The following is a 72,089-nucleotide window of genomic DNA, read 5'->3' on the forward strand; positions in this document are numbered from 1 at the left end:
CCCTTAGGCCACTGGGGGAGATTAGTATTTAGCACAGAGGAGATGCAAAAGCTATTGGGGTATAGAAATAAAATGAGTGACAAGTACAGCAAAGGAAATGCAGTCAATAATATAATAACCATGTATGGTGCCAGGTGGGCACTGGAAATGTGGGAGGGAACACTTTGTAAAGCATATGACTGTGTAACCATTCTGCTGCACACCTGAAAATAATACAAAATAATACTGAATGTAAGCTGTAGTTGAAAACAAAAATTTTAAAAAGTGAGTGACATCATTTAAAAGGACTAGCATGTTTTAAAGGTATTATTCTGTCTTGAGTCATAAATAAATCATATGTGAACAGAGGGTCTAGCAGGGTGGCCGTTTCAGAACATGTAATAAAGTACAAGAGATGGCCATGAGTGAGAGCAGGGTGGCAGCGGTGGGGGTGGTGGGAAATGGTTGAATTCTTGATATATTTGGAAGTTAGAACCAACAGTATTTACTGTGGAGTTGGAAGAGGGAAAATCAAGAATAGCTCTAAGGTTTGGGGCCCAAGCAACTAAAATTGAGATTGAGAAGAGCACATTTTAGGGGAGGTGGGAGAGTTATCAGAAAGGATGGAGGAACTGTGGTTTGGAAGCGCCAGTGAGAAACAAGGAGTGGGCCCATCTCTAGCAAGGGGTTTGGGAAATCACAGGGCCAGTAAGGAAGGGTGCTGCAGCGGAAGCAGTGTTCCTGATGGAAAGGCAGGTTAGGGCAGAGTAAAAGACGAAGGGAAATTTTTAAAAAGAGATTTAGAATATCGGGAGTAATGAGATAGGGAAGTTTGCTGATGCAGAAATTACAGGAGCCCCAGACACCAGGGGGAAGGGTCAAGGGAGGTGGGCACTGAAATATGGGGCTAGATCGGTGGGTACAGAGCCTTGTGGGGACAGGCCTCGGGGTAGTGAGGGACAAGACCTTGCTTCCTGGGTCACCAATATAATGAAAATGAGGGGCATCAGAGTCATTCCTAATGGCCGAATGGCTTGGTAACTGGTATTATGAAAGTGTCGTTTGGTTAAAATATTACATCATGATTTTTAAAAATATTTATCAATTTGCAAAGAACTATTGAGGATGAACCACGCGAAGCATTCTGATCCCAGGGATGAGAGTACCAAAGCACAGAGCCTCACCTTCACGGGAATCACAGCACAGCTGGGGACTTAAGCCAAATACATGAACATTTCTGTAAATCCACTATTCCATAAAAATAAACTATAATAAAATTATTATAAGGCTATATTTTAAGTACCAAATGTGGCCTAGGGTTGCCTGAGGAGGTCTCTGGAAAATAATGAGGAGGAAGCATTGGGAAGGGAGAGGAAGAATTGCAGGCAGAGAGAAAGGTACAAATGGAAGAAACTTCTGCATTTCTAGGTAGGTTTTCTTCCTTCTATCTAAAGGATAACTCTACAAACCTGCTAAAATAGTTCATACTAATGATTATTAACTTTTGGATGATTATCTTCCTTTTCAAGTGTATCAACCAGCTCGTCTCTACCGATAAAGCAATACATTTGTATTTTTAATTATGCTGCTGACATAAAAAAACCACCAGAAAGCAAAGAGAGCAGATGTGTATTCCACGGGATTTAAAGATTAATCTATCATCCATTGCACCCACTTAGTTTCAGGCAGGAAGAAACACTTGCTAATGAGTCCGATGATTACCAGCACGGAGTTTATTTAGAGGAATTCCATGTGTGGGGCGCGCGGGAGGGGGTGCGCCCAGAAACGGAGCTGCGGCTGCTCCCCTCTCTGCGTCAGGGACACAAAGACATGCTGGCGCTGCCTCGCACAACTGAACTGTCGCCTGGTGCTGTCCTGTGGGGTGGCTTCAGTCTAGGTGCTCTCCCGACAGGCACTCAGAGGCGGTGTCCGGCTGCCCACACGGCAGAGGGATACACTATATATAAAAAGCCGAAACTGAAATAACGCCATGGGCTTGGAAAAATCTATGACAGGAATTCTACTGCCATCAAGAGCATCTTTCCTTCATAGCAGGTCAAATGCATCTCTAATTCAATTTGTGAAATGTTAAATCTTTGTCGGAGAAAGAGCCACACCGGCTCCCTAAAGCACAATGAAATGCTCTCTCTTCACCAAGTTGCAATTTGTTTCCCAATAACAGTTTGATTTTAGACATAAAGCGAATGATTCACACAACGATTGACGCTCTTAATCATTAATTTGCTGTAACTGTTAGGAAGATACACACATACTATTCATCTGCCACAAAAATAAAGAAAACCTTCTTTGGTTTTCAAATTGTAATATCTGCTTGGTTATTTTGTTTCAGGGAAACATTTAGTACCTGTCTAATTATTCTGTTAGCAAATATATTTCTAGATTTTTTACAACTCTGAATTTTTTAACCACATCTTAAAATGCTGTTTTAATTTCTGTCTCTTCTCCAAATGGTTGTCTTGTCCCTCCTTAGGAAACTTGCTGATTTCAAAAAATATTTGAGATACTTGAAAGGGAGATAATCTGAAAGGGATTTTAAACTTCTATTTCTCTCAGCATTTAATTATAGGCAATCATAGGTGACACTCTTGTACTGTCACGGTGAAAAAAATCATTAACCTTCCCAGAGTGAATCAAATACTATATCCCCAAATAAAAGCTTTACTTGGGCACTGAATCCTTAAAGATTACAGCATCACAGGACTCACAGCACAGTTCCCCCATGGTCTATACTGCAGGTGATCCTGAGCGCACTTAGAGATGTTGGCATTTGTCTGAGGATACAGATTATTCAAGATTTTTGAGGTTTGTGACTGCGTGTCTCTTGTAATTGTGCAACCAGTTGAACCCATTAACAAAGAGTTACATACAAGACTTTAGTTGCCAAAACTTACAAATAAGCTATGTGCTTTGGTGGAAAGAGGAGGGACACTGGAACCCAGAAACCTGGGTTCGAATCCTGTTTGTCTTTAGGAAAACTAACTAACTTCTCTGGATCTGTTTCCTCCCTCCCTCCCTCCCTCCCTCTCCTTCCCTTCCTTCCTTTCATTCTTTCCATTTATAATCTTTAAAACAGTGACCTGAGCTTCCAGTTCATAGCTGTTGAAAGAATTAAATAATTGCCTGTCCCATATCTGGAACACGGTAATTAAAACGAACTGCCAGTTTCGGCTCTAGCATCACCAGCATGATTTAAACCTGTCACATGGTTACAAGAGACAGGGAAAGGGAAATGTTGAGGCTGAGAACACCCAGCACCCGGGAGTAATTTCTGCGGGTGCAGAGTCCATCTCCTCCCCCCACCCGGCCGTGCTCAGCGCCCACCCCACCAGAAGGCAGGCAGCTGCCACTCAAAAGCAACCCTAGTGTGTGCCAACGATAAACGAAGCCAGCATTTGGGTGTGGGAGAAGAAGGCTATGGAGGCAAAGGCCTAACGCTGAAAAGCACGTAAGCCAAGAGGTAAGACCCACAGAGCAGGACATTAGGGCAGCGACGGCACCATGACTGGGGACTTGGGCCTAGCAATTTGTAGAAGCTCCAGAAGAGCCAAGGCGGTGAGCAGGGGGCGTGAACTCTCAGGCAGGGGCAATATTAGGGCTGCCACAGCACGTAGGGACTGGCTGCAGCCACGCACATGGGGACATTTTCCCGGAGAATGCACAGGGTCTAGGCAGAGCCCGAGCGTGGGGGCACTTACATTTAAGCACAGTCAGGGGCAGAGACGCTCACACCGGGAGAGGAAGCCACTGGCAGACAAACATAAAGAAAACAGATAGGATCGGTCTCGTGGGAACCTGAGAGGGAATTTTAAGAGGTAATACGGATAAAAATGGTTATTGGATTTAGTGATCTTTTGCTATTCTCCATGAAAGGTGATCCTAAAGGCCACATTTCTTTTGCCGAGGAATGAATTGGTGACTGAGAAATGGTGAACACAGTGAGGACAACCTATTTCATTGGGAAGCTTGATGGAGGAGGGAGGAGAGAAGTCGGCCACACTCATTGTTACTGGACATAGGCTCGAGAGTTGCGGTTTTTTGACTCTGTTTAAGCAGATGAAACATTCAGGATAGAGAGAGATTAGAGATGCGGGGGAAAGGACAGCAGATGTGAGAGGGGAATGGAGATGATTCCCAAAGAGGAGAAAGGGGCTGAAATCGTACAGTGTGATTTCCCTTGACCTCCAAGGGAGAACAAAGGAAATCTCTCATTAATGCAGATTTTAAAACTGTCAGAAAGACACAACAGAGCAGCATCTGGCCATCTGCTAGAAGAAGTCACATTCTGTTCAGCGTAAATTATACAATAAATTCCCAACTTGGGTGCTGATAATTCCATTATTCTGCCGATTGGAGAGACAGCACGCGAAAGGGCTAACTTCCATCCACTGGAAAGTAGAAGTGACAAAACCATGGGAGAAAGTGAGTGGATCAGATGGGACTTTCCAACTGAAATGAAGGGCAGGTACTGAGCCAGAAATGGGCTAAAGACCACAAAGAGACAATTTCTAGAAAATTCAGAGTAAAAGCCACTGTGATGCATTAGCCGGAGATTACAAAAATGAGGTGCATACCAAAGGATAAAAGATCTTTGGGAAAGTAAAAGCTCAAAATTTGTTTAATTTTTAAGTACTAGGGGCAAGAAAGAGAACTCGTTGAACCTAGAACAGAACGTGGTATCTGGAGGTAGAGTAGGTGGTTTTATCTAAGAATGCAGAACCTCTCAATTTTATTAGATTGCATCTTTGCTATCAAGGACCATGATCTTCAAACTAAAAAGAATAAATCGGCCCTGGCCGGTTTGGATTAGTGGTTGGAGCGTTGGACTGAAGGGTCCCGGGTTCGATTTTGGCCAAGGGCACGTACCTGGGTTGCAGGCCCCATCCCCAGGAGGCAACCAGTCAGTGTGTCTCTCTCACATGGATGTCTCTCTGTCTCTCCCCTTCTTCCACTCTCTGAAAAAGCGATGGAAAAAATATCCTCAGGTGAAGATTTAAAAAAAAAACAAGGAATAAATTGAACATGGTCCAAAATTATGTGAAGTCCATGAAAGGTGACAAGATAAGATGGAACAAGGTCAACTCTCAAAGGGATACAGAAACAATTCCCAGAGTACAGAAGGAACTAGCAACCCCAGCAACGCAACTTTTAGGAATTTTTTAAATATAAAAAATGAGAAAGGTGCCAGGAAACATGACCCAAAAAAATTACCTTAATTTTCAGAAAAAAGGAGATCAAAGAATCTGGGAATCATAATGGCACACTAGGTACCATGTGCCAAAGGCAAATATGCCAGAATACATCATGATTTAGATAATTGGTAGATATGAGAGATTAAAGAAAGAAAAACTGATCATACACAGCTTGTGGGGATATCCACAAAGGCTCTTTGGAAGAGATGATTTTCAAAGATTAGGGACATTTTAACTTATGGAAGAGGAAGGGATGGGGCAGGGGCGATGGGTGGGGCCTGTCACACAACGGCAGTAGCACTGGAGAAACAAAAGCAAGACTGCACTTGTGTTTGCAAGAAATAAATGGTATAAATATGGTGGGATACAAAGTAAATCCGGAGCTACAAAATAGTAGCTGGGTATATTATGCTTTTGATGCTAACCATAGCATCAGTAAATGATAGGTTAGCTTGAATGTCAAGCAAAAAATATTTCATATTGACCCTTGTTTTTAAAGACAGTATTGGTAATTTTTAAAAAAATCTGCATCTACTTTAAACTCACAACCAACCCAAAGGGGGAAGAAGCTATGCTACTATCAAGACGTTTTTGCAAATTCTAACACTTTATAGATACTTTAATTTGAAGGAAGCGTCACACCTCCTCACTTTACTCCAGCTCTCCAGGTCCACACTCCAACATTTCCTGCCCTCCCTAAAGGATTTCAGTACTCGCTCCTTAATATGCTCCAGGTTTGCTGAGATACATCCCTTCGCCATGCACATGGTCCGATAGGGGTTTGCTTTATTTTAAAAGATGCCAGCCTGGCAGGTGAGAGTTGTGAAAAATATGATGGGAATCTATGAGATTTGAAATTCTTATGGCCTAATTATCAATTTCTGATGGTGTGCATTTGGTTGTTTTTAAATAAAACAGTTAAACCTCTATATTCCAAAGACTGTCACCCATCAATATTAATTCCCTTATTGCTCAGATGCTGTCACCAACCAAGCTTCTTAAGACCAAATGCAGAATGCAGTGTGGCACTTTTATTTATGTGTGAATACGCTCACTCCATTGCCTTAAGGTTTCATAGTAAATCAAATAATATATTTTTCTGGGAAGTTGAAAAAAACCCTGGTACATTCCAATGGCAATATTCCAGTAGATGTACTGGCAGATATTTTACCAGCTTTGGCAGCAAATAAAGAAATGACTTTGATCATAGAGGTGAAAAACTCAGTCAAAACTACACACTCACCTCAAATTTTAAAGCACATATACATAAATTAAATTTAGGATACTAGTAAAGGATGCATGTTAAATATTGACTTAAACTTGAACTAATGGTTTCTGGTATCTGGTTTTGATGTGAAAGATAGTATATGGTTTTGAACTAGGGATCCCCAGGTGTGTATCAGATTCTGCCTTCAGGTTAATCATCGGAAAACTGGGAATAATTCACATGATTGTTATAGTATCAGAAAGGATTTTCATAAAATATAAAAATGCATGGTGCATAGTAGGTGTGAAATAAAAACTCTAATTTATTGTAACATCTGTATTTTTACCTATTAGTAAGGATATTTCTTAAACCACATTTTTCACAGGCATAGTGTCTAAATGATAATTTAGAATATCTGAAGTTTTGGCAAACATACTACGGGTAAACTTGAAGTTCCTTAATACCATTTTGTTATGAGATACCGATTTTTCTCAAATGCATAACATGCGTTCTCTCACAAGGGCTTCTGTTCCATCCTCAGTACCACCCATTTCTTCACCAGTAACTGAGCTCGCGCTTGCAGGGAACTGTTCCCCTAATCAAGCGTTGACATAGGAAATGTATTTCTGTCCTAACCCAAGCACTAAACAGCTGACACAAAGAGGTTCAATATTTGTGCACCAAGTGTTATAGAGATGATTTGTGATGACATAAAAGTGTAGCTTTCATCTTTCTGAAAGCATTTCCTTGGCTTTCTGCTGAAAGAGGGGAAAAATCTGCCATCACTCTTTTCTATTTAGACACCTGAATTTCATTGAGAAGGAGACTTGGTGACAGAGTGACATGATTACATGCTGCTTGGTGCCTTTGCTGAGCAAGGGTGTACCAGGCAGGTTGAGATCGGGGAGAACGTGAGGAACATGCAGTGAATTCATGCATCCGCTCTGCATTTATCCTCTTAACCAAAATGATTATATTTACTTATAAAAAGACACATTGCTTTCTTATGCATCTTTTATATGGCCGTATTTTAATCCCCAATTAACTGAAGTCTCCCTGGTTTGCCCTAATACCCAGCCAACTGGCTGCTGAGCCCAAGAGGCCTGATGCCAAATCTTGGAGGATCTGGCACCTACGGGTATAATGACCTGCCCGTGGCTGCAGGTCACCTACATCCACCAGGCAGGAGTGACAATTTGATTTTTATATCTCTTGTCATTACAGTGAAGCTGACACACAGCACTCATGGCATCCATTTCCTGTCACTTGGAGAGGGAATTGGTGACCTTTTCTTACCATGTCATTTATTTGCCAATGAAAATAGGTTTTCATAAAGCAGCCAATAAACTCAAGGCACCTGTACGGAACAAATTTCTTCAAAATAGGGACATAATTTCTTCTCAAGCTGTTGAATCAGTGCTGCCTTAGGCCAGAAGAAACTTGGAATGCAAGCCACTTGACAAGGAAAGACTCAGGGCAGGACCCTAAAGTATACAGAGCTCATTTTACAAAACAGATTTCTCTCAAGTCTCTTAGGTCCTCAGAACAGCTCCTGTTTTACCTGGTTCATACATACCTCCCCACTCTTGATATGTTCCCTAGTTTTCCTTATATATGTTATTAACCAATGTTACCCCAATAAATTTAATCTTAAAAAAAGAAATAAAATGGACAACAAATCCATAGATAGCTATTATTATTATTCCCAGTTTACAGAAAAGGAAACTGAGGCACAGAGGACAACTAACTTGCCCCAAATCACACAGCTAGCAAATGTGAAAGCTGGGATTGATGTCCATGCCATCTGCATCAGACCTCTTTTATGACCTTTGATATGTAGTGTCATTGAAAGAAATGGTGGTTAGCCTGCATTTGAATTAGGGGGGGTTTCTTTTGTTTTCAAAATCACATGCTTCTCCTACAACCACCTTAAGATACTTTGCATTTACTCTGATGTGCCTTAGAGTGAATTCTAGGGACAGCCTATGTGCTAAAATAAAATTTTGTGATAAATTAAAAAAATAAAATAAAAAGCAATAAAATGGAGCTACCCACCCCAGTGAAATGCTCCTAGCAGGCCACAGTACGGAAGAATGGGCGGCGAGCGGCAGTCCCCGGTCGCTACCCACCAACCCCCGGCCGCTTGCAGCACCGGGGGCCGCAGCCTCCAGGCCCCGCGCACCCCGCTCCCGCCCACGGTGAGATCAAGAAGCTTTTCCTTCTCGGCTGATCCTTGAACATTTCGATAGTCTTTTGAAGACCGTCAAACAAGTTGAATAAGTAACATTTCAGTAATATCCTTTATCTCCTACAACTCTACACACAGACACTGAGAAAAATCAAATCCCAAAGTCCTTTGGCACCAAAGGCGTGTAGTTTATTTGAGAACTTTTACTGTCCTCTGAAAAGGGAAACATTCCTTCAGGTGAAATATAGATCTGAACAGGTAAGGGGTAAGGGATATGATAACTAAGATTGCTATATATTTGCTATTTTTCGCAGGGGAATATATTTTAATTTATTTATCTAAATCTAAGGCAAAAATGTTAAGTTTTTTGCTTGTTTTTTGCTTTCCAATGGCTATTTAATCAATGTTTCTGTTTAGGAATAAGGGACTTTAATATCATGACAGAATCTCCAGAATTATTCTGCTTCCCCCAAATACAATAGGAATTAAAGTAAAGCACATTTAGCGTTAGAAGGGCATCAGTCTTAGCCTGAGAGAGTCATTCTATGTTTAACGCATAAAAAACACCCCTGTGGTCTGAAGGGTGGCAAATGCCCAATCTCCATTTTGACTGGTGAGGTGCATGCAGTCGTGCATGTGTCTCTCTAGGTGTTCACTCTCATTTACCGTGTAACTTAGCTCCCCGGAGTTAACTTTAACAGACACAGCTCAGCCGGCCCTACACGTGGCGGCCCAGCACCCTGGGAACAGGGCAACAGGCCAGGCTGACAGATGGATGTCAGTTTGACAAGAAATATGCGAGGCTACCTTGGGTTAGAGTATTTACCAGCCAAACTCTCCCTTGAAACCCCTCGAAGGGAAGCCTCTGAACACGGAATGGTTTTAGACAGAAAGAGATTTTCCAATTAGGCTATTACAGTGTTATCTTAAATAGATGACTTAAAAGAAAATTTAGTTGCTTTTGTTTATTGATTTTCTTGCTTCTTAGATTTTCAATGTGTGTAGTTATCCATACATAACAGTAAATGATTTTTATATTCCTGAAATTCATGGAAGGCATTCAGAAACTGCATCCAAAAGTCCGTCCTTCTGTGTAAGCCTCTAGCCAAAGCAGGAAAACAATTGCTCAGGATTGGTTTTTTTCTAGATGCTGAAGCTTGCGAAGGAATTGCTAAATGTGTTTTTTACCCCATCCTATACTTGATTGAATCTGCTATACAAACTAAATGAAGATGAAATAGCACCTTCTTTGATTATTACTAAATAGTTCACAAATTAACACTACACTGCAAATGAGGAGATAATTTGTCTTTTTGAGAAAACCAGATGCTTTCTGTTCAAAAATACATTTGATAACAGGGTGGAACAGTCAATGTACAATGCATGCCATCTACTGACAAATACAGAGTATTTACAAGGGTAAATACTTCCAATAACTGTGTTTGATAAATGATTATCTGACTTAATACAACTACATTTGAACCACAAATTGGATCTTGCCAATTTTTTTTAACTTTATGAGCCACAATTTAGCATCCAATCTAATTAGAAAAAAATAAAAGGTAACTCCTCTGAGGTTAAATACCATGATAAGTTTTCAAATGCCTCTTAGACATGCAATAAATAAGTAATGAATAAACCTGAAAGCTTCTCCCTTCATCCATGTCAATTAAATGAATAAAATATGTTTCTCAAAACCCCCTGGTGAGAACCATGAATCTCTGATCTTTCAGTTTTTGATGTCTGCTTTGTGCTACTTTAGAAATCAGTTTGAAGTAGATGTAAACAACATAATTGAAGAAATGTAATTTGTTACGTCTTTGTTTAGTTACAGTAACACAGACGATTTTTAGATACTACATACAATTTATATTCAGTAGAAACAATTCAAAACAAAGATCAAGATTACATATCTCTATTTTGTTAATTTGATAAACTATTACAACTGGAATGTGTCAAAATGTAATCCATTTATCAGTGCAAATCACATTTGCAGATAGTAATTTCATGGACATAATCATTTCTATCATTATAGAAAAATAGAATAACAGAATATTAATTTTATTCTTTTCTAACCTAAAATTTCACCTGTAATGATAGCCTCTAATTTACTGGCACAGATACTTCACACTTTGATTTTCTAAGTTCAAATATAATTTTCAATGTCATGGAACTTAATCATCAACTTCATTTAATCACTACATATGTAGATTCTAACACAACCGCCTTTGTTCAGGTAGTTTTTCACTGACATTGTAAATATTCCCTTTTTAAGAAGCATGGGAGAAGCAAGTGGAAAGCAGATAAAAAGGAAGGTAACTTGAGTTTTGAAATAAGGGAATCTCACTTTGTGAACAATTAAACACCTTTTCACTGAGGGCACTTTTCAGTCTTCACAATGCACAATAGTCTTACTGCCTTGAGGAGTCAGAAGACAAAGTTTTAGGTAGCTTGAGTGGCTGGAAATTATAGAGGGAATTTTCAGAAAAGAGAGAGTCAAAGCGGGTGGAGGTCCAAAATCTGTATATATCTATGCTTCAATGTCACACCAATAATTGTGATTTAAAAAAAAAAAAAAAAAAGCCCTGGCTGCTGTGGCTCAGTTGGTTGGAGAATCATCCTGTGCACCAAAGGGTCGTGGGTTCGATTCCCAGTCAGGGCACATACCCGGGTTGCGGGTTTGATCCTTGGTCGGGGCACATGCAGGAGGCAACCAATCGATGTTTCTGTCTCTCTCTTCCTCTCCCTACTTTTCACTGTAAAATCAATTTAAAAAAAAAGAAAAAGAAAAGAAACCTTCATACAAACTCCATTCAAACATTTGGCAGACCTTCAACCTACGCATGTACAAGGAAGACTCCAGGAGAAACACATGGAAGGTTAAAATAACTGAACAGAGACTTCAACTACTGCCTACCTCAGGGAAAAAAGAGCTGGAGTCTGCAACGGTGACTGCCTGCTGCGACAAAATCGACACTGTTCAGAGAAAGGACACAGAATCTAGAGTCTCTAACAACACATAACCCAAAATGTCTACTAAAGAATCAAACTGTATAGACATAAAACAGTGAAATGCGATTCATGTTCAAGAAGACAAGCAGTTGATAGAAAGCAACCCTGAAATGACCCATATAATGAAATTAGCAAGCAAAGATCAATTAGAAATATGTTCAAATACTTAAACAAAAACTATGCTCATAATGAGTACACTGATGGGAAGTGTCAGGAGGTAAATAGAAGTTTGTTTGCTTTGCTTGCCTTTTGCTTTTTAAAAGGACCAAATAGAAAGTCTAAAAAGAAAAAAACAATACCTGAAATGAAAATTTCAGTGGATGGGCTTAATAGGAAACTAGGAAAGGACAGAAGGTTTTCGATGTACTTGAAGTTAGATCTATAGTAATTACCGAGTCAGGAGAACAGAAAGAAAACATATTGAAAAACCAAAATAGAGGCTCAGTGACCAAGAGAATATTAAGTAGTCTAAAATATATGTAATTAGTGTCTTAGAAAAGAATAGAATGAGAGAATGAGGCAGAAAAAAATCTGACCAGATGGCCAATATTTTTTACAAAGTTGCTAAGAAATACTCAGTTATAGACTCAAGAGGCCAAGAAAATCCAAAGTAGAAATAATGGAAAGAAAAACAAGCCCAGACACATCATAGTCAAACTGCTTAAAGTCAAACATAAAGACAAAATCTGAAAGGCAACACATTACATACAGGGGCACAATAACCATAAATAGTGACTAAGTTCTTATCAAGGAGGCTAGATGTCATATATAAATTGCTGAGTAAAAAAAAATCCTTTAACCCAGAATTCTATATCCAGTGGAAATACCCTTCAAAAATGAAGTTGTTTTTATTTCTTTCTTTTATTGCTGAGAGCGTTACTGGTGTCCCCCATTTGCCCCCCTTTGTACCCTCAACCTGGCTCCCTCCCCTCCCCAGGCCTTCCCCTCTCATTGTCCGTGTCCTTGGGCTGTGCATACATGCTTGTAAGTTCTTTGCTTAATCTCTTCCCACCTTCCCTTCCACCTTCCCTCTGAGATCTGTCAGTCTGTTCCATGCTTCCATGTCTATGGTCCTATTTTGTTCGTCAGTTTATTTTGTTCATTAGATTCTACTTATAAGCGAGATCATGTGATATTTGTCTGCAAAAAACAACCGGCCCATAGGAACCGACCAAAGTGCTGGTTACCAGAAGGGAGGGGGTAGGTGAGAAGGGGAAAGAGCATATAGTCGATAATATAGTGATAAGTGTACACGGTGACAGATGATTACTAGAATTAGTGGGCTGATCTCATTGTAAGGTATAAAAGTGTTTAATCACTATATTGTGCATCTGAAACTAATATAACCAATATAAGATTGCATGCCAACTATACTTAAATAAAAAATAAATTTTAAAGAATGGAGCTGTTGCCTGCCAGGCATGGCTCAGAGGTTGAGCATTGACCTAAGATCCAGGCGATGGGGGTTCGATTCCCGGTCAGGGCACAGGCCCGGGTTGCGGGCTCGATCCCCAGCAGGGGGCGTGCAGGAGGCAGCCGATCAATGACTTTCTCATCATTGATGTTTCTGTCTCTCTCGCTCTCTCTCCTTTCCTCTCTCTGAAATCAATAAAAACATATTTTTTTAAAAAGAAGAAGCTGTGTGTGTTTTTTCAAAATTTTTGCAGTCACTTGACATGAAGTAGATCAATGTAACAGATCACTGGCCTTATATGTACAAAGAAAACAGAATGTTTTAAGCTAACATAGAATTTTTCTTAATTCTCTTATTTAACACAAAACTAAATCTCACAGGACCTCCTTCTAGATTTTTTTCTTCAAACAACCAGAGTTAGAGCAAATGTGTATTGTTTATTGTTTTAACCTGAATAAAAGTAAAAAGAGTCTAAAAAAATAAGCTGAAATAAAGGCATCCTTAAAACATAGACCTGGCCCAGCCAGGCGTGGCTCAGCGGTTGAGCATCGATCTATGATCCAGGAGATCAGGGTTCGATTCCTGGTCAGGGCACAGGCCCGGGTTGCGGGCTCCATCCCCAGCAGGGGGCGCGCAGGAGGCAGCCGGTCAATGACTCTCTCATCACTGATGTTTCTCTCTCTCCTTCCTTCTCCCTTCCTCTCTTTGAAATCAATAAAGATATATTTAAAATAACAAAAAACAAAACAAAAAAACACATAGACCTGCATTAGAAAAAAATGCTGAAAATATTTCTTCAACCTAAAGGGAAATTGTACCATAAAAACCCAGATGTTAAAGATAAAATGAGGAGCATCAGAGAAGGCACTGGGGGCAAACCCAAAGGACTACTTTTTAGGACCATACATTTTATTTTAGTAAATTTATTTTAATATACCTGTGACTGTTTAAATCAAAATATAAAAGTAACTGTCGGTTTCACAGAAGTGTCATAGAAACCTATAAGATAACCAAAACAAAAACAGCAGTAGGTAAAAATGGAATTATAAAGGTAGAAGGGTCTTACACTTTTTGTGAAATAGTAAACTATTATTTGAATTTTGACTGTAACAACTGAAAAATATTTACAGTAATCTGAAGATCAACCACTAAAATAGCAAAAGAGATATATGAGAATGTCAATACTGGAAACAAAATGGAATCTTAAAAAATAGGCCATCTATCCCATGAAGGCAAGGGATGGAGAAAATAATTAAAATAAGCATGAAAAAATCATATACCATTAGAACATTGGTCTTAAGAAACCTGGCATGGCTATATTACTAAGACAATGTAGACTTCAATCAAAGAGTATTACTAGAGAAAAAGATAAATATTTTATAATCATAAAGCGATAGATCGTGAAGAAGACATAATCTCATATGTGAATGCACCTAGCAACAGAGTTTCAAAATACATGATGCAAAAATTCACAGAACTAAAACTCAGAGCTAGACAAATCTATAATCATAGATGGAGGTCTTAACACCCATTACTCAGTAAATTTACGGAACAAGTAGACCAAAAGAATTGAAAAATACATGGAATATTTGTATAGCAAAATCAACCAATTTGACATAAGTGGATACATAGAACATTATACCCACAAACTGAAGATTACATATTAATTCAAGAGCTTATGGAGCAAAACATTGATCAACACAGATCAACCTTTCAAAAGACTGAAATCTTAGGAAGTATGTGCTCTGACCACAACAGAATAAAATTAGAAATCAATAAAAATAATATATCTATAAAAGTCCCAAATATTTGGAATTAACCTACTTCTAAATACCCATAGGTCAAATAACTCAACATCACTTTTCTTCATGGAAATTTATATTCAAAACATAACATTATACTATTTTACAAACACTAGAATGTCAAAAAACAAAAACTTGACAACACCAAATATTCGGAAACTATGTAGAGCAACTGGAACTCTCATTCACTGCTAGTGAGAGAATAAAACGGCGCAACCACATTATAGAATATTTTGGCAAATTCATATAAAGTTAAGCATACTCCTACTCTATGACTCGGCATGTCCACTAGATATTTGTCCAAGAGAAAAGAAAACATATACTGAGCAAAATATTGGTACAAGAGTTCTACAGCACCTTATACATAATATCAGATACAACCCAAATGGACACCAGCAAGAAAAATAAATTATGGTATATCCATGCACTGGAAGTACACAGTTAAAAAAACAATGAACTAGTGGCACAATAACAATAATGAATATCAAGAATAGTATGTCCAGTGAAAGAAGTGAGACACAACGGAGTATATTCCAAAAGTTTCCATTTCTATGATGTTCAAGGGAAAATAAATTTATGGTGATAGAACTGAAAAAGAGGTTGCTAATGAAGGGAGTGTTTGGCATGTGTTGGAGCATGAGGAGACTGTCTGGGACCATGGACATGTCCTATTTATTGAACAAGGTAATCGTTACAGAATTGTACACATATCACTGTCTATAAATGTTCCTCAGAAGAACTGTACATACATATGGAAACACTAGTTAGTGGGTTTCCTTCTCGTGGTGGCATGGGTCAGCAATTCTGAAACGAAGTTTGTATCACTGGGGTGAACAAATAAATGTACTGAAGATAAAATGCGGAAGATTTTTTCACTGTTGGAGGAAAAACTGAAAGAGAAGACTAGACTGAACCCGTGCGCGTGGGAACCGGAGTCATCGGGTGAATAAGCGCGTGTCGCTCCCAGTTCAGGCCCCGAAAGACGACAGCGCCGCAGCAACGGGCCCAGCGCCTAGGTCTCGGCCCGTTCCGTTCTCCACCGAAAGAAACGCGAGTCCTTAGAAAACTGGGGGACACCAGCGTCGGGACGGTGCCAGAAAAGAATCAGGTGCTGAAAGAATCGTGAGAACACAGAAGCCAGCTAGAAGGGGCTCGCACAGGCCAAATCTGGGACACTAGGAGCATCAAAATAGATATTATGACCCCTGCAATAAAATAAGAATCTACATTTCCAAATTAACTCAAGTAAATAAATGTAGAAGGATAAGTTCTTCTGTATAGTAGAATATCAACTAATAGATGTAAAAGAAATTATGTTAGAATGCCATTCGTGGAAGATAAAACCAATGGGTGAAGGGAGATGTGATGAGAGAGAGGGTGTTTGTGAACTACAAAGAAAAATAGAGTTACTTTAAATTTTTGAATTCTGATAGACCAGCACTTTAACCAGGTTCAGAAAATATATGCATACCCACACTGACAGAAAGACGGGCTGATTAAGTCTGAAGGGCAAAATAACACGTAAACAATTGGTGAACCTGATAAAGGACTCACAGGGAAACCTCTACTATTCTTGCAGCTTTTATCTTTGCATTCATATTAAAACTTAAGAAATAAAATGACAACAAGGTTCTGGTTCCACTAGGCAGTGTAATCCCACTGCAGCCCATCTTTCTACTGGTTACGATGAGATTTCTGGACAAATATAAAAAACAACTACCTGGGGGCTCTGAAAAGTAAACAAAAGCAAGACTATGGAGGGAGAGTGAAATGTAATAAAGCAGCCTGTTAAGAGTGGCCTGTCCTTGGCTCGTTTCATGGGTATCTTTAGAATCTTGCTTTATTTTCACATAAACAAACTGGAACTCATACACAATCTGTCGTGGTTGTAGCTTATTTAGAAAAAGGAAATTTCAAGTAGTGGGATTAAACTCAAAGACAGTTTGGAAAATAGATGTATATCTCTTATTGTTTAAAAATAACTTAAAGGTTACGGCTTGTATATATCATATTTTATTAGTCTTATTTTAACAACTAATTCAATTAACCAAAAACTTTTGGCTGTAGTCATCTGATATAAAAGAGTTTCTACTCTTTAACAAATCCAGCAGCAGAGATGATTTAAAAATTTGGTATTCAGTTGATATAAGAATATGCATATTTGCAAAATTTCATGAAGATTATGCTTAAATAGTGTTCTGTACTTTCCAACTTTAACAAAAGAACTTGCTTAAGTATTTTATTGCATGTCAAAATCTATTAGATTAAAATTAAATTAAAAATGTAATATTCCATAAGATTTAAAATGTCAAGAAGTCAAAGTAAAAGCCAGCCCTTTTCGTTTTGAATGTCTACTCTTTGTAATACTTGGAGGAATGGTGAGTTACTATTATATCAGAAGCCCTGGAAATGCCAGTGTATAATTTTTCAATAAAAGCATAGGAAAAACATAAGTTTAAAATGAAATAAAAAGGATTTAAATTTCATTATGGATATTAGCAATATTATTGCTTGATTTTTACCAAGCATCATGACCATAATTTCCATGTGACTACAGCACTAAAATTACTCTTACTGAGGGGAGATCTTGAAAATGTGTTGTTTTCCTTGTAACTATACAAAGAAGTTGGGTCTTGATGAAGAAATTACTTTGATTTCCTATATATTAATAAAGAACAAACATTAAGATGCAGATCATTGGAAGAATCAATCATCCATAACTAAAAATCTTGCATTGATATGGGAAGAAAAGACCAAGAATTGAGTCAGTCTTGTCTTCAGTGATGTGATGGACGAGGTAGAAGACAGGTTAGAGCAGGTTTAATCCTAAAGTGATGTTTCGCCCAGCAGGCATGGCTCAGCGGTTGAGCATTGACCTAGGATCCAGGCGATGGGGGTTCGATTCCCGGTCAGGGCAGAGGCCCGGGTTGCGGGCTCGATCCCCAGCAGGGGGCGTGCAGGAGGCAGCCGATCAGTGACTCTCTCATCACTGATGTTTCTCTCCCTCCCTCTCCCTTCTCTCTGAAATCAATAAAAATATATTTAAAAAAAATAAAAATAAAGTCATGTTTCAAAATACCTAGGCATTTTACCTAATCATCATTATAAAAGTTAACATGAGGAGCTATACTATATTTAGATATTCTCTTAAACATTGCATGATGATTGAATACTGTATACAATGAAGGTAACAAAGACTATATGAGGCTATCTAACATAATTTTTAATTGTTTCTGATCCTTGGTGTATTGAAAAACACTCCAGGTTCTCTAGCAAACTTAATTAACTTAATTTGTAGAGCTAAAAATAGTAGGGCTTTTGATTTATAAAATCTAATTTGTATATTTTCTCCTGTTTCCCTTGCCCGAGGTGGTGTATTGGCAAACATATTGCTATAAGAGATGTCTGAGATTTTGCTGCCTTAGGTTTCTTCTAGGATTTTTGTGGTTTCATGACTTACACTTAAGTTTTTTATTCATTTTGAGTTTATTCTTGTGAATGGTGTGAGTTGGTGGTCCAGCTTCATTGTTTTGAATGTACCTGTCCAATTATCCCAACACCATTTATTAAAGAGACTGTCTTTACTCCACTGCATGCTCTTGCCCCCTTTATCAAATATCAATTGAGCATAATGGCTTGGGTGGATTTCTGGGGTCTCTGTTCTGTTCCATTGGTCTATATGCCTGTTCTTGTGCCAACACCAGGCTGTTTTGATAACAGTGGCCTTGTAGTATAGTTTGATATGTGGTACTGTGATGCCTCCAACTTTGTTCTTCTTTCTCAAGATTGCTGTGGCTATTCAGGGTATTTTTTGGTTCCATATAAATTTTTGGCATGTTTGTTGTAGATCTGTGCAATATGCCATTGGTATTTTAATAGGGACTGCATTGAATCCATAAATTGCTTTGGACACTTTAATGATGTTAGTTATACCAATCCATGAACACGGTACATGCTTCCACTTTTTTATATCTTCCTCTATCTTTTTTTTCAACATCTTGTAGTTTTCCAAGCACAGGCCTTTTAAATACTTATTTAAATTTATTCTTAAGTATCTTTAATATTTTGATTGCAATGATAAAAGGTATTGTTTTTTTTAGTTTCTCTTTCTGAGTGTTCATTATTGGTGTATAAAAATGCCATTGATTTCTGGGTGTTAATTTTGTATCCTGCTACTTTGTTGAATTCAATTATTAAATCTACTAGTACTTTGGTGGAGTCCTTGGGGTTTTCTATGTGCAATATCATGTCATCTGCAAATAATGACAGTTTTACTTCCTCCTTTCCAATTTGGATGCCTTTTATGTTTTCTTCCTGTTTAATGGCTGTGGGAAGGGCTTCCAGTACTATGTTGAATAAGAGTGGTGAAAGCAGACATCCCTGTCTTGTTCCTGTTCTTAGGGGAAATGGTTTTAGTTTTTGCCCATTGAGTATGGTGTTGGCTGTAGGTTTGTCATATATGGCCTTTGTTATGTTGAGATATGATCCCTCTATTCCCACTTTGCTGAGAGTATTTATAAAAAATGGGTGTTGGATTTTGTCAAAGGATTTTTCTGTCTATTGATATGATCATGTGATTTTTGAATAAAAGGCTTCTGCATAGCAAAAGAAACCACCAACAAAATGAACAGGGAGCCCACTGTATGGGAGAACATATTTGTCAATGATACATCTGATAAAGGGTTAATATCAAAAATATATAAGGAACTCATACAACTTAACAAAAGGAAGACAAACAATCCAATTAAAAAATAGGCAGAGGACGTAAATAGACACTTCTCCAAAGAAAACATACAGATGGCCAAGAGATATGTGAAAAAATCCTCAAAGTCACTAATTGTCAGAGATGCAAATTAAAATGACAATGAGGTGTCACCTCACCCCTGTCAGAATGGCTCCATCAGCAAATCAACAAGCAAGTGCTGGCGAGGATGTAGAGAAAGGGGACCCTGGTGCACTGCTGGTGGGAATGCAGACTGGGGCAGCCACTATGGAAAGCAGTGTGGAGGGTCCTCAAAAAATTAAAAATGGAGCTGCCTTTTGACCCAGTGATCCCACTTCTAGGAATATATCCTAAGAATCCTGAAACACCAATCAGAAAGAATCTATGCCCCCCTATGTTCCTAGCAGCGCAGTTTACAATAGCTAAGGTCTGGAAACAGCCCAAGCGCCCATCAGTAAGTGAGTGGATAAAAAAGCTGTGGGACATTCACATCATGGAATACTATGCAGCTGTAAAGAAGAAGGATCTCGTACCCTTTGGGACAGTATGGATGGACCTGGAGAGTGTTATGGTAAGATAAATAAGCCAGGCAGAGTAAGACAAACATCACACGATCTCACTCATATGTAGAATCTAAGGAACAAAATAAACTGATGAACAAAATAGATCCAGGGACAGAGAAGAATGGAACAGACTGAGGGATCTCAGGGGGAAGGTGGAGGTGGGTGAGGTGGGTGGAGAGAGATTAACCAAAGGACTTACATGCATATATTCATATATACACAGACAATGGGGGGGGGGCAGGTGCCAGGTGGAGGAGAGTCAATGGGGAAAAAAAGGGACATCTGTAATACTTTCAACAATAAAGATAAATTTTTAAAAAATTTAATTTGTATCCAACTCAAAGTCACTCTTTTTTCTTATATCCATATAAACTTAGAACATGCTTTCAAGAAAAAAAAAAAATCAGTCATGAGTTGTTTCAAATTCATTTTTCTTCATTCTTTTTTGTAGCATCTCCAAAATCCTCTGAGATTCAATACCTCTAGGTTTGCATTTGAAAACCTCAATAGCCCAATCCTCAACCTCCGTAAATTTTATTTCTTGGCATCTCTCATTTATTCTGCTTTCCTTGGTGCCTTTTTCAGATGCTGGTGCTTCATGTCTTTAAAATAGAACTAGACTTTTAAACCTAGCTCATCCCTCCAGAGCTTCCTTCAGCAAAGACTTATAGAACCTCCTGGGATCGATACAGAAGACATTCTAATAAAACAGAACAGGCTCAAGACTTTCCACTAGGGCTGCATCTGGAGAGGGCATGTAAACCCTTACTGGAGGGATCATTGTGGGGAAAATGGAGTTAGACTTCTGTGAAAAAAGGGGACAAATTGAGTCCCCAAGTCAATCAAATAGAAAATAATAAAAAAAGGTAACATATAAAATGAGTTTGAACAAAATACATAAATTAGATTTGAACATTAAAAAAATGGCAAAAAGTATTTCTTTAAAAATTTCTATGAAATGCTGAAATATGGATTGAAAACAGAGCATTCGGTAAAAAACATTTACTTGGCCCAGATGAGAAGAAATATATATATATGCCCTTATATATAAGTAAAGTCTAATGATGCATACAATATTTCCACGAGTTATATTCTTTTTTTAAATGTGCCCCAGTCATGAAACAGCTGGCCACCAACACAGGCATCAAAGCTGGATAAACTAAGGACTGTATTCTGCTTTGCTAATATAAGAGCAACACCACCTAGCAGGTATCTCCGTGCCCACTGCCAGGGGGTATGAGTTATATTCTTAGTATAAAATAGGTTCGTGCCATTACCCACAAAGAATACCAAAATGAAACCATTTCACAATTATGAGACTTTTATATAATCTAATCCAAGGATGAGCTTATGGTCTGCTGGATTTCAAAAAATCCTTAAATTAATCCTTAAATTGAAAGCTGACAATCAAATTGTATTCTAGTGATTGCTTTTATTTGTACATAAACTTTAGTTTTTTTTAAATTTCAAAATGTATGGCATATTATTTTTACTCCCAAACCTCATTCAGAAAATGATCCATTTGTTTTCAAATATCTTCTTCAACACTTAAAATAAATCTATCTCCATCCTAATATAACAAGAGCCATCCATTTGCTAAAATAAATATTTTCCTAAACAAAATAAATTATCCAACCACTATAAAGGACATCTTCTTTGTTATATAAAAGATAACATCAAGCTACCAGTCTGTTAGGGCAATGCATCATCATAACGATAAATAAATTACTGTCCTTGGTAAATTCAATGAACACCATTTAAAAAGAGGACTGAAGCCAAATAGAAATTACTAATAGAGATAAAGCAGGGAGTTAGCAATGTCCTTTGAAACTGAATATGTGCCTTTAATAGGCATATCAGCCTTCCATGTTTTTAAGAAAGACACATTAGGCACCACTCAATACTCCAAGGAAAACCTTGAAGGGGTTTTATAAAATATGATTTGTCATACCTAGTTTTATTGTGACTATCACGAAGTGTTAACATCATGCTTTAAAATAATCACAACAATAAAATAAATCATACTGGTCCATCAACACACATTTATTCGGCAACTGTAATGTGCGAGGCCCTGTCAAAGTCTATTCTAGATCTCAAGTCTGCAGTGTGTTCTGTTTTCCTCCAAACAAGTTCTTCAGAATGTTTTAGAATATCAAAAACTCCTAAGTTAATCAAGAGACTTTCTCCTTTTTAAAATTTGTTTTTGAAGTATATTATAATACAGAAAAGGACATATTTCATAAGTTTGCTTCTCAATAAATCTTCAAAAGTTACAACTATAAGACCAACACCCAGAGCATTACATACACCCCAGAAGCTCCTTACTCCCCATGCCAGCTGCTTCACCTCTCGGAGTGACTATTGTGCTTCCTCTAACAAAACAGAAGAGCTTTTCTCTGATGCTGCACTTTACGTAATAGAATCATAGGTATGGGCTCTTTCGTTACTGGCTTCTTCCAATATTGTTTGTGGAATTCATCCACATGGCTACATGTAGTTATAGGTTGTTCGTCTTCATTGCTGTATAGTATTCCATCATGAAAATTTTATATATATATATATATATATATATATATTTTTTTTTTTCCTCTTTTTGGAAATTTGAGTGGTTTGAGTTTCAGGTTATTACAAGTAGTGACACTAGGAACATTGTCATACATATCTTTTCGTGAATATATAAGTATGTAACCAGGAATGGAATTGCTAGGTCATATATCTTTATTGATTTGTAAATACACTTTCAAAATTGAAAAATGGGGGGGGTACAAATAGTAAAAAAATCATTTAAAAGACACCTTTAAAAACCTAAACAAAGTAAGAACTTAGAGGGACCTAACTCTAACCTATTTCTTACCACATTTAGCAATCTGCTATGTATTTATCTAAACTTTTTCTGTGCTATGTGGAATTAATAAAAGCAGAACAACCATGAAAAGTGACAGTCAGGAGTAAAATTGTACCATGTGTTGTGTGAGAATGTTAATTTGCATTTCAAAAATACCTCATCACCAATGTACAGGCAATATTTCTGACATCATAGTAATTGAACTGAGATGCATACACCCCAAGATTGGAAGGCTATTGATATCTTTACCAGTGGATAGCCAACAGCTCAAGAAATGAGTTTATGGACATTTTCAGGTGTTTTCAATGATATCATAATTTGAATTGCACTCAACTGTGATAGCTGATGGCTACAGCAGAGTTTTATAATTTTACAGGTCTTTACCATACAAGCATCTGAATAAAAGCACATCTGATTCAAATTCTTGTACACGCACATCACCAGAAAAAAAAAAAAAAACTTAAATTCATCATCTTTAATTTTCTCAGTGTGCATCCATTTCCAAAGTTTTTTAAAAACCATTTAAAACAACATATTTGGCCCTATCTCTTCATGTAAAAAATATATCCGTTTTAACAATGAAGGCCTTAAGATAACAACCCAAAAAACAAATCCACTGTGTTCTCTGACTGGCAATTGAATATTTTAAAATATTCCTACCACTCTAAGTGGGGAATAGCCTCACCCTCCTCCCACTATTTAAATCTTGAGTAAACAGTAGCTCTTCTTTGAACTCACTTAGTTCTCTTGCTCCCCTCTACTCCTCTTGGCCTCTACTCTGAAATTTCCTGAAGCTTTTGAAATATTAAAAGAAAATAGCAGATGTCTTACTTTGTCATTTTAGACCAAACAGCAGATACTGTGAAGCATACTTGTGTTTTAGAGAAACTGTTATGGTGTACAAATGGTTAATTCCTCCAAAGTACCCTGAGAAGTGTCTCCCTGACTAAGGCCCCCTGTGCCTCTTTCTCCTGAAGTTACCTGCACCTGCAAATCTTAGTTAAAAAGTACATTCTCCTTTATATTCAAATGTACCGAGTGCTTAAATAGGCCCCACCCTAACCCAAGGGCTTGCTGTGTGTAATCTTGTTTTTTCCTCTCTCCCCAAAAGGAAAGCTTTAAAACATAAATAACATTATTATTGTGATTGATATTCTTGTTTAATAAATAAAGAAAAAAAAAGGCATAGTGAGGTTAAGTGACTTTCCTAAGACCATGTCCTACCAAAGGCAGAGCCCAGGACCTGATGCCACGCGGAGCGACGTTTCCCTGCCTAACCGCCGTGCCCCGCTGTCCCCCAGATGTGTGCACACGTATCTCCAAAATACTTCTGATGTACCCACCGCTCCCACACAGGCCTCTCAAGAGCCTAGGAAACACACATCCGCAACACTCAAGACCTAGGCTGAGGACAGGCAGGACGCTCCAGTCCCCAGCGGCTGGTTTGCCCAAGAGCTGAGAGCCCGCCGGCCCAGCTGAGCGCCTCAGGACAGGCGCCCCTTTCGGGTGGCCGGGAAGCGGGCGCAGCTTGGGGGTCCAAGGCCGAGAGAAAGACCAGCAACTTGGAGACGAGCGGCAGGTGCAGGGCAAGAAGAGGCCCGCCAGGGTGCAGGCCAAGCGGGTACAAACACAGCGCGTGGAGCAGGGGCGGCAAGGAAGGCCAAGGCCCGTCCGCGGCGCCGCTACCCCGCCGCAGTGCGCCTCCCGCAACCGCAACCGCAACCGCAACCGCAACCGCAACCGCAACCGCGGGGAAGGCCCGCGGCGCTGGGGGTCCCTGTGGCCAAGGAACCGCCGCACCGCACCGAGGAAGCTTTCCTAACGCGGGCAGGCGTGCGAGCCCTGGGGGCAGGTGGGGACAAAGGCGACACTAACACGCTGCAAGTGGGGGAGGGGAGAACCGGGGGCAGCGCACTGCAGGTAAAAGCCCCACTTAAGTTTTACAGTGGGCCAGGCGCTCAGTGATGGAGCCACCCCGACAAACGCATCATCGGCCGCTGTGTCGCTGCGTGAGCATCACGGGCTGCATTTACACAACCCAGGTGGTGTCGCCGACCGCTCCTGGGCTACAAGCCTGTATGGCACGCGTCTGCACAAAACCGCATGACATTAAATCAAGCACAAGAGAAAATAATGCCACTGAGGGGCACGGTAAACACAGGATACAAGAGGTTTTGCAATTGTTTTGAGTTATGATTTCAATTTATTTCTGTAGCTGTGACAATCAGGGTAAGACCAACAGAATAGATACTAGTATTAAGCAGAGAAGAATTGGGGGGGGTAATTGCATAACATTTTTTCCAGTTTTATTGAGATATAATTGATATATAATATTGTATAATTTGAAGATATACAACATAATGATTTGATAGATGGATATATTACTAAATGATCAGCAACACCAATCCTCCTCAATCTCTTCCAGAATACTGAAGAGGAGGGAACACTCCCAAACTCATTTTACAAGGCCAGCATTACCATGATACCAAAGCCATATAAGGACACTACAGGAAAAACAACAACAGGTCAATATCCCTGATGAATATAGATGCAAATATTCTCAAAAAATACTAGCAAATAGAACACAATAGCACATTTAAAAGACCATACACCCAGCATAGAGAACAGAGTCAATGACGTTATAATAACCACGTATGGTATTAGGTGTATCCTAGACTTACCAGGGTGACCACTTCATTAGGTATATAAAATGTGCAATCCCTATGCCGTATACCTGAATCTAACATAATATCGTATGTCAACTGTAATTCAAAAATCCTTTTTTAGAAAAGATCATACACCATGACTAAGTGGGATTCACCCCTGACATGCAAGGATGGTTTAATATATGCAAATCAATAAATGTGATACACCAAGTTAATAGAATGAAAGATAAAGATCATATGATCATCTTACAGATACAAACACAAAAGCATCTGACAAAATTCAACATGCATTCATGATAAAATATCTCAACAAATTGAGGATAGAAGGAATAAATTGCAACATAGTAAAGGACGTAGATGCATAACTTTTTATTCATTAGCAGACATTTTAATGTAATAATGACTTTTATTTTCCTACGAAATCAGCGAAGACAGGACTTTGATGATGAACATCCAGACCTAACATCTCAGGTACTGTTGACACACTTACGCATTGGTAAAGGCATCGGATAACATCTAGAAGGACGTCTACGCTTTCATGGGTACTAGTGGGTAAATATCTGTTTCAGTTCTGGGTCAGATTTAATTTATCTCCTCACCATGGGTCTAATTTTCCTGCTTCCTTGCAATGCCTGGGAAATTCTGGTTGTATTACAGACGTGTGATTTGTACCTTTTGGGGTGCTCGATATCCTTGCATTTCTAAAATATTCATCAGGTTTGTTCTGGGAGCAGTTAAGTTTTTGGAAGAGTTGGATCCTTTCAGATAGTCCTGTTGAGACTTCTTTGGCAGGCCCAGGCAGTGTCCATTCTGGGGCGTATCACCCCTCCCTACCAAGACAAGACCTTTCTGCCTGTGTGTTCTACCCAACGCCCCATGAACCATAAGGTTTTCCAGTCTGACCGGTGGGAACGGGCGCTGTCCCCAGCACTGTGTGCATGTCTGGCACTTTCACCTCTAATTCTTTTAGACTTTCTTTCCCCCGTCTTGGGTAGTTTCTTCACATGCATGTGCTGATCAGTGCTTGGTGGGATCCTTTGTAGATCTTTGGGCTTCTCTCACTGTAAAGCTCTCTCCTCTTGGGTGCTCTGTCCTGCAAACACTGGTCACCGTGGTCTCCGGGTGCACTCAGCTTTCTCATCAAAACACAAAGTTCACCGGGTTCTGCCTGAGCTTCCGCCCCTCTCACTCTTGAGACGGCCCCATGGCTTGGAAATCCTCTGAAGACAGTAAGCTGCGCGGCTCTCGTCATTTGTCCCCTCTTAGAAATCTGTCTCTGGCTGCCTGTTGTCCAGCGTTTCAGTAATTTCCCCCCTTATTATTGTTGCTACTTCAGGCATGAGGATAAATCAGGTCCTTGTTATTCCTTCTTAGAATCCGAAGTACTCTGTATTTGGTTTTAAAAGAGAAGAAAAAGAAAATCTATATCTAGCTATCTATCCGCACTTGCACCTGTGTGTACATTTGTATTTTAAATCTGAATTCCCATGTGGAGCTTTGTTTTCATCTCAAAGACCATTAGAGCTTTTCCAATGAGGCCACTAAAGCTACTTAAATCAGCTGCTACAATCACCTCCTGTTCGGGGATCAACTTTCGCAATCTTTTCTCTTTGTGAACTTGACAGTTGTTTCATGCTGCTCCCGAGAGGAGAACCGGGGCCTAGCTTAGAGTTTGGAGCAAGCACCTCTGGGATGTGCTGGAGGAGAGTCATGTGGTGCCACGCTAAGCATCACACAAAAATGCCAGGATTCTTATCCCCGAGACACCCTAGGCAACTGTCCCACAGAGATGGGGAACCCTCCTCCCAGTCTCTTTGCTCCAAACCTTCCTAGACTCATTACCAAATAATTGGTCCAGAGACTGCATTTTCAGATGAAACATCTTGTGCCCCCCTCCTTGCCACACCTGAATTCCTCCCTATATTTACAGTACAGTAATAATTTGTGTATTTTAAATACCCTTAGTTCTTTTGGGTAAAAGGATATTTCCCATATGTACAATATTTTCTTATGAATAATGTAAAACCCATTTTTCCCAGGTGAAAGGGAGATCGTAACTGTCAAAAATTTGAATCTATGATCGCAACACACATAGACACTATTTTACTGCTTTCCAACAGAACACATTTAGGTTTCCCATGTGAAACATATCAATTTACCTTTAACAGTGTAATTGGAAATTTTATCTCCTCCTGTTTATCCCTTCCTTCTTAATTTTGGTTCCCTTTTATCTTTTACTCATTTAACTTTAGTTTGCATTGGAAATAGATTTACTTCACTTGTACCAGCCTATCCTCTTCAGCCCTTCAGCTTATTTATCCATCTCTGGAGTGCCTCTGTATCTTTGCACTCGGTGTCTTTATAGAAAAGTACAGGTAACAATTGAAGATTTTTGTTTTATTTAGCTTGCTTTTTTCCTAATCCATTAATAATTGCCTAGTAGGCCCATAAAACTGAAAAACTGAATAGCACAGCCTTATTTGTTTTACCCATAGAGAAATAAATCTACTTATAAGATTTAATCCTACAATCCGATAAGAAACTTATCCAAATGTCATTGACTTCCAACTGTGAAGTCAATTCAATTTAGGAAGATTATGCACCATCTTTCACGAGAAAAATCTTTTTCACTTTTGGATTTTTAAGAGTATTATCAATAAATATAAATTTAAAGCTCGCTTAATGTCAGATTCAACAGATCAAACAGATCATCCCAGATTCATGTTATAGAAGTTTCTAGACAATGTAAGAATGTGCATGTGTGCGCTTTGGATATTATTCACAAAGGAAATGGAATGATTGTAAGATGATCTTTTCTTTTTTGGTGGACAGGTGAATCAGTGGATGAATAGAATTGGAAAAGAGTGTACTAAATTACCTTACTACAGAAGGCAGTACACCAACAATTTGAATAGATTTACATGAAAGCAGATATGCAGCAGATTTAGTTTTTACCACAATCTTTACTATTGACTAAAGTGGCAAACTCACTCTTGTGACGTTACAAAAAGGCAGATAAGTTGCCAGCGACGAGGCCTGATAGTGACTCTAACAATTATGGGTAATAAGCATAGATTCTGGAAATAATTAAAGAATTATTTAAGACCTGTCAAAGTAAGTTTGAAATTAGGGAAATCAGAATCAAAGATTAACTGGATAATATTTACAATGTTTTATTTATTTTTTTAAACATATCTTTTATTGATTTCAGAGACGAAGGGAGAGGGAGAGAGAGATGAAAACATCAATGATGACAATCGTCATCGATCGGCTGCCTCCTGGACGCCCCCGACCCGGGATCAAGCCCGCAACCCGGGCCTGTGCCCTGACTGGGAATCGAGCCGCCATCTCCTGGATCCTAGGTCGATGCTCAACCGCTGAGCCACGCCTGGCCAGGCACAATATTTTATTTTTCTGTGTTTATCTTGCCTTTATTTTTCTTATTGAAGTATAATTGATATATAACACTATACTAGTTTCAGGTGTACAACATAATGATTTGATATGTGTATATATTGTGAAATGATCACCACAATGGGTCTAGTTAACATTTGTCACCATAGAGTTACAAATTTGTTTTCTTCTGATAAGGACTTTCGAGATCTACCCTCTTAGCAACTTTCAAATATATAATACAGTATTCACTGTGGTCACCAAGCTGTACATTACTTCCCCTTGACATATTTATTTTATCATTGTAAGTTTTTTACAATATTTTAAAGCATACGAGCCTAAGTCACAACTCAGAGGTGGAAAATTAATTTCATTTTATTTTTATTTTTTAAACAAGAACTTCTTAATGGTTAGAGAGCCAATGTGTTCAGAAGAGAATTTAAAAGGGAGATGGCTCATGAAGTAAGGAATTTCCTTTGCTTCATAAACGTGGCATTAGATAAGTTAATATGTGTTTAAGTTTAAGGTCATGTAAAATGAGCCAATTCTATACCCTTTCTACTCCAAAGATGGCATTACTGGCACAGCCTCTCTAGGCACACACATCTATAAGACACACATTACGCACAACTCAAGACATGCACACCTATATACTCTGCACATTCCACCAAAACCCCTAGCAACCTAGTAGGCTTCCCTCTTAGTTGTTCTTGAAATGGTGAGGGAAGCACGACCCGGTCCATCTCCACTCTCTTGTACACAACCCCCTAATAACCACAGCATTCTCCAAAGGCGGTACGCAAAGGCAGTCAGAAGCAATGAAAGAGTTGGAGTAATTTGTTCACAAGGGCATTAAACATACCCCTGGAGTCATAAGAAGCCCTTAACATGAAAGTTAGTAAAACGTTGAGAAAGAGATTGAATTAAAACCTTTAAAATTGGAATTACTAATGATTGTACTCATGATCAATGAGGTGGTTTATTTCCAAGATGCTTATTTAATCCTAATAGTTTAATCTGTCAAAAACAGCATACAAAAAATGGTAAAATAGAATATAATCCCCAGCTATGTGTATGATTGTGCGTTTATGTCTGAGTACCTTAGAAAGTGGACATGAGACAAAGTTTCTTTTAAGATTGTAATCTTAGCCCAGCTGGTGTGGCTCAGTTGTTAAGCATCAACCTAGGATCCAGGAGATCATGGTTCGATTCCCGGTCAGGGCACAGGCCCCAGTTTGGGGGCTCGATCCCCAGTGGGGGGCGCGCAGGAGGCAACTGATCAATGACTCATCATTGATCTTTCTCTCTCCCTCTCCTTCTCCCTTCCTCTCTCTGAAAGCAATAAAAAAAATTGCAATCTTAATCACATAAATTTTCTGCTGAAAGTTATTTTTCATATATGTTTAAATTATTCAGTAGGAGCTCTTATAAAAAGGATTGTGTAATCAAAAGGAATTCCTGCTGTTTATATTAAAATGCTTGTTATGCTTCTCTATGAGTTTTCCAGGGGCACTTTTTATTTGCTTCCTGGTAAACGTCTATAAGAGGGTGACAAACTATCACTATTGTACAAATATTTGTTTCAAGACTGTGAAGAAAGCATAATGAGAGAGTGGGAAAATAAAACAAACAGAATAAATAAGATGGCATGAAACTCTGATATGTGTTGCCACCATAAATGAAATATGTATTCAATGAGTCCATAATTACCATGATTGAAAAAGTAATATACATAGAAAGCTATTTTTTTTCTTTTTTTTTGGTTGGTTCCTTAAACTCCCTTTCATTGGACTTGAGTGTCAGGAACCCAACCCCAATCCCTTTCAATGGTAATGGTTGGTAATCACAGAACAGCATAGCTCTCTCCAAATGAATCACTCTCAAAAATCAACTCAACCTCCCCAAAATCCAAATTTTTCATACTCTTAATATGGGTAGATCATCTAACATATTCTTGGCTATTTCCTTTGAAAACTTGTATCTGGATTACCATAGCCATTGGAATGTGTCTTCTATCCAAGATTCTTTGTATCTGGTGTCTCAGTTGAAATTCTGATCTAATACTTTTTCACATATATTTATACACATTATTGTAAAGTAGCACTACATAGACAAACAATTATTTTCATGTCAATGGCTAGGAAGTACTTATCTACCCACATATTTACCATTTGAAAAGTTCTTCATTCTTTCCTAAAGATCTGAACTTCCATCTGTTATCATTTTCTATCTGCCTGAAGATATTGTATTTTTCATTCTATAATTATTATTTTTATAGTTTCTATTTCCCTGCTGAGATTTCTTATCTTTCCATTTGTTATGAGCATATTTTTCTTTACATCCTTGAGCATAGTTATAGTAGTTGCTATAAAATCTTTGTCTGATACTTCCAGCATCTGAATTTTCTTAAAGTTCAGGCTCTGATAATTGTCCTCTACAAAGAAAGCTTTAAAAACCTATTGTGTCTACTCCAGAATAAATAACTTAGCTAAGGTAAAATTACTCACTTTTTCAATAGAAAATTCAGGGAAATTTTTTTCAATCAATGTCATCTTTCTTATTCTTGTTGGTATGCATATCCATTGTCCTAAGTCTCAAATTGGAAAGAGAGTACACTTCCCACTTAGAAGGAGCCCTGTTAAAGTGGCATTAGCTCCTTCATTTCTAATGAACTATTGGTAGAATTGATATCAGAGAAGTTCAACAATACCAATAATTACGTAAAGCAGAATGATACAGCGCCCACCCTCAAGAAGCACACACACCTACTTGCCACAGTGCATCTTAGCAACAGTAGCGGTCGGTCCCCGAGCACGGTGGCGGCTGGCTCAGGGCACTGTGACTAGCATGCCTCCATTTCTACCTCACAGTAGTAGAGTTCCGCATCCCCCAAATTCTATTCTATGCCACAATCTTTAGAGTAGATGTTCCCTGGGCTTTCTTTCTAGTCTAAGTGGATTTCTCCCAAAACACTTCTAATATATACGATGAAATACCACTCAGCCACAAGAAAAGATGAGATACTGCCATTTGCGACAACATGGGGGGATCTTGAGAGTATCATGCTAAGGGAAATAAGTCAGACAGAAAAAGCTAAGAACCATGTGATTTCACTCCTATGTGGGATATACAACTGAAAGCACCAAATGAACAAACAATCTAAACAAAAACTCATAGACACAGACCACAGTATGGTGGTTGCCAGAGGGAAGGGGGTGGGGGTAGTAAAGGGTAAAGGGCCCAAATATGTGGTGACAGAAAGAGATCTGACTTGGGGTGGCGGGCGCACAATGCAATATACAGACGATGCATCACAGAACTGTACACTGGAAGCCTACGTAATTTTATTAACCAATGTCAGCCCAATAAATTAAATTTAAAACACATTGAAATAATTGTGAGTGACATGTGCATTTCAGAAAGATGGATAAAAACAAATAAGAGAATTCTTTTCCAGCCCACTTAGTCTAGTTCAGGGTTGTGGGTGCTGGAGCCGCTTGCTGCAGGTCAGGGCACAAGTCAGGGGCCCGGCTGGACGGGACGTCCTTCCCCCGCAGAGCACACTCACTCATGCTGGGACCGTGAGGACACGCCAGTGCACACACGTGAACATGCACACCTTTGGGAGGTGGAAGGAAACTGGGGGGCCTGGAGAAAACCCACACAGACATGGGGAGAAGGCACAAGCGTCACACAGACAGCAGCCCTGGTCAGGTATCCATTGTTTTTTATCAGTGTTATAATGAAATGACGTTGAGTTAAATGACATTATTCGAGGACCAGCTATACTTTATTCAAAATCATGCAGATAATAAAGGTGGAGCTGGAATTCAAACTCCCTGGGTGTCTTACTCAAGAGAACCAGCACTTAATCACTCTTACACTGTTTGTTGTCCAAATGCAACTACAGGTATACTGGTTGTGAGTCCATTTCTGATGGCCTATATAAGGCTAAACAGAATATACTGGGGGTAAGGTAGAAAATTCGAGAACCACAGAATACCCTAGGAACTAATTAGTCACTAGAGACTTCAAGTAAGGGGTCTTAAACTAAGTTTCTGGAAGGTGGCATGAGAAAAAGTAAAAAATTCAGGTAAGGACCGGTATCTGGCCACCATGAGTGGTGCTTAAAGGAGCTTTAAACAGCAGGCCCAGCATGTGACTCATCGGTCATGTGACGATGGCACTTTAGTTCCAGTCTCAGTCGTGAGTTTAATGTATGTCTGTGTGAAGTCAGGCAGCGAAACATTGTTAGGTTAATCTAGACATTCAGATCACTGATATCCCCCTTATGTCTAAGTATTTAGATGATCTATTATTGATACAAATTCAAGATTCACATCACTCACTTGCCTAACTTTAATCTCTGTGAAATCTTTATAATGCCTTGGCTAATTTCAGAAAATGCAAAAGCTTCAGTTTTTGTATGTTACAAGAAAATCCCTTCTTATTTTACTTAGAAAAATATATTCCTCATTGGAGCACTACTAAAAGAGAATTTGACATGCTTCGGGAGCTTTCTTGAAAATGTTGAGATATGGGAGAAATAGCTCAATAAATTTTTTCCCATCTTTAAAGCTGCACTTGAATAAATGAAGCTATTCCTAGTCATTAATCTTGCCACCATCACAGATACCAATGTAGCAATCAAATGTTCCTTGTCAAAATAGATTCGATTATGTACCTATACAAACTTTTCACCCATAACACAAAAATATCACTTAATCCAGGTAAATTTTGAATTCTATAGAGTAGAATTACATAGTGTGTTAGAAAACCTTCTTACAGTTGAGCAACTCTAAAAGCTCTGAAAACTCTCCTATTCCACGCCTCTCACGGAATGTAAACGGATCATAGATGTCAATGAGAAAAGCCAATTTTGTTTTTATGCAGGTGCACCACCGTATGTTTGTTACAAGTCCATTGCCAACACTAGAGGTCTGTTGCTATTCGACTCATTTTCCAGGCTTTCTAAAAGAGAACTTTACTCATGGGTTCAGTATTGCTACAACTTAATCGCTTGATCAGGTTCTGAGAAGACACAAAGCAAATAATGCTTTACTGGACAACACGGGGAAAGTTAATGAAAGGTCAGGGAGGGAGATGACATAGAGCAGGACCCCGCAGAGGAAAAAAGAGTGGCACTTCTTACATTTAGTCCTGATATATCCTGGAAACGAATGATACAACTCCCATGAGCTGCATGCAGATCAGGGCATTAATCTCTAGCAAAATGGTTTATGTTATAGGAACCCACAAACAGATTTCCTTCAACTGCAGTAAATCAAACACGGTGGGTAGTTTCCGTTTGACTGATGGGTATACATGTCAGGGGCAGGAGGGCAGTGACATATGGAAGAGCAATAAATATATTTTCTGACAATTCAGCAGCCCTGTTCCATGCCGCTAAAGGAAGACAGAAGACTTCAGGGGAAATGCAGGCCTGTCTCTATCAGCCGTCGCGCCGCCGCCGAGGCCGCAGCTCCGAGGTGATTTGGTGTTTTGTGGGGCAGCCTGCACATTTAGTCTTAATAAATGTAGATCCCGAAAGCAGAGAATCAATAGTCCTCTCAGAACAGTGTTAGCATTTTCCTTCCAATTATGGCATTCTCCCAATAACTTAGATTTCCTTTAAGGACAGTGGTTTGGGACATCTTTTGATTCTGTGACCCAGTGCCAAACCAAATCTTCCTAAAGCTTCTGTTCTCTGTACAGTGCAGTTTATGTGCCTTCTGGCTGCACAGTTTCCCATTTCTAGTGGGAAGAAAACCAGGGACAAATGTATCAGAAGGTATTGTTATAATCCACATCCAAGATATTTTTAGATATTTGATTCGGAAACACCTTGGCACTTATCAAGCCTGATTATCAACGGCTATTATGATTCTTTCTAATAGGCCAAATGCACGAGGTATTAAAATGTAAACATGAGTTGTTATCAACTTGACTTACGTGGCTTCTAATTCCTTCCGAACATCTTCTGTCATGTACCAGAGGACACTGGGAATCCCAAGTGTTGAGTAGACTGGCACATGGTTCAGAATGGGTCTCGGCCAACTCTGGGGCCAGGGTCCCAGTATAGCGGGGCATAAAAATTCACATGGTCCAACCCCATTTCGTGGGCTTGGACTGGAAAGACAGAGTTCTGGGTGTGCCACAGAAGACAGCTCCAACCAGAGAGCCGGTCATCACTCACACAGATGTGTGTGGCAAGTCAGCAATAAGGGACAGGCAAGTTATCAATTTTGAGAACCAAGAAAAAGAAGCATGGCAGAGACGAATGCTGTATCAGGGGGAAAGCCATGTGAGGCTCTTCGGTCATGCTTCTGGAAGCTGCGTCTGCTTGCTGAAAACATATCCTCCAGTCTCCTGATTGCACTGAAGAGAAAGGAACAAATCCGGCTTGGCCTCACACTCATTCAAAATCTGATACCTAAAATGTAGGAAAACAGGGGAGTCCTGTCCAATAGAAAAAGAAGTCAAGAAACTGAAAATAACATTTTTGTCTACCACTAATTTTCTTTATGACCTGGGGTCAAATACTTACTGCTTGTAAGTGTTTATTTCTAACATGACTTGATTGTGAAAAAATTAAACGGACAATGGTTCGAACTCTTAAATTCTGACTTTCTGACTCTACTAGCTATTGAGCAGATACACTTACAAGCACATCTTTAAATTTAGCTGTTGTGTTATAATCACAATCCATAATTAACAAAGCATCCATGCTTATAAATTGTTAAGTAGTCTCAATTTTACAAAAGATATCTCAAGACTGAAATTTGATATGAATTACAAGTGCCTTTCTGCAATATATATCTAATATTCAAATATTTAAAAAAAACAGAAATTGTAAAAAATATACCTTATAGAAGTTATGAAATTTGACAGAATAGACAAACCTAAAGAGATAACTCCACATTTCATTCATATATTCATCCATTCATTCAACAGCCTTTTATTGAATGAAGAGCATGAGCCAGATATTATATGAAATGGCTCAGGATAGAGCAGCGACTAAGAATGGCATGGCCCCCACTTTGGGGGGAAATTGAAATCAGGTAGAAAACATTCATACTGTCATTTTTAAATGTCTTATGTAGAATAGTCCCTTTCTTTATAAAACCTTCAATCTAGCTGCAATAAGATGTTAAACAAGTAATTACATGAATGCTTTCACTCATGACAATGTTACAAAGGAGGAGTGCAAGTAGCAGGGAGGAAATAATATAGTGGAAATAAACCCACTCTGGGGGTCAAAGAGTGCTTTTCTTTATTTGTTTTGTTTTGTTTTTTACTTTATTTTTTACTTTTATTTTAAAATTACAGTTGACATTCAATATTATATTAGTTTCAGGTGTACAGCATAGTGGTTACACCTTTATATACCTTACAGAGTGATTTCCCCTGCTAAGTCCAGTACCCACCTGGCACCATAGTTACTACAATATTATTGACTGTCTTCCCTATGCTGTACTTTACCTCCCCGAAGGGATGTATTTCTGAAGAAGTAACTTTATCCCATGAGATGAAAGAGGATAATTTTGTTTCTTAAAAGTGAGGTAAGGGAGTGAGGTGGGGGGAGAATGCTTTGGGTGGGGAGCATGTGCAAAAGCCTGAAGCAGAATGGATTGTGGAACATTGGGAGAACCGAAGAACTCTTAAGTCTGCCGGAAAGTAAACGAGGGCTAGAATGCCACACAGCCTTCTCCTACAGCTATTCAAAGGGAAATTTTCTTGGAAAAACATTCTTTTTTAATATTGCCTGGTTAGTATGACACTGGCAGGGAAATCACATCGATTGTGAGAACCTTACCTCAATGTTCTAAGGCAGTTCCAAAAATCACATTTACAGAGTTCACATGCTAAAGAGCAAAGAAAACAAATCTAAGGTTCCTAGCCCAGATTCTGACTCACACATTTTAGTTTGCCTCATGCAGAGGCTTAATCAGGCAGCTGAACACAATAAGGAATTCAGCTTATTTTTTGAGTCATCTTGAATAATAATAAATTATTTATAGACAGGGAAATAAGTGAATCTCTCAGACACCGTATCACGAATATATTTACCCTTTATATAAACAAACTATTTGTAGGATTTACCCTAAAATTTCCTAAGATGTCCCAAGGTTTATGCTTTTAGACAAGATACTAGCAAATCTGGATTCATTGATGAGCACTGGCGTAAGAAATAAAGCAGTGCTCCATCAGAGCAGCAGGTGCTTCTGGATCATTCTGTTTCCTAGCAAGTCTAGCAACCTTAACCGCTAAGACATGAATTTACATCCATTGTTTACAGGAAGTGCAAGCTGGAAACATGCAGCCATAAATTGATAGGAAAACAGGGCACCTTAAGTGTAAACCTTTCTTTCTGAGGTTTTTAAGCTTCCCATTTCAACTGCATTAAGTTTAGCTATATTTCCACCTCTTCGCCTCACAGTTTTGTTCTGATTCATCCATCTATCAAACACTGATAAATGAATGAGGTAAATAAATTTGTTAGTTTATTTTTTGTGTAGTACACTGTCACACTGTATAAACTATGGGTTCTAATTCCAATTCTGCCTCTAACATTATTTTTATTCGTTACATATTTTTTTCAGAACCTGGGGCAGAAAGTTCAGACTTCAAACAAATAACAGTAAACCTCAATCTAACACGTATTTTAGATTCAGCCTGTAAACTTTGGGAATACGTTTTTATCTGCTTTTTATTCTCATTATCTCAGAGAGATTAGATAAAAAATAAAACCTAATTTAGATCCCGTGTATAACAACATATTAAAATTGCAGTTTAAACCAAGACACCAATGCACAATAAATGTCAAGTTCCAAAGTGGGGTATCAGATGACTACATGCAGAAATTATAAGTGAAAGAGAAGTACTGAAGTACTTTTCAAGTCTTGGAATCATATGAGAAATTCAAAACACTACTGATGCCTGGATTCCATCCCCAGGGATTCTTACTACATTCACCTAGGGTGTGGTCTGGGAATTGAGAGTTTTTAAAAGCTGCCTAAGGGATTCTAATGTTCAGAACCACTATTTTAGCTAATGGTAATGATTTGGAGAACATTAAGGGGTCACACTTTCCAGATGATTAAACACTATAGTTCAATAAATATTTGTTGAATTGAATCAATAACATGATGCTTCCAATTGTTAAGTCTAGTGAAATATTAATGTAGAATTATGTTTAAACTGTTGAAATAGGGGTTTAAATATACCTCAGCTGATCCTGCTTAGGGACTTGCTAGGTATAAAGTCAGCTGTCTTTATGGAGTCTTTTCCCATAAGAATTCCAAAACTATAGCCAATTCTGTTATTTCTTGAATCATAATACTGTAGGTTTAAAAATGTCTAGATTGGTTATAATTTGACCCTGTTTATGAACTTTTATTAAAGTCTAAAAATAGTATTTTTGAAGTAAATGTCTGGAAGTTCCATTTCCAAAACAGATCCTACCTATTAAATTTGTGGGTGCTGCGTTACAGAGAAGTAAGGGGCGTTTTTCTGATAGGGATCACAAAAGAACAGCTCCAGGTCAGAATTGGGGGGAGAACGTGAAATTGCTAGCAACGCCTGCTACCTGAGCGAGCCCAGTAAATCGAGTCAGGCCCTTTCCCTTCAAGCCTTCTACAACGTGCTCTGCACCCCTCAAGCATGCGTCCGTGCGCGTGTGCATGTGGGTTCTGCTGTCACCTTTCTCATTTTGGCAAAACCAGGCTTTTTACTTAGTCTTTTTGCTCCTTTCCTACTGAATGGCCTTCAGTTTGACTTGTTTCTTACATACCAAACAACTTGAAAACTGTACTCTGAGGGACACTGTATGGTAATAAGGTTGAGGGCAGACAGAGCAGCAGTGTGTTAACGAGAAAGCAGTAAAATATGTATATATATATAAATATATAACTACATATACACAAATATATGCATAAACAGATATATATATAACTGTCATGTACCAGCTTTACTAGACAGATTGTGTATAGTTGTGCTTTTTCATAGCCACTAACAATATTAGTTCTTTAATGGTCCTTCTGCTTGCAATATTACAGATAAATCGCTGGGCTCTCAATTCTCAGAGAACACAAGGCTTTTAAGTCTTAGTTTTCATTTGAAGGAACAGTTGACTTATGCTATCATTGATTAATTCTTACCTCTCAGTGAGGGAACTGACTACTTTCTTAGCTGGTTGATATTTGACAAGACTGCGCCCACTGTCTAATGACACTGGTCGAAGACCAATAAAAGACCTCAGTGTCTGCTTCAGTTGAGATATATGTATTACTATTCATATTAAGAAATTCTTAAAATTGCATCTCATGAAATTATTATGTTTCTAGTATAGTGATACCACAATACTCTAGAAAAATCTAAATGTCAGGCTGAGAAAACAACACATTACAAATTGCTTGGTGCAAAAATCACCATAACATTTGTTAATAATTATTCATTTAAAGCCTTTATTTTCTGCATCCACCTCACCACAGCCCTGCTTATTCATAAATAAAGGCTAGGGCAAGGGCTATGACTAGCTAAAAAGATGCTTTTTCTCCAGCCAGAGTCCTCCTAGGATTCAGGAGGGGTGACATGTTCCTGGAGTCTGGCAAAGCTAATAAGACTACGTGGAAAGGGTTGGAGAGGTGAGAGAGAAGGAGCCTATTGATTCCACAGCTTCCATCCTGATTTGCCTGACAGATCCGGTCAGGCAAAGTGCAGAAACTCCTGAAGCTAAGCTCAATAATATCTACAGGGATATCTTAGTTAAGTAAAAGTATAGTCAACAGATAGAAGAATAGTAGCCTATAAGGAGGAAGCAATTACTCTTAATTAAACAATTCTAATACCAAGTGCTAATTCTAGCACTTAATAATTTAACTCCTCTGAGCCTCAGATTACCACTAGCAAAGTAGAGAGGAGCTGCTGAGGAGACTGAGAGGTATGTAGTCAGGTTAAACTGTTAGCAACGATAGGCAAGACATTTACTATATTTCAGCTATGACACAAGAGCTGAGAAGATGAAGTTAGAAAGGCAGGCCCTGCACTCAAGAGGCTTTAGGGGTGGTAGGGATACAGCCCTTCAAGCCATTATAATAGAATATGGGAATCAGTACGATTACACCGTGCAGTGGGCGGAGAGCGGAAGGGAGTCTAGAAATGCCTAGAATCAGGGAACTCCTCGCAAGGAATATAATCTTGGGCCGAGACTTTAAGGATTCAAACATGCACTTATTAGAAACAGGAACATAGAATGACAGAAAGAATAATGGTGTGAATGAATGAAGAGATAAGAGTGCTCTTAGCAAGAGGTTTGTAGCAAGAGGATACCAGCAAGCAATTATAGAAAATTAAGTTGACCGGGTAGGCAAGGGCCAGAAAGTGAAGAGACTGGTTTGTCATGCCAAGAAATTCTGTTGTTGTTTTTCCCCCTAAAGGTGATGAGAAGCCAATGACATATTTTGAGCAAAGCGTGGATGTTGTGTTTGTTCTAGAAAGAACATTCTCCAGAGATTTTGGAGGGTAGACTGAAGAGGGGTAACATTAAAGAAGAGAGAACAGCAAAGAGAGATCCTACAACGGGTAGGATCTGGTGAGAGTTGGGCAGTAGGGATGGAGACAAAGTGAATAGGTCAAGGATTTACTTATGTAGCAGAGTGAATAAATATATGGACTATTATATTTATATATATAATAAATATATATATGGAATAAATATATGGACTAATAAATATATGGCAGATCTGGAAGGACTTCTGGTCTGGTACATGGACAACTGAATGGATGGTAGTTGTTACCCACCAATATAAGAAATTTCAGAAGAAGTATATAGACTAGGACGATGATCATAACCCCCCAGAACATGAGGTATTCAGGAGACACTCATCTGGAAACATAAAGCATCTGGGAAAGAGTTTACGCAAATAGATAGCCGAGAAATTGTAGCTCGCCTTCCCTTTGCACCAAGAAGAACTGTCATTAAGCTGCTGAATCCATGTAATTAAAACTTTTAAGCAACATTTGGTCTCCTTTCATGGAGTCTTTCCTGTAGATTTGGAGCATGAACTTCCCTTCATCTAGATGGTCCTGCCTGCCCAATCCACCTGACTCTTTTCAACCTTCCAGTCTTGCTTTGGATATCTCCTAAGTCAGGCCTTCTACAGCCATGGTAAGAAATAGTCCCCCTCCCAATTTAGAAATATCACATCTTCTTACTAATGATCTTCATTTAAAAATTTTCAAATAAGTAACTCACATTAGTTTCCTTGCCTTTAGCATTAAATTCCATTCTAAGGTCTACGTTGCATAAATGAACAACTGAATAAATGAATGAAGCCAGTAGGCTCTGTTTAGCTTTGAAGTTAACTACCCAATTTGTGGATATAAAAATTCCTTAGCCTACCACAGAGGTGTTGCGGGCTCGGTTCCAGGCCGCTGCAGTTAAGTGAATATCACAATGAAGTGAGTCACATGAATTTTTTGGTTTTCCAGTTCTGTTTACACTATACTGTAGTCTAAGTGTGCAATAGCATTGTGTCTGAAAAAACAATGCACATACCTTAATTTAAAAATACTTCATTGCTAAAAAAAAAAAAAAAAGCTAACCATCACCTGAGCATGTTGCAAAAATGATGCCATAAAAGGTTGCCACAAACCTCTGATTTGTTACAAAATTTTTAAAAAATGCAGTATTTGTGAAGCACAACAAAACTAGGTATGCCTATACATGCATTTGCAAAATCCACACTGCTTTCAGTTTTTGCGTCTTTCACTTCTTTACATCTCAGAATAAGGCAGGAAGGAAGAGAAAGTTCTTAAAACACAAAATTGTGAACACAGTCCCTTTCACAAATAATAATGAATGCCTGTGGTTTGTACACCACCCCGTGACAAATGTCCTGATGATCAGAACCCTAACAAAAATTATGAGCCAGCAAGGAAATACCTCCACAATACCATCAGCCAGCTCAATGTGTCTAGAGCAATGCGAGTCAAGACAGTCCGACTTGAGCATCTATTATAGGCAAACTAGCGTGCCATCCTTGGCAGGTGATGAAAAAACGACTAAAAGCACGGTATCTTCCTTAAGTGAATTTACAATTTAGTAATGAACATGCGAAAATTATAAATAACTAAGCTGTATGGCAGAATGTGAAACACGCTACGAGACCCGGTGAAACACAGCACCGTCGGTAGCCAGAAAAGGCCTTTCCCAAGTCAGCAATTTGCTTTCTTAAAACACGGTGGCATCATTCCTAATTCAAGCACAGGCAAGGCAGCAAAGCAGGGAGCAGGGGAGCAACGCATGGCTTGGGAATTTGACACTATCCTTGGAAATACACAGCACAGAGTGGAATGCAACCACAGGATCAGAAACCACAGGAAGGGTGCGTGGCTTTTTAGTGCATGTTTGAAATCCATCTTTTCTTCGTCAAATTTTGTGACTTTTTAAAGTGACTGTATGAAAGTGGTTTTGATCAAATGTAACAGTGACTTAAGAATATATTTTTAAAGAAAATCTTTAGTCTACCTAGCTGAGGCTAAGTTACTACATATACCACCATGCTCTGTTTTCCTTCCGAGTCTGTTTTAACTCTCAAATACACAGAAAAGAGCCATAATGTCTGCAACCGGAGAGATTACATTTGAGATTTTTATACTCCATAGACTTTTTAATGCTGGCCTTATTACATAAGGAATTAGAAACAAATCAATGGCCAATTCGTTTCCCTTAATGAAGCAATAAGAAAGAGGAGTCTGGGCAAAGTAAATAGAATCTGAAGACATTGAATGATGATAAATTAAATGAGACTGTAATGATACAGTCATCTTTCTCACCAATTTCAGAATTCAATCGTTAGACCTATTCTTCCTTGAATTTTCTCCATGTGGAATTTTAATACATCAGAAGACATTTAAAAACCTAAGATAGAATATTCTATAGGAAAATTTTTAAATCATATTTCTTCTATAACCTAGTTATTCTCAGGCCAAGATTTATAATAATACTTATAACTCCTATGACAATTACTTTGAGATTAACTTCAGTGTCTGCATTCTTCCACATATATTAATTTGTAATGTAACCTTTTAATGCAGTTATTTGATCATAAAATAGATTGTTTTATTTTCATAATATTAATTATACTTATGTATATCAATAATATTTCCTTATTTCTATGAATTCACTATTATTTTATATAAAGTGGAAGCATTTACTGGTGTCATTGTCTCCATTCTGTCAATCAACAGTAGCAAGACATAGTATTTAGAACTTCACTGATCATTTTTCTCACACTTTTATTAGTGCATTTAGTCCTCAAGAGTCCTATATTACTGACGAAGGATATAATCATTGCAAATTAAATGAAATTGCCCATTTGTTTGTAAAATATACATCATAAAGAAATAATTTACCTAATAAAATTGAATGTTGTCTACAATGAATTAAGATAATGAACCAGATTGAAGATAAAGGAATTACTTCTGTAGACATATTGATTTTTAAATGACTCTGCTCTTTAGTATCACTCTTTTCCCCCTTGATTCATTTTGTGCCATTAAAAAATTCTTTAGCCCTGGCTGGTGTTGCTCAGTTGGTTGGAGCATCCTTCCATATACTGAAAGGTAGCAGGTTCAATTCCCTGTCAGGGCACATACCCAAGATGCCAGTTCATACAGGAGGCAACCAATCAATGTTTCTTCTTTCCCCCTCTCCCTTCCTCTCCCTCTAAAATCAATTTAAAAAATTTTAATTTTTAAACAAATTTTAGGGTTTTTTCAAAAAACATTAATTTATAATGGTAAAATAAATGACTTGGAAAATGTCATGCCTAAAATTACAACTGTTGGGGTTTTCAACACACTGCAATTTACCAGGTCTATTCTACTCAAGATTATTCAGCACCTCTGACTTCTGTTGGACCCTAATGGATACTATTTTCTAAATTTTGAGAAAGTATCAGCCTTTTCAGTATTTAAAGTCACAACAGCTTTAGATTTTTCTTAACAGAAAATGAAAATCTTTCTTGTATGTACTTAGGTTTCTCTTTTCTTTACCTCAAACATAAAGAGGGAGCATCAAAGGTCTTCTTTACGTGAAACACAATTTAAGGTGAAATAGAATTAAAGGTGAGGCCTGTTCCTCCTACCTTGGGCAAGTTCTTTGTAGAAATGTAGACCCTCTGGTCCCCAAATTTGTGCCTGATCAAAGATAAAATTTAATACTACAACAGGAAAATTGTATCTTTAATTAAAGAATGGCTGTGTGCTTGAAATGGGCTGACCTTCATTTAAGGCAATAATTATGTTAGTTTCTTTTTCACAACTGACAAATGCTCCATAATGCTCATTCACTTCCATCTTCCCCATAAATAAAGTGGTCCTACAACTAATTAAAAAAATAAAAACAATATTAGGAAAAGTAGGCAAAAGATGTGAACAGGCACTTCACAGAAAAAGAATTTCAAATGGCTACTAAACATATGAAGATGCTGAACTTCACTCAAAAGACGGGAAAAAAGCTAATTAAAATGACATCAATTTTTACCTTTTTTAAAAACTTAAGGCTAGTTGGTACACAGTATTATATTAGTTTCCATTATAAACATGCTCATACACTGTGAGTGAGAATGCCAGGAGGGAGAGCCCCTATGGAAGGCAATCTGGCAATACCTATCTAATTCGGACATACATATGCCACTTTACTAAGCAATACACCTCTGGAAAGCGATTCTACACATATACATGTGCACATGCAAAATGAGATGCAAACCAGGTGTTTCAGGTCATTATTCATCCCAAATCCTCTTACAGTTAGGTATGACCACACCACTAACTTCATCCCAGTGAAACATGGTCAGAAGTCATGGTGCCTGTACCAAAGAGACAACTTCCCTAACCTGGTGAAGGGAAAAGTCACACAAGTTCAGGAAGCACAGAGAATCCCAAGCAAGAAGAACCCAAAGAGGCCCACACCCAGACACATCATAATTAAAACGCCAAAAGTTCAAGACAAAGAGAGAATCTTAAAGGCAGCAAGAGAAAAGCAATCCGTTACCTACAAAGGAGCTCCCATAAGGCTGTCAGCTGACTTCTCACCAGAAACTCTACAGGCCAGAAGGGAATGGTGTGAAGTATTCAAGGTAATGAAAAGCAAGGACCTGAAACCAAGACTACTCTATCCAGCAAGACTATCATTCAAGACAGATGGTGAAATAAAGAGCTTCCCAGACAAGGAAAGGCTAAAGGAGTTTATCACCAGCACTGCTGTAAAGGGACCGCTGTAATAAGAAGTTGAAATAGAGAGAATAAAAAACATAGGCATTAAGAAATAAAATGGCAATAGATAAGTACCTATCAATAATAATCCTAAATATAAATAGATTAAATGCTCCAATCAAAAGACATAGGGTAGCTGAGTGGATAAGAAAATACGACTCAAATATATGCTGTCTACAAGAGACCCACCTAAGGACAAAAGACTCACACAGGCTGTGGGGGGAGGGACTTCTGGAGGACTTTAAAGGAGAGATTGACAGCAATACTGTCATAGTAGGGGACTTTAACACCCCACTGACTGTATTGGGTAGATCTTCCAGCCAAAAAAAATCAACAAGGAAACAGTGACTCTAAATGACACACTAGATCAGATGGATTTTAATGACATTTACAGAGCATCTCACCCCAAAGCTGCACATTGGACATTCTCAAAGATAGACCACATGTTAGGACACAAAACAAGTCTCTACAAGTTCAAGAAGATTGAAATCATATCAAACATCTTCTCAGACATTTACACCATGGAACACTATACAGCTGTAAAAAAGAAGGATCCCTTACCCGATGAGACAGCATGGAGGGACCTGGAGAGTATTATGCTAAGTGAAATAAGCCAGTCAGAGAAAGACAAGTATCACATGATCTCACTCATATGTAGAATCTAATGAACAAAATAAACCGATAAACAAAATAGATCCAGAGACATAGAAGCATGGAACAGACTGAGGGGTCTCAGAGGGAAGGCGGGGGTGGGTGGGTGGGGAGAGATTAACGTAAGAATTTATATACATAACCCATGGACACAGGTAATAGTGGGGTGAAGGCCTGGGGGAAGGGGTACAGGGTGGAGGGGGTCAATGGGCGAAAAAAGGGGACATTTGTAATACTTTCAACAATAAAGATAAAAGAAAAAACCCATCTGACTTTAAAAAATGTATCAATCAAATCTTTGACAACATCACTAGACTCTATCTCAATAAAGCAGAGATATAGTTACAAAAATTTATTTTGACAAGTTAGGAGATCTTAATATAAGCACAGAATTAACATCATCAAATGTCCTTGCTTATGAATCATTAGTAAAAAGATCTTAGATTATAAATAGAAAATAACAATTTTAGAAAAAATGTTTAATTTGCACATTTTCCACTTCTCCCTCAGCAAGACACACAATGAGGAAAAAGGAGGCTCAGGGTCACACTGTAATTGTGAGACAGAAATGCAGAAAAACACACTTGGGCTAGGTAGGGCAAAGATGCTTCTTGCTGTGAAAATCTGAATTGAAGAACGGCCCCAAGACTCTGCTCATTTTAAAAGGAATATAATCAAGAAAGCAAACCAAGCTAATAAAGTCCATTCATCCTGCTATCTAGCTGGTTTTCATGTAGGAGTTATTTATAATTGCCTATAAATATATTCTTTCAAAAATGCTTTGAAGGGCTTTCAACATGGCCCTCTAAATTTCCAAAAAGTCAACCGAAGTAAATGATCTGTTAAACAAATGCAGTTGGATTCCATGAGGCTTTTATTGTGTTAACCTAAAGCGCCTATGGAGGAAAGCAGTCAGACTAAGTGCCTTTCAAGCCAAGGCTGTGCTTTATTTTTCTTTTTATTTCAAGTCCAGTGCCCTCAGCAGACATTTAATAAATCTCTGTCAAAGGAAGGACGAAATAAGGAAGTAAAGATGGAAAGTAGGAAGGAAGAATTGGAAGAGGGAACAAAAGAAGAAAGGAAGGTAAAGGAGGAAATGAAGCCCGGCCTGCGTGGCTCAGCGCCTGAGCATCAACCCAGGATCCAGGAGATCACGGTTCGATTCCCGGTCAGGGCACAGGCCCGGGTTGCGGGCTCCATCCCCAGCAGAGGGCGTGCGGGAGGCGGCTGATCAATGACTCTCATCATTCATGTTTGTCTCTCTCCTTCTCCTTTCCTCTCTCTGAAATCAATTTTTTTTTTTTTTAAGGGAATGAAGGCATCTGAAGAGCAAAGCCATGTTCAATTTCTGAGAATTTCTCAAAAATGGCATATCATTTACATACATTTAAGTACAAACCTATACTGAGAGTGGATTTTCTGTTAAGTGTTCTTACCACAAAGAAAGAAAATAATAATAATATTAAAGGGGGGTGGGAGTAAACTTTGAGAAGTAATGGGTATAAATATGGCCTTGATGGCAATGATCATTACATGGGTATATTTATCCTCAAACTCAGGAGTTGTATAGATTAAATGTGTACAGCTTTTTACATGACAGTCATATCTCAATAAAATTGTATAAATAAATAAATACAAACTGGTCAAATGAGAGGAAAGAAGGGTGAAATACATCCATTAAATGGCTATATAAAGTGGGAAACTGACATTGTCTCCTGATAAATCTTACATGTAGAATTTCTGGGGCACGCTACTTGCCTAAGTTGTGTCATCCTAATAATAGTAAACTACAGGAATGGCAAGGAAGACCCTGAAACATGTTTCACTAGGTTTCCATATTGATCAAACATAAAGTCCAAAATTTAAAAATGCATCCAGCCATCCAAATGCCACATGGCCATAACACAATTTATGAACAACTGTGTAGACTCAATCTCACTGAATCTGTACATAGGAGAAATGCTAACTGTGAGACATTTTTATAAGTCAAAAATCACAAATATCAATTTAAATAGGATATTTTAAAAATTGAAAGTGTTGTTGGGGAAAAGCAGAAAATACAAGGAAGGAGATAAAACTACAGTGTTTAAGAAAAACAGGAACTAAATTCATGCACATGAAGATGGCAGACCATATTTCTGCACCCACTCTGTCAAAACTTTTGTATGCTTAGAAATACCACTCTCCATTTCAATTCCTCAGTTTCTTTATAATCATTTTATATTCACCAAGCATATACCATCCCCTCTGGGAATTAGCGTTACAATATTTGTAACTTCTTAATTTAATCAAAATACACTAAAAATTTTTAAATAACATTGGTAGCACAAAATCTCATGAAAGTAACAATTTTGTTTAACCAACAGATTATTTTTTTTCCATTTCTGTTTAGGTAGTTTACAGCACATGTGGAAAATGTACTGTTAGCAAGGATACGGGTATGGATTGATGAGTGTGCTACAAGACAAATGGCAGATTTTTTTTCAACTTTACTCAGCAAAGCAGTAGCAAGGCCATTAGTCCAAGCCCAAAGTCCCTTTATGGCTGTTAGGAAACTTGGGAGAAAGAAACCATTATCACTTTCAGTGAAAACAATGAGAACCATGCTAATATCAATCTCGATTCCCATCAGGCAGTCCTGAGATCACACAGTTAGAAAGTGTCTAACTTGTTTTAGTCAACTGCATAGGTGACCATTAAGGGTTTAAGATGAAACACTCAATGCCTATGACACACATAGTATAAAAATTATGGGCGGTGTTAGTTAAATTATGAAATTTGTCACCTTTGAATCATGCTCAGCCAAAAAGAAAAATTCCATACATTTTGACAAAGAGCGACTCCTAGTGGCCTCTTCTTTTTCTATCAACTGGTTGCGGGCACACTAAGTCTAAAAAGCTGATGCAGAGACATACAAGCATGGAACAGACTGAGGAATCTCAGAGGCAAGGTGAGGTGGGAGGGTGAGTGGGAAGACTTTAACCAAAGGACTTAAATGCATATGTGCATAGCCCATGGACACAGACAATAGTGTGGTGAAGGCCTGGGGTAGGCGGTGGGTGCAGGGGTAGAAGGGGTCAATGGGGGGAAAGGGGGGACATATGTAATACTTTCAACAATAAAGATAAAATTAAAAAATAAAAATTAAGAGCTCACAGGCATCTTCTCAGCCTCCAACTAATCCACGATTTCAATCAATTCTTTCCTCGTGATGCATTTCAAATCTACCTTTCAATTTCCTCTTTTACTGCCAACATCCTAGACAAGGTTCCTGTTACAGTAGGCTGTTTGGCTTCTTTAATTATAACACTTTAACACAAAAAAGTAAACACTTTTCTTCCCCACACATAGGTTTATCCCTACACCATTCTCTGGGACTAATCTTTGTCCCAGGGCAATGTTAGTGTTCAGCCCAGTAAAACAGCATCTGAACTTGGCTTAACCTCCTTTCCTCCAAGTACTTGGTAACTGGATTCCCTTCACTCTTCCCTAATTTGACCACATTCTACCATTGTTCCTGAAGCCTCTCTTCCAACTTCAGTGACTTTGCCAACAGCCTAGTTTCCTAGAGTCTGGTTCCCCGGAACACGCCACCAGAACTCCCCACCGAATGCCATTGCCCAGGCTTCTGCCATCTCTGAAGCACTTCAGCTTCTGCCAAGCGCCTGTACCCATCTGCTTTCATCTTGTCATTGGTTTGGATTCTTCTGTAACACGACCTCCCCCAACTTCAGGTCAGTCTTTGTTTGACCTTAAAAAAATATCCCAACATTATTCCCATATTCAAACCCTGACTTTGACCTTAGCCTACAGATGTTCCCAGATCAATTAAATAACATAGAGCAATTAGTGATTGCTAAAATGAATAATTAAAGAAAGCTGACGTGTTTAAAACAAATTGCTACCAGATAATAGAAAGAAAAAAAAATCAGCAGTTTTCCCTTTCCTGAAATATACATCTCTCATGATTCAATGATTAAAATCATTCAACCAAGTGCTTTCATTTATAAATGTCATAAATGGGCAAATTATTAATTTCAAAGTAAGTGCTTGAAACAATATTGCTAATTGAAAACTGAAAATGTCAACACTTTCCACTGTATTTTATTATTTGAAACAATTAGTGCTTTATGTTAGACATAAATAAAACAGTGAGAAACTTTTCATTTCTAAGGTGTTACTTGAAAATCACAGAATTTAATCATGCCTGCAAGAATGCTTGTTGGAAAATTGGCTTCAAATACTATGAAAGTGGTCTAATCTGACCCTTTGAGGCCTGTGTTGCTTGCATTTTCTTCTGGGTGAGAGGAATGGGAAGTCTTCTCTAACAATTATCAAGATTGATAGAAGATATACTTGGTGCCAAGATTTTTACAACAGAGGGAGAAGCATGTAGCTGCATTTTTTTATAAGCTTAGGTGGTAGTCAGTAGCACTGCACAAGAGAGAAACAGATGGACCACAGCCATATACCCCCAGTATTTATTTTAAGTAAAACTCTATACTTCAAATGATGTTTTTCCTAAAGCATCAAGCATTTATTTGACTTACAGATTCTACCTTCCTCTAAGAGTAAATGAAAGCTGTTAAGGGAAATGATTCCGCATGAGTTCAAAACTTCTCATAGAGCCTTGATGAACACACCCATCTCGCAATACTATTAGCTGAATCCTCTGGCCAGTCAAGACAGCCTGTTGCTGGTCCAGCATATTAGAGACAGAGAAACAGATTCAGAGGAAACCGTCACATTCAGGGTGTTCTGAGGAGCTTTCTGTCCAGAGTCAGGCCAAAGTCCTTCGGGGAAAGCCAAGAGTCACAGCCAGGTAGACCAGAATGAAACAAGTCCAAAGAGAGAAGCAAGGTCACTGATGCAGAGATGGGGCCAAGAGGCAGAAGCTAGATGGATACCAGAGTTGAGTGTGCTCAGGTGGACACAAACAAGACAGCTTTGGCTCAACTGCCTTCCAAGAAGGCAACATTGTCTTGGATACAAGTGCTCTTCCAATTGGCACCACTGATATTTGTAAAAAAGACATTATTATAGCAGTACCTTCCAATGTGAGACACTCCATTTAGATTACCACTTATAGAGAATGGGTTACTAAAAAAAAAACCATACATACACAAAAAAACCCCACCTGTGCCTTCCAATGAAAGTGAGAAGTTTTTAAAAAGAATTAAGAACAATTAGACAACACAATACAATCTACTTTATCCAAGACTCCGTTGACTAACATTCTCTATTGACTCACCTACATATCCATAGTGCAATTATAATGGATGGTTATAAGAAAGAGCCTCGGGCTATACAGCACTCTGAAGTACTTCCTTAGGAACTGATGGGCAAATTATACTGTGAATGGTTTGGAAATCAACCGTAATCTACTTTTTTCTTAAATGAGAAATGAAATCAAACATTTTAACTGCCTCTTTATTATGTACTATTGAACGAGAGATACGGTACATTTCTTAATATTTTATTAATCACACCAAGATCATGCCAGAAAACAGAAAGTTTTCTGATTAGGGAAAAATGTAAAGATAGCACTAAACATGAGGATTAATGCTTTATATCTTCTCTAAATTTACAAAATGAATACTTGACCTTTGTGAAACATGTACTAAGTGCCAGGTACTAAGTGCCAGGTTAATACTTAACATGTATTGCCTCCTTTCATCTGAATGAGCAGTCTGACTTTATATTTACAATTATTATTTTACAGTAGAAAATGGAGGTTCAGAGGTTGAATAATTTGGTCAGGTTCACACAACCAATAAAGAAAGAATCTATCAGTCCTAATATATAGATAGATACATAGGAGATACACATACAGGAATGAGGGGCTAGAGACAAATAAGTCTTCCAGTTCATCCCCACACCCAATTTATAACCGAGAGACTAGGACTTAAAGGGAGATTAAAAGACTTGGTAAGGGTAAAGAATTGAAAGAGGATTCGTTCTTGCCCTTTAATTTAGGTTAAACTACATAAAATCCCCAGTACTTTAACATTTTGACTGACAAAAATTGTACTCCCATGTGAGTCAATCTAATATACCCTTCTACAGAGCACTTAAAAGCACAATAATATTGTCTCAATATTAGAAGTCATATTGCCCATATTACCACTTCCTATGAAATTCCGAATTTGGTATTGATATCTAAATGATTCATTTGGGCATGCACATAGTATCAAAAACTATTCGAAATTTAGAAAGTGTCAATTACTACAATGGTTTATTCGAGTAGTTACTTAGTAACAATGTTTAAAATAACATTAACATCTTTTATTCAAAATTTTCAAAATATTTCCAAGCCAATACTTCATAAATCCCAGATCTCCATGATGTGGATAAGCTCTTACAATCACTCTTGAACAGCTCAGAATCTAACACATAAAACATTTAAGTGGCTTTCTGCTGTCATTCAATGAGTCAGCAGTGACAGTAACAGCTTGAGTTACAGGACATTATTTATTGCGTGCCATACAGTCAACTTCACAATGTCAATCAGGGGACATAGTTTGTTTGGCTTCCATATCATAAACGATCCTGCGACACTCTTCTATTGAGGCACAAAATATGAAGAATAATTTGGTTATTAGAAGTGATGAGTGAACCAGATGAAAACAATAAAGCGTGGGTAGCTCAGTTTGGCCCATGGTCACCGAGAGTCACAGCCACCTGCCCGCAGAGCCCTGGCTCGCTTCCCTTCTAAACCCGGTCCCCAGTCTCGAGTGGGGTCTCTTGGTTCCATTAACACTCACGCGTCGTTTCGCATCTGTGGGCTGTAAACTCTCTGAATGGTTTCATATTCTACTTGACCAAAGCCTCACTCTCAGCTCAGTGCCTCATTCAATTTTAGTTGAATAAAGGAATTCCTAATTATGCAGAGAGGGCCCAGCAGCCCTGAGGCGCCAGCAGGCCACAGGGGCTAGGCAAATGAATTCGTTGTCTGGCGAAATGCCTAAGACCCTGAGGACAGTGTCTCTTCATGGGGACTTCGCCAGCACCAAGTTCCACTCCTGGTAAGAGGTTCTCACTGAATAGGAAATGCTCCTGATATGCACAAATTTCATTTGGCCTCAACTTAGTTAAATAATACCAGTCTTGAACAACACATTTCAAATTTCAATTACCACAGTATATTTACTGTGAGAAATCGCTTAAAGTAGAAAGCAAGATGCTAGCTCTTCAACCCACAGATCACTGTCTTATATCATTATCAATGACAAATCAAGCCCCTTCTCTCAGTCTGTCAGCGCTTAGTCACAGAGCGTCTGTTATTCCGCTCGCAGACAGCTCAGTGTATATACAGCTGTGTTGCCTCCCTGTTTCCCATGATAAACCCACGTGATGTTTTTAAAAATGGATCATCCAAATAGAAAATTGGGCAACAAAATGTAAGTGCAACAAAGAAACAGGAAGTGATAACACTAGAAGTGAAATTCAAATAGAACATAAATGGATTTATGGAAGAAACAGCTGGACACCAATACCATTCAAGAGACTCTAGACATGGAGCCAGAGGAACTGGGGGAAGTTAGTGATATAATTAAGAGAAGTGGTTGTGACAGAAAGGATGAAGCTGTTCCAGAGGAAGTGATGCCAGCAAAAAAAATCTCCCTAAGAGAAATATTTCATGACATTGAATGAAATATTGGAAGTTTATCAAATCTTAGAAAAAAGTATAATAATTCACCGAAGTATAGAAAATACTCTAAGAAAGCAAGTACTATGCAAATTACCCTTAATAAGTTGTTAAAAAGAAATAAAACACTTTAATTCTCGATGTCTCTGTTTTAAATTACAGAGTACTAAACAAACCTTAGTTTTACTGCTTTTATGGACCTGGAGATCATAAAGCTAAGTGAAATAAGCCAGTCAGAGAAAGACAGATACCCTGTGATCTCAGTTATATGAATCTAATGAACAAAATAAACTGACGAACAAAACAGAACCAGAGGTGTGGAAACATGGAACAGACCGACGGCTGTCGGGGGGGGGACGGGGACTGGATGAAAGAAGGCGAAGGCAATCAGCCGGAGGACATATATGCACAGCCCATGGGCACAGAAAGCAGTGTGGCGATGGCAGCGGGGGGCGGGGGCTGGCTGGGAGCGGGCAAGGGGGGAATAGGGGCACAGTGTCAACAATAATAATAAAGTTTAAGGAAAATAAGAGTTTTTATATTCTGATAAGAATTTTCAAAGGTCACAGAATAATCACAATTTCCCCCATTGATTATTAAGATCACTTTACATGATTTGAAACTACATGGTCAGCCCGGCTGGCGTGGCTCAGCGGTTGAGCATCGACCTAGGATCCAGGCGATCAGGGTTCGATTCCCGGTCAGGGCACAGGCCCGGGCTGCGGGCTCGATCCCCAGCAGGGGGCGCGCAGGAGGCAGCCGGTCAATGACTCTCATCATTGATGTTTCTCTCTCTCTTCCCCTTCCTCCCTCTGAAATCAATAAAGATATATATAATAATAATAATACTAAAATAAAAATACAGGTTTTGAGGTACTTACCTTTGCAATTATTAGTAAAAATAATTTTTAAAGCAAATCGGTAGTATTAAAAAAGCAAGAGAGCTATATAATAGACCAAAGAGAATAACCTATTTTTAAAAATTTTCACAGTCCCTATATGGAAAAAAATACTAATTATTAACTATTCTAATGTGAGTAAATTTGGCACAACAAAAAAATAAAAACACTTTACTTGATAACTAGTTATTATGTTTACCTCAAAGTAATAAAGCTCCATTAATTTCTATTTTACTTTAGAAATCAGATTTTGCATTAAATCAAATTGGCCTCTCAGGATTCCATTTTGATGCATTTGGGTATTTCTACACATCATTAATGTGGTGAATGCAACCAACTTTGGTAGAATTCGGACAAATTAGTCTGTCTACGCATTTCTGACATAAAAGTCATATTAATATTTATACCCTTTTCTCCTGACATACTCCCTTTTCTAAATCTCCGGTTGTCTTCGTGCGTGCATCACTGATGTGTGGGAAGCTATGAACCTACCATTTACAATGCCATCTTCAGGTCACGCAGGAGTGACTTGTTGGTTGTTAACGCCACAGCAGTTCATTACAGGAGCCAGGACACTGCACTGAAAAGGCAGAGGGCACCCCTGCCATTAATCATCCGGGTGACCTTGGGTGAATCACTTTACCACGCCAGGCTCCAGTGATTGCATATGTTATGTGAGAGATGAAACTATTACCTGCCAGTGCTTGAGGAGCTTATGCATCTATTTGGCTTAGCTGTTTGGTTACTGAGAGGCACTCTGGTTCTTCTTCCTCTGTCCTACTCCACCCAGTCTTCAGTGATAGGACCCAACCCTCCTGCTTGCTTATACTATACTCTAAACTCCAGACATTACATGGCTATGTGTTTTTCTCTTTTAAGTTACATCTTTAGTTACCCACTGTATATGTGATTAAATTACAGTAATCCCCCCCACCCCCTGCCACCCAGAAAGACTTTCAATCTCCTTTCTTAAGTATTTGTCTTTTGTTCACTTGGACCTGAAGCCAAACTACCTTGAAGTTGACTTGAAACTATAGGTCTATATGATCTATCGTGCCAACTTCACCTGAGCCCAGCCTCTCTAGAAAGAAAAAGAAATCCAAACTAGTCCCAGAAGAACACCAAAATATTAAAAGCATACAGCACTTAAATCAACAAATTAATCCCATGCACTCAGTGAAAAATAGCAATAAGTAACTGAGTTTCAAGGTTTTCGCATATAATCTTCATTTCCATGCACCAACATATAGGCTTGAAACCTCATCTTTGAGGTCCACCACTCAATCTACTTTCTAATTTCCTTTGCCTTTATCAATGTTCATTTAAGGCACAAGAATTCTAGCGAACTCTGATTTTTACAGAAATCTTAGGTACATACTTATCACCCCAAGTCCTCCCAACCCAGACAAAACATATCTGAAAAAGCCCAAACTAATATTAAAATTCAACAGATAAATATGTTAAATTCTAATTTGTAAAAGTCTATTATCCTAATCAGAAAGTTGACATATTAAGCATCCAAAACCCTTTTATAATGACTACATGGTGGCTCACAAGATGAAGGTCATTGCAGTTAAAACTCCATGACAGCTCCCAATTCACTGGCCAATTTCTACAGTGTTTTAGTCTCTGTAAAATAAATGCTGAGCATTGAAAAAGGTGCGTCTAAAGGAAAGCTAATTGCTGCACCATTTTACATTCCCACCAGAAATGAGGGGTCCAATCCTTAGTTCACCTTTAATTACCATATTAAGACTTATTTTCTCATTAATAAATGATCTGATTAAAATCAAAATATTACCTATTTTTTCCTTTGTCTTAGGCTTTTATTTGCCCCATCCTGTTTTCAGGTTTTTATATCATGAAGATAACCCCGAATTTTAATGACTAAAGCTTAATGTGCCCATCCAGACTGGTGCTTCTCACTTCCACGATCCACCCTCAGCCCCAGCCAGCTTCCCAGCTTCGTTTCCCATCTCATTACTATTGCTCTCTTAAAGTAATAAAGGACCATAAGGTTCATGATTCTTAGCAATGTCAGGCTTTTAGAACCTGCATAAATTATGAGACAGAAAACACTGAATGTTTCAGTAAGTGATGAATTTCAAATGACTGGGACCATAAACAGGGAGCCATAATTTAAATTATATCCTGTCAATATGTCTTATTTATGGATGCTTATGTTCACATTTAATATGAGGCCTCAGAACCCAGATCTCAGTAACAATTGTTCTGTTGTTTAAAGCAGCTTGTTTCTTACTATTATGAAAATAATGCTCCTCAAGGAAATAACTGCCGCTTGTTGGGTTTCCTTTATTTCCTTTCTACTAGTAAAGGTGAGAATGCTGAAAGGCTGAGATTTGTTATAGTTTCACATTCCTATTCCCTTTTAGCCGGATAACCTGCATGAGCAAAGATATCAGTGGCACAGGTTGGGAGTTTTTTTCTGTCTCATTTATCTGTATTTGGCATCTAGTATAAGATTTACATAAACCATGAAAAAAAGAGTATTAACAGTTACATTATATATGTTCTGTAATCACAAACAGTTGAGCTATATAGAAAAACTAAAAGAACAGCTGCAACTAGTATTAGGACTAATATCAGCAAGTAGGTAAAAACAATAAAAAAATGGATCTGGGTTTAATATCAATAATCCATAGGTATACAAGCCTTCTCAATGTCTTGGGATAACTGTCTACCTCTTGTGTCAGGGACTTTTTGTCCTCAAGGAGTCTTTGATGTCTGTAGACAGAGGTAGATGTCCATTTGTGATTAGGAACCTGATAACATCCCTTCCAACAAAGTTGGAGACTGTCTTTAATTTTATGTCCTTTCAAAAAAAAACCCGCAATATCTGAAGTTTTTGTCTCCTGGGAGCTTGCTATAAAAGTTAAGTGGTTACCGCCTTGGCTTTTTCTTGGAGTGACTCTCTCAGATCTTGGCAATAGTGTAAGATGGCTCCTTTAAATAACGTTAGCTTGTAAGTTCCTTCCTATAAGTTGAGCTTAAATGCACTACTGAAAAGTGGGGGGCCAGGGGTTTCCCATAGCTCAGACTATTTGTTTAATTTACAACAACTGTTTACCCAAAATATACCCTAGAAGTTTTTTATCACTTACTTTACAATGCTTTCCATGCAATTTAACATAAAAAAAAATCATTTGAGGTGTTCAAGGGGCCCTTCTGGAACACTACAAAGTTATCCCTATATATAAATTGAGAGTTTAACCCTTAAAATTACAATTTCTCATGAAAACTATGAACTTATGAAGACATTTTATAACCTCTATAAACATTTTCATAGACATAAAAGTCAATTATTAACATGGGATTATTTTGCAAAACTTGGGCAAAATAAAGACATGTCTGTTTTACTTAAACCAACAAACTTAAGCTAGCTTTTATTTACTAAGGATTAATCTTAATTTCCATATATCTGAGAATTTTAGAATATTCAATCCTTACAAGTACTTGCCTTTAAATTAATTTTAACAGTACCATCTGGAGGTAGAAAATTATCTCACATTTATAACATACACATATAGACATACACAGACAGACACAGAGAACAGTTGGATCCAAATTTTGTTTTGTAAGCCTTTTACAATTTGTATTTGTCCTTGACAAGTCAAGTTCCAAATGACCTTCCCCCTTTTAAAATAAGGACAGCCCGGCCGGCGTGGCTCAGTGGTTGAGCATTAACCTAGGATCCAGGCGATTGGGGTTCGATTCCCGGTCAGGGCACATGCCCGGGTTTCGGGCTCCATCCCCAGCAGGGGGCGTGCAGGAGGCAGCCGATCAATGACTCTCATCATTGATGTTTCTCTCTCTCTCCCTCTCCCTTCCTCTCTCTGAAATCAATAAAATATATTTTTAAAAAATAATAAAATAAGGACAGCCATTTTTAATACTTCAAAGAATTGGGTTGACACAGAAACGACATTGTAGGTTGATCAATTTATCTAAATCTTTTTTTTTTTTTGAAGCTTTGAGACACCAATTAAATATGCTTTCCATTCTTTCTACTTAATTTTATAGCCAGCTTTTTCTAATTGTGCACACAAAAGATTAATTTAGACGTATTAAAGGATCCTCATTTTGGCCACGTTAGTATTAATGGGAGGCCGATTGTCATGAGGCTTGTTGGCCTCAGAGGCACAATTTCCCACGTTAATTTTGAGATCTGTAGAGTCTGAACAGACTTCTAGGGAAAACCAGCTTTTACGTGCATTTCTCCAGACGAGCCGATGTGCTGAATATCCCTGTGTGACTGCTTTAACCTTAGAGGAGATTTTTCTTCTGGCAACCCAGCGAAGATTCCTAGTCACCTAAGAATACTTGAGCAAGGGCCGGTGAGAGCTTACAGGATGCCTCCTGAGCCATAACACTTTCCAAGGCGTGGCCCCTCTCTAGGCCCCTCTCTCAGAGTGAAGCCACTGCAGGGTGCCCTGCCCCTCTCACCAGGGCTTCTGCTGGCTTCCTTGGGATCAGCTGCGCTGCTGCAATGGCTGCCTCTGCCACCTTGGATTTGGGATTCTCAACAACTATTGTCATCCCATTGGCTATTCAGATTGGGGAAGCAAGTGTCCTTTTTTTAAAAAAAAAAAAAATTATCTTTATTGTTGAAAGTATTACAGATGTCCCCCTTTTTCCCCATTGCCCCCTTCCACCCTGTACCCACCCCCTGCCTCAGGCCTTCCCCACACTATTGTCTGTGTCCCTGGGTTATGCATACATGCATATAAATTCTTTGGTTAATCTCTCCCCACCCACCCACCCCCAGTCTTCCCTCTGAGATTCGTCAGTCTGATCCATGCTTCCATGTCACTGGACCTATTTTGTTCCTCAGTTTATTATGTTCTTTAGATTCCACATATAAGTGAGATCACGTGATATTTGTCTTTCTCTGCCTGGCTTATTTTGCTCAGCATATTACTCTCCAGGTCCCTCCATGCTGTCCCAAAGGGCAAGTGTCTTTTACCTTTCAGAGCTGAAGAGAGTTCAGCCTTTCATTTAACCAGCAAAGATTTTGTTCAGACTCTCAGTAAGTAATTGAAGTAAAAAGAGAAATGAAAAGCAGCAGCCCATTTTTTTTTTCTTTTCCCTGGGTTATCTCACACCTTATCCACATCAAGGATTTTCTAAGGACAGCTCAAATAAGGTCATGGCCCTGTTACTTAAAACAAGGAGGCCCGCAATTCCAAGGGAAACTCACCCAAGTTCACCCAATGGGGAGCGGGGAGCTGGTGGGCGCAATGTGTCCTTGCTTGTACCTACCACCAGGTTCAAGTCTGCAGGGTGGCCCTGGGTGGGCTTCTTCAGAACCCTGACATACTATGCCAAGTAAATTTCAATGTAAGAAATGCCCAGACCTGTGGAGAATTTTTATAAGAGTTTATCTGAGCACTGAGGACAGTGGTGGGAAGCAAGGTCTCAAATGCTCCTCAGTGGCACAGTGTCACCACATAAATCGGATTACTGCTGCTCTTTGTGAGTTCTGCCTAGATAGCATAATCGGGACTGCTTTACTGCTGCTTACTGTCTATGGAAAAGAGGCTAAACAGCGGAGTATTTTGCATCCTTTCAGCTAGTTGAGCCACAAATATTTTTGATTCTGAACAAATACTTTAGTTTTCCACCAGATTTTCAGATGGGCGCCCTCACTTGTGTTGCTAATCAACATCTGGGCCAACAGAGAAATCGTGCTTCATGCATACAAACAAAATCACATTCATTTGTCTACAAAGAATATAGCTATGTTGATACCATGGAAATAACTCCGTTTATTAAGCAGGTCCCTTTGCACCTGTTCGATGATCAGCCTAATTTAATCTAGGCTCTTCCCTAAATATTAATGGAGTTGAGCAGGCAAATATTTTCAAATCCTTGACACCTTCAGGAAAGGAATCCTCAAAGAATATTATGAAAAGTTAACACACTTAAAGTATCTTAATTGTGTATATGTTTAGTGCCCACATTGTCAAGGAAAGACAAGCATAATTAACATCAACTGCAGATAGCCTCTTAACAAGAACAGAGAATTGAAAATGCGAATTCAGTGTATAAAGAAAGAAGGCTATTAAGAGCACAAGGTTTTCATGGCCCACACTCCTTCCCTCCAATATGGGTACTCAACCCTGGCTACACATTACAGTCACCTGGGGAAGCTTTGAGAAATACCAGCACTCGAGATGGCCATCAGTGTGCACACTGCATGTGCATTATCTTTCAGTAAAGCATTAAAAACACACAACCAAGGCATGGGTCCCATCCCAAATCAAATCAAACCTAATAACTGGATCACTGGGGGTGAGTCTCAGGGCTTGTCAAACTGGAAAATGCGTACGAATCACCAGAGGATCTTACACTGCAGAGTCAGGTTCTGTAATTCTGGAGCATGGCCCAAGGTTCTGGATTTCTAATAAGCATTCCCCTGATCCCTGTGACGTTCCACCAACCATGCTGTGAGGAGCAAGGCTGCTTGTGGTCCAGTGGTTCCCAGACATGAAGGGGCCTCAGAGTTCCGCAGAGGGCTTATTAAACACAGCATTGGGCCCGACCCCCCGGATTCCTGAATCAGCAGATCTGGAATGGAGCCTAAGAATGTGCTTTCCCTGGTGGTGCTGATGAAGCTGGTCATGGAGCACATTTTCCAAATGACTGCTCTAGGCCATATCTAAACCTTGCCACACACAAAAATAAAACTCATTAAGACACAAAAGTAGCTCTCACAAAGTATAGATATTAAAGCAGGAACCCTCTGAAATGCATTAACTCCCTCAGCATATATTTGGAAAAGGTTATCAGATTTCCTATACACATAAAATGAAAGCTTCAGTTTTGAAGCAAAGTTAAGCCCCTGCTGGAAACACACTGTTACAGTTGTCATATCAGCAGTGAGGGAGGAGCAGAAATACTAGAAAGCAGTCCTGGAACTTATAAAGCACAACAGGTGTCAGTGAACTCTGCCAAAAAGTATCAATTCCCTGGCCTCGCTCTGCAGACACCGACATCACACTCGTTCAGAAGTGGCTCTCAGCAAGGTTTAGAGGCATGTGTGGCCCACAGGGTGTTCCCTTTTGCTAGGCACTTGCATTTGTACTTCTACCTGCTCAAATGATAATAAACAAACAAAGGAGTGCTTGCTGAAACCCTAGAACAGGAGCTGCTGCATAAATGTTAGAGTTCTAGCTTCCGTTGTGCATCTGCCAAGTGCCGACTGCCTCGACCCTGGCACGCCTTTCTGCACGCGCACCCCCCAGCACCAACACACACATACGAACTTTCTTTCCTCTTTTGGAGTTTTCTTATCTAACAGGCCCACCACTGAACAGAGCCTCGTGTTCAATGTGACCAGTTCCCCAGCCCTCGTTCCCTCTTTGACCCTTAATCTGTGTCACCTTTAACGGCATTAGCCCATCCTCAGCTCCTCTGTGCGGGCAGGAGGCAGGCGCACGGTCTACCTAAGCCAGGGCCCAAACGCGCATCCCCACACTCCGCAAGGCTCTACGAGAGAATTCCCGCCTCGTCACCCGGGAGGGGACAGTATGGCCATGGAACTTCTGACCTTTCTTCCAGTTGTCCACCAATCACTTTTAGGGAAAGAAACGGATCATCTGAATGCAGCCTGCTTGGAGCCTGAAGCCCGCTGGTCCATGTGAGATGCTTAAAAGCAAGACAAGCCGCACTCTGTCTGTTAAACCACCTACCCCCAAGCTTCTCACAGGCCCATCCCCGGTGCCTGACATATTTTGTTCCATCTTCTTTGACTTACTAATTGAATTACTTACAGTCAAGAAGGTCCCAAGATCTAGGTTAGGAGATGGAGCTCAGAGGCCAGAGGCACGGGCCTGTGCTCCGTTCCAGCTTTTCTTACACTAAAGCTGAAAATGTGAACCCCTTCTGATTCCCTGTAACTATTTTCAGTTGATTAGAACTTAAGAGGGGAAAGGAGAGAATCTGAGAGTTTGTACTTTACCCCTGCATCTTGCATATATTTGTTGCTTCTTGTGTTTATTCCTATAATATTGGTTTAATTTTAAAAAGTCATTCCACATAAATTTTAGATAGCTGATTTCCTCTTTATCATGGTATAGGTTTCTAAGACTGGTATAACTGAATCAAAAATATGAGCATTAGCCCGGCCAGGAGTGGCTTGCTCAGCGGTTGAGCATCGACCTAGGATCCAGGAGATCGCGGTTCGATTCCCGGTCAGGGCACAGGCCCGGGTTGCGGGCTCCATCCCCAGCAGGGGGCGTGCGGGAGGCAGCCGGTCAGTGACTCTCTCATCATTGATGTTTCTCTCTCTCTCCCTCTCCTTTCCTCTCTCTGAAATCAATAAAGATATATTTTTTAAAAGTATGAGCATTAAAAGGTACATACTTACATTTATAAAATAACTAATTCCTGGGAGTGTAATGTACAGCATGGTAGCTAGTTTATAATATTGTATTGTATATTTGAAAGTTGTTAAGAGAATAAATCTTAAAAGTTCTCAACACAAGGGAAAAAAATTGTAACTATGTGCAGTGATGGCAGTAAAGTAGACTTATTATGGCGATCATTTTGCAATATATACAAATATCAAAGCATTATGTTGTATACCTGAAACTAATTTAATGTTATATGTCAATTATACCTCAATAAAAATGTATGAGCATTATAAAGTCTTTGATATATACTGACAATGTTTTTCCACAATGTTTTTAATAATTCACCATCTCGCCAACAATATATGAAAATGCTTATCTTATTTTATGTTCATCACCATGTCAGCTCAGAGTATTACCATTTTTTAATATTTGTCAATAGTATAAGAGAAAATAATTTTAATGTTTCCTTTGATTAGCTAGCTTGAACAATTTAATATGTTTATTATTTCCTTGGTGAACCACTGCTCTATAGGTTTTGTAATTTTCACATTGGATGTTGAAAACTAAATATTTTAAAACTGTTTTCAAGAAACCATTTTCAGATAAGATATGCTTTGCAATAACAATGAGATTGGTTTACCACATGATTATTTTTCTCTGTACACAGAATGCCTGTTTCCCAATCTTCAGTGCACTTAGATCGGGGTGATATGACTGCTATGTGATCAATTGGAAGATGAGCAGAGGTCGTGTATCACTCCTAATCTGAGGCAGTTAAGAGTGTTGAGAACTCTTTTCTCTCTCTCTCTCTCTCTCTCTCTCTCTCTCACTCACTCATATAGCAAGAAGTGAAGAATTCTTGAGATGGCAAAAGTGCAATAAGGAAGCCTGAAGTCGCAACATAGAGGCCTCAATAACCAATATGGAAGTCGTCCTAGGTGTCCTTTCTTGGGAAAAACCTACAAAGAAGACCCAACTCACCTGCAAACAACTGCAATGTGAGTGAAAATAGACATTTGATGTTGAGACCGTACATAGCCTAATATAACACAGAGCAGCTTAACTAATAAAGGAAATTAGGTCTAAATTAGTGGTGCTAAACTGGGGGTGGATTTTGCACCCCATGGGGGACACTGGCATCATCCAGACACATTTTTGTTTGTCACAAGTGGGGCTATACTCCTGGCATCTGGTTAGTAGAGACCAAGGATGCTACTAAACATCCTACAATGTGTAAGACTAGACCCACAACAAAAACTGACTGAATTCAAAATATCAACAGTGCTTGGGTTGGGGCCTGCCCTAAAATTGATCATATCTGTGGGAAATGTTTTCTCAGTTTATCTTTGGCTTTGTAGTTGTTTTCCTGAAGAACATAAAACTTTTCCCATACGGTGTATGTGTGTGTGTGTGTGTGTGTGTGTGTGTGTGTGTGTGTGCGCATGCACAAGTGTGTATGAATTTATTCCCATTGAAGAAAAATGTATAGTCATCCTAGATTATTTAGGAATATAGGGTACCCTAGTTAGATGAACCAGCATAAAAATAAGGTGAGAAGGGGGGATCTTTAAGACCAAAAGAATAAAAATAAGGAACATTCTTCCTTAGAAGTTGAACTAGGAAAATTTCAAATGGATGACATGGATTTCAGACTTAAGAAAAGTCACTTAGGGGCAGTGCCATTCTGGCCCAAAAAAAGAGTGCTGTGTGGTAGGAAATAAGTAAAGGAAACCCTGGAAAACACCATCAATCCCTCCCCAAATGGGGAATGATGGTAGAGGAAAATATCATCAGTCATGTGTGATATTTTTAAGCCAAGAAACAGATACATGAGGTCCATCATACTATTATCTCTACTGTTGTATATGCCTGATTATTTATACATGGCAAAAAAGCAATATAAAAAATGTGAGAAGAGATTTAAAATTTTAAATCTAACCAAGTTGCCATTCCTTTGCTAAAAGAGCAAAAGGACAATTTCAGTATTCGATATTGAAGGATACAGAGAATAACTGCCACAGATTCCTGGTCTGAAAAGCAAATCGTATGGACAACTGATACTCCAAAAATAAGGAATCCAGTAATTCAAACATAAAACTGTATCCAGTGATGACTATTGGAAATATTATGTAAAGAATAGAATCTTAAAGTCAAATGTCACACTAGCAACATTCTGAAGAAGTTCGGATGCAAAAGTTCAGTAGCTTTCAAATACAAATAAATAACTCTTCCAGTACCCGGGCAGAAATACCGTGCCACCTATCAAGGGGGAAATGTATACCGGCCTCAGACTGTCCACATGAGCAGTTATAGCCAGAGGGCAGGAACACTCTACAAATTCTGAGGATCAATCTGGACACGTTTAAGAACATCAGCAAAAGAAAGGTGTGTTTAAACAAAGAAGTTCACTCCTCAAGACAATTTTTGTAAAACTACTCAACAAAATTTCAAGAAACCAAGAGATAAAAAGGTCAGATGGGGATCATTAAAACTAAATATAGAACCAAGTTTAAATGACCAAAGCAATTACTATAAATATACACACATACATACAAACACATACAAATACATATATACACGTGTAAACTTATATAACACACATGTTCACACATATGTATATACATATTAACTGTTATATAGAACTGTGACGTCTTAACTGGGAGATTAATACATGTGAAAGACAAGAGTCCTATTAAGGTAAAAGTTACCCTTAAAAATCTTTTAAACCTCTAAGAGAGTTCAACATACATGTTTTTGTGCCCTAATATGTTAAATATTATACATTCTAGCATTTGAAAACTACTCCCTAGACAAATGGAAGGAACAAAAGGATAGCTGTGTGCAGGTAACTGGGGACTCACACAATTCTGCCCTGAAGCTAGTTATCAAATACTTATTGTGATTGGGGGATTGGTAGAGAATTTAAACTATTTCTGCTCTCCTGCAGTGTTTATGCCATTTTGTCTTAATATTATGCATTTATTCACTATGCAGCTCTCTGGGAATTCAAAAAAATAAAATCCAGTGATGAATGGAAACAGGACTGAGAATTCTGAGGGGCTCCTTCTCGCCTATAGAATTTATTCCAATTTGTTTAAATATCAAGCATCTGTAAACATAATGTTAATAAATTTGCTTGCGATTGTGAAAATTAAAGATTGGTTTGTAAAAGCAGTAAGTTAAAAATCTTATTGTAAATCTTGGCAAAGTTAAAAATATATGCACAACAAAATCAAAAAGTGGAATACAATTTAAGAATGCTAACTACCTTATCTCTGATAGAAGAAAGTCAGACTAATATCACCTAAAAATGAAACCTAGCTTTTTAAAAAGGCATAATGGAGGCAAATTATTTGCTTTATACAACCTTTTGTCTGTCTTAAATGGATATTTTAGGAACTGGTACATCTTATATGGAAGAATACAAATAACAGCTTCAATTTCACTTTTTTTGTGTGTGTGTCTTTGATTAAATAAATAAAATTTAACAGATTTAAATTAGCATATATAATATGATCCAATTATTATAAAGTTATTTCTGTCATTTTTCAATCAGTATATGTATAAAATAGATTTCTGTAATAATTCCCAAAATATTAATACTGATGAATTCTGGTGACAGTTTGCTTGAATTTTTAATGTGTATATTTCATTTGATAACAAAGCCAGATCTCAAAAAAATCTCTCAGATCAAGTGAGAGAAATACCACCATCCTCACCCCTCCATTGTCCTCACCCTACTCTTGCTGCCAAGCGCTACTCTTGGGTGTCAAGAAGAAAAAAATCTGATAAAAAAGAAAAAAGAAATAAGTAAATAAAATAAAAATAAATAAATAAAAGAAGAAAAAAATCTGTCTTCTTGAAAAAAAAAAAAAAATCTCTCCTCTATACATCAGCCACTTAACAGAAAGCCATGGAGATGTGGTTCAGGACTGACCTTGAGGTTACAAGAACTTTATACCGACAGGACAGGTCTATATATGTGTCTTCATGGAACATGCTGGATATTTTGAATTGCACAGTACAAAGATAAAAAGCCTGAAGCTGACGCTTACCATTCACCCACACCCAGTGTATGAGTTCCGGAACATAATTCAGAGTGTGCTGGTTTGTTCAATTGCAGGTTACTACAGTGTCTACATGAGTGAGCCGCTATTCATTTCGCAAAGTTATGTAGCTTTTGCTCTGTTGCCTACGACCAATAACATGGGTACCTTTCAATGATGGGGGTCCATAATTTTGATGTTTCAGTTTTCTTCTGGGCCTTGTCATTTTGAAGACCATTAGAAACACACTTTGGTGGCATTTGCTGCACTGTGTATCATGAACTGAATGTCTGTGCACATCCCCCCCCCCCCCCCCCAATTTATGTGTTGGCACCTGACCCCCAGTGAAGTGGTATCAGGAGGTGAAGCCTTTGGGAAGTGATTAGATCACAGGGTGGAGTCTTCAGGAATGGGACTAGTGCCCTTAGGAAAGAGTCCCTAGAGAGCTATCTCACTGTCTCCTGTGAGGACACAGCAAGAACACCGTCTAGGAACCCGGAGGGGGCCTCACCAGATGACAAATCTGCTTGTGCCTTAATCTTGGATTTCCCAGCCTCCAGAACTGTGAGAAATAACTTCTGTCATTTATAAACCATCCAGACTATGGTATGTTGATATAGCAGCCTGAACTAAGACACTCTGTATGTCTTCTTTAAAGAGAATCTTTCTTAAAATAATTAACTACTCAGCCATTTATTTTCCTGTCAGAATTCTTCTCACTTGGTCTTCAAAACCTGGCTTTATCTTTGGAATATGAGATTAACATGGTCAGAAACTTCTAGAACATGTCCAAGAATAAGGCTGGTCTCTTTGTTATCTTGAATTTGAGACTATCCTTACAGGATATATATTTTTAAAATATTCCTCACCCATTAAGTACAGCTGAAAGACTTTGCTTTTCATAATTCATCTTTTACTGGAGGCGGAGGCGCAACATTTCCTTGTCAGCACTTGCCATGGTCGGTGAATGTTGGATAACAGGTATTCGGCACAGCAAATCCCTATGGTAATAATTATAATAAAGTCACCTGTAGACCTTGTGGATTTAACTCCAATGTTGGCTTTTTATCTTGACACTACAATCAAATATTCTAAAATTTGTATACATTGTATGTATAGCTCACAATGAGCTCAGCATGCTGGGGCTTGTTGGGAAAAAAGCTATGAGCATATAATCACATATGGCACATATATGCACATAGAGTGTTGAGAATTTGGTGGTGGGAGTTATATGAGACAGACCATATCTAAGATAATATGTCTAGTTCCACACTCTATAGTTTATAAGAAATGTTGAACCACAGAAAATCCTTTCACCTCATTCTGGAAGGAGACCAGAACCAGCAGGATCTAGAAAGACCAGGGATATGGGACGACCCCTGAGAAAGAAAAGCTTCAGGAAAACCATAAGCTGGCATGTGGGATACTTTAATGGAAGAATTAGAACCAATAAGTGAATATTTTAGAAAAGCAGATTCCAAGTTAATAGAGAAAATAACTGTTAATACAAATATTAGAATAAATTTCATATAAAGAGATTCCCATCATTGGGTGAGTTTAAAAGGAAGCTGAAATCACCTGTCAAGTTCTCAGAAATGAAGCACAAACAATGCCAAAGTGAACAGGAAGTCTTCCCACGTGACCCCCTAATCATTTTGTAAATCTAGCTATTTTATCACTATATTAATAAGGAGCGAGCATTTTGGTTTGCAAAAGCATAATAAAAGAGTCAGCTTTCAGGAAAGTGTCAAATTATGAGCAGGGATTGTTGAGACTGGAATTCATATCTTCCAGCTGCAAATATGTTCTACTTACCTAAGTTTTTTTTAATGAACCAAATAGTCATATGCAAAATAGTTATTAGAAATATAATATTAAAACATTTACCATCACGGTCATGGGAACACAGAGAATTATTAATATACCACCTGGAAGTTTCACAGGGGCAGGCATTTTTGTCTTTTCCCTGATCTCAAGTGCTTAGAACACAGCCCACTACACAGGAGGTGCTCAATAAGTATTTCTTGAGTGAATGAATGGATGGAGGTTGAGGTAAAATGAAACCAGTATTTTTGAGTTGTCTCTGGCTTCTTCAAGAGAAGGGAAGAATGGCTTTGACTCTGGGAGATAAGCAGCAGCTTTTGGAGAAAGGAGAGGAAAGGGTTTGGTCAGGAGAATGGGCTGGACAGAGGATGGCGGCTGCCGAAGGCAAGAAGACAAGGGAAAGATCTAACTCAAAGCTCCTACAGTTCTTTGAAGAAATCTAAACCTAATGTGATAACTGAACTCCAGTGGCATTTTAAAACTATAATTATAAAGGCCAGTGAGTTTCAAACAATGTCTGGCAATATACATTGTTTAAAATTAAAAAATATGTATTAGCAAAATTCAGGGAAGAAATTGTCTGCCCGGAAGGAGTCTCTTGGAACTTATTTTTTCTTTCTAAAAGAGAAATGGGATGGTTAGTCAGCAGAGCTGGGGCATTTATAACAATGTCCTTTCTCTAACCATTGATTTGTTTTCATTAGGTAAGTAGTTAGTTTTCTAAAGCTTTTTTTTTTTTGCTCTTGGCCTTAACGAAATTGGTGGTTCGGGCACTGTCATTAATTCCATAGTTGCAACATTCCCTTAGAGAAACATAATAACTTTAGTTTATTGAAAATACAAAGGATAGTTTATTAGGTATTCAGATAACTGGATGCTGAAAACATATAATTTATCATGTAAAATATCTCGGGTGCAAGGGCACTGTTAAGTATAGGCATATGAAACATAAAACATCTGGGTTAAAACAGAAATGGCAATAACATATGATATCTCCATTATGCCAGATAACTCTGTATTTGGGGACACATGGACCAGTGAGTTTTTCACATTTTATCAGCATGCCCACAGACCTTCATAAAGAGCCTAGGTGCTCCCATCCAGTCCTAGAAGCTAAATATTTTTTCTCCCATCTTAGATACTGGTAACAATTGGAGACAATTGGGACAAGTGTATGAGATTCAATTAATAACAAACACAAACATGTCTAAACTGCCAAATCCTAAATCATAGCTCAGCCACATTGAAGACCAAATTAGATTAGTCAATACCTATACAATCTATCATAAATATCACCTAAAATGTCAAATCCAAGTATTAGATTACTCTAGAAATTGAGAGCTGGGAGGGATTTGGGATATTATCTTGTCTGACCCATCAATTTTGCAGAAGATAAAATCAAAATGACAATAGTAACACACATTCCCTGTTCTAGAGGAGCTATCATTTTCATGAGAAAAGAATCCTTAAACAAGAAATTACAACATAATGTAATGGAGGCCAAATAAATAGGTATAAGCATGTAATATTATACAGTTACATAGAAATGACATTCTCTTTTGCTTTCGGGACTACCTGAGGACAAAAATGACTTCCCTGAAGAGGTGACTCTGAAGCTGACTCAGTAAAGACTTGGGCAGGGCGAACGGAGCAAGGGCTTCGGGAAGAGGGGGTGGCAGTCCCTGGAGGAGAGAGCCCCACGGCACACCGGGAGGGAGCCGCAGGAGGCTGCCCGGGCCGGCCAGTGCACAGAAAGGCCAAGCACGGAGGATCCGGGCATCAGGGCAAGAAATGAATTTTACACCTGGAGTCTGTATGTATGAAGAGGCGTGTACCTGTGTATGTAAGCCCGTATGTATGTATGTGTCTATGTACAGATGTGTGAATCAAAATGTTATGACATAAGCCTTAGCCACACTCAAGCAATGCCTCTATTTTATATTCCTATTGTATTTCATTTAAAAACCCATTTATGGACAGAATATATTTATAATCATATAATAGTAACATAATGGCATTCCTTCTGATCCTTAAAAACGCCTGCGTAACACACTGTTGCAATGTGCGTGGTGCATTAGTATCATTTCTTACGTACAAATCAGGAATCGGAAACTCAGAGGGTTTAAATAATTTGCAAAGCTGACAGAGTACTGCCAGAACTCAAGACTCAAGCCCAGGTTTTCAGGCCGCATCTTTCGCTTGTTGCCCGTCCACCAGGAGGCTCCTCTCCACTATGCCACCCGCTTTGTTGAGGTCAGTAGAACAAACAAATCTCTCCTTGCCCCAATAATGCCTAGCTCATCTGCCCTTACAAGTCCTTAATTATTAGGTTACTCGATTCCTTTTGCCTTTCGTGTGTAGGGGTTTGGATTAATCACACTCCATAATCCACAGGACATCACCATCTTTCATCCCTGGAAGGCCAAGCTCTTGCTCTAGGTATCAATTATTCTTTTTGAGCCCATGCACTATTTCCACCTCCTGCTACGAATTTTGTAATACGCTAGATACTCATTTTTATGTGTCTTGTATTAGATGCACGCATGTTAATTTGTTTTTCTCTTTCCCTTTCGGCTCAGCACTATTGTTTGTCAGGCCTGTCTCTAATTCGCAGGCATAGCTAGCTGTTGCCAACTGCCGTCCACGCCATTTCACAGCAGGCGTCGACCACACTTGACTCATTTCTGTCTGGGGTCTCCGTCTGCTTTTTTTCCAGTTTCACTGAGATATAATTGACACGTATCGCTGTGCGAGTAAAGGTGTACAACATGGTGGCCTCGCACACATCCATATCCCAAGGTGGCCACCACGGAGAGTAGCTGTCTCCGTCTTGTTACCAAAAGCCGCCCCGCGCTCCGTTCCCGCGCCGCCGTTTCCTTGCGGGCCGGGTGAGGACGCTCTGAGCTCCACGCCCGGGCAGAGGCGAAGGGCGACCGCAGGGCTGCGCGGGCACTTCATTCGCTGAGTGCTACCAAGTGTGTGCTTGTTGCTTTTCCAGAATGGCTGTTGCCAGTGTGCTCTCTAACGCACAGAAACTTTAGGAGTTATTTAAGAATTTCTTCCCACCCCCAAAGTCTGCAAAATACTCCTACTTTTCTTCTATTCATTTCATAGTTTTACCCCTCATATTGGTTTCTGTGTATACTTTTTATTGAGTTTATTGGGGTGAAATTGGGTAAGAAAACCATTCAAAAGTTTCAAGGGTACAACTCAACAAACCGTCATCCGCATACGGCATGGTGCACGCGTCCCCCCAAAATAAAGCCTCTTTCCACCCCACTTACCCCCTTAGCCCCCCCCTTCCCTCTGGCTATCGCCATACCGTTGTCTGGGTCTATGTGGAAAACCGTGTGGAGTTCCCTC

The sequence above is a fragment of the Miniopterus natalensis genome, chromosome X (genome assembly GCF_054644295.1).
Source record: "Miniopterus natalensis isolate mMinNat1 chromosome X, mMinNat1.hap1, whole genome shotgun sequence".
Classification (NCBI taxonomy): Eukaryota; Metazoa; Chordata; class Mammalia; order Chiroptera; family Miniopteridae; genus Miniopterus; species Miniopterus natalensis.